This window comes from Lepisosteus platostomus, chromosome 2 (assembly GCF_059453375.1).
Source record: "Lepisosteus platostomus isolate fLepPlt1 chromosome 2, fLepPlt1.hap1, whole genome shotgun sequence".
Lineage (NCBI taxonomy): Eukaryota > Metazoa > Chordata > Actinopteri > Semionotiformes > Lepisosteidae > Lepisosteus > Lepisosteus platostomus.
In genome coordinates this window covers 54734244-54785579 of record NC_142612.1, presented here as the reverse complement: position 1 = coordinate 54785579, position 51336 = coordinate 54734244, and the positions used below count along the sequence as shown (strand labels likewise).

Here is a 51336-nt window from a genome sequence, read left to right as displayed (position 1 = left end):
GATCTGAAAGTGAATGAGATGTGTCAGCTTTTTAATAGAAACCTGTCTGAGATCTTAAGCGCCTCAAACGTATCCATTTTCTAATCTATCCCTGCAAGCAACGGGCACAAGGCAAGATACACCCTGAACAGTACAACAGTCCATCCCAGGGCTGACATACACTCACAGCAGGGCCAATTTTCCCAGAAACCAAATAATCAGTATGTCTTTGGACTTTCGGAAGTCACCACTGAGCCACAGTGCCAACCTGCAAGTCTAAAAATTCATCAATTTCCCTTCTGGATCAATAAAGTCATATCTAGCTTATCTATCAATCTAAAGCCTGAAACTGTGGCCACTGCCAGGTGTTTTACATTACTGACGGCAGTCAAAACTCAGCCATGACTCACAAGTGTTGTCTTCTTGCTTAATATTACTTTGTCTTCAACTTCATCTCCATACGGAAAAGATACAGTGGTGTACCTATTCTGTATGGTGACTCTTCTGTCATCCCTGCCGGTGTCTGGCACTGTTCTGTCCACACAATACATTACTTTTCGCTTTTGTCCCTCTGTGTCCTATGAGTGATGGCCTTTATTTTAATTTCCTGTTTGTAGACCGCTTCAATTTTTTTAAACCAAATAAAAGCCAAGCAGAAATTAATTAGTTATCTGCTGATCCTCATTACTTTATGTTTCATGAATTATGGCTGCATTTTTCCACAATTCTGATATACAGAGAACTGAGCCAGCAATGTCTCCAATTCATTGCTGGCTGTCTATTAATTATGAAGATAGAAGCAGAGGCAGGCTGATAATTGAAGATCTGCTGAGAAGCTCTTCATGTCTGAACTAGTCTTTTATTTTTCAGGAATACAGCAGGACAATGATACTCATATACAGCAGGAGCTGAAAATAAGGATTAAGGCACAGCTGGCAGCAATAAAAAAGCAAAATCATTTAAGGTAAACCGAGGCACATGATTTAGGGTGGCTTTGTTATTATTGCTTTGTTATGCAAGAAATTATTAGAGACAATATTGATGTCAAGTGGTTGTAGAAAATAAATAAATTCCTACAGACTATTAAAAGATATTATGGTTAAATGGACAGATGGACTGAGAGATACAGAGACAGATCTTCATGCAAGCTGATCTTATACAAGTATGTGCAAAAGGACAAAACAAGAAATCAGAAGACACGTCTGTCTCCTATAGTACTATGCTGTGATTGGACAAGATCTAATCAGCCTTCATACCCATAACTGCAACTGTGTGCTCACGCCCTAGAAGTGAAACATGTTAATTCTAATACAGAGATGGACTACTCAAGACAAATAGATTCTCAAAATCTCAAGGGGAATTTTACAAAGGGCAACTTCAGATTTAGTATTTACTTTACAAGTGTAAACCAATGCTTGTTAAAAGGTCTATAAATCCTTTCTCATCCACTGTAAGGGATCCCTAAACCATACTGCTTTTCAGCTAGTGTAACACCAGTTGGGTCAAACTGTAGAGGGAGCAGTCTCTGCTCAGGTGCTCAGGTGCGTGGGGCCTGAGAGAGCCCTTCAGAACACACGTGCAGGAGTTCAATGAGAAGAGGGGGACTTCAGGAGAGCGTTTTATCTGTTTCACCCACTTATCTTATGTAACCAGCCCTGCTCTCCACACACTCTTTGAAATGGGAGGCCATGAATGTTCCCAGTGCTGTAGGCTCTAAAATCCAGTTTTAGAGTACTCTGCTTGGACAATCCCCGCTATTGAAAGAGGGGCTAATTTAAGCACCTGCTTCATTTTATACTGGCTTCTTTATATAATAAGTTATCTTTGAAATTCTTTAATTATGTTCCTTGAAGAGTAAATGACCATGGCCATTTAATGGGCAGATTTAGAACATAATCACTTGTATGCAGAAAAGCTATAAGGATTAACCGAGTATAACAATAATTTGTTGTTAAATCAACTGAAATTTATAAGGCGCTCATCATTCCAAACCCGTCTGATGGAGCCCACTTCATCCTCCAAGCGCAAACCCAACTGATACACTACACGGTAGATCAGGTGAAGAAGTTGCTTTAGTGCAGCCACATTGTACAAACAGCCAGAGAGCCGTTTAACCTAAGCACCAGGTTCAACACCTCTACACTTTCAAAACAGGCATGGGATCTATAATGGTCAGCAGTCAAACGGTCAGAACACCAATGTAATGTCTCGTGTAAAGGACAGCACCTCCTATTGATTTAGAACGTCTGGTCCAGAATGAGGTCGCACGCTGGGTGGCCCTGGGTTCAATTCCTGGGGGTGGGGTGGTCTGCATGATCTTCCTCCCGCAGTCCAAAGACATCCTGGCAGGTTAATTGGTTTCTGGGAGAGTGTGCATGTCTGTTTCTATGTTCTCCCTACAATGGACTGAAGTCCAGGATGTACCCTGCCTTGTGCCTGTTGTTTGGTGGGATAGGCTCCAACTCCCCCATGACCCTGTATTTGATAAAGCAGTTAGAAAATAGATAGATGATCTAAAATGAATAGTGCCACCTACTGAACTACTAATGCTAGCAACATAAAGCTGCTGTCTCAGTACTGACCAGGTCCAGCCTTTCTTAACTTCCAAGATGTGACTATTTCAGGCTACACAGTGACAGTTTGCTTGCAACTTTCAAGTACACTGATTGCAACAAAAAGTATATATATATATTTCATGCAACAACTGTTGAAGCATGGATAAAGTCCCCGGATGCTAACTTTTCCTTTCTATGAGCAAAAGAGTGGAATAAGAAATCGTCAGTGTTGTGGCTGGATGAAAAACAAATGAATCGCCTTAACCATCCTGAGAACAGGGGGTTAACGTAGACTGGCCACTTACCAGATGAGATAAAGGAAAGAGAGGTGGGAAGAGATCTGATCGTTTGACCTCTGAACTGGGTGTCAGCTGATCTGTATCCAGGAATGTTAAACTTGATATTACTATTACAATCACTTCTACTGCAGCTGCTGCCTCTAGTACTAACACTGTTACCATAGGTCTTGCCCAAATTATGGCCACTTCTTCTGCTCCTGACATTACTAGTACAACTGCAGCGGCTGTTAATAGTGCCACAATTTCTCCCAGCATTTCTGAGAGCCAGAAGGGGCCTTGATTCTTAAAAATACAAATTTTTCCACTATATAGAATTTTTTTGACATGCATATTGACAGTTATAGTCCGGTCATAATGAGATTAATTATTTTATTGGAGCCCAGAAGATGTGCACTAAAATAGATCCGAACCTATGGTAACAGCAGGGCTTAGTAATCTTAAAGGAATTTATCTGAGCAGGAGACAAAGCAGCCAGCCTGCCGTTTCATGGTTAAATGTAAAGTGCTCCATAATGAAATGCAAACTAAGGGTTTGCTTAAATTATAAAATGCACAGAAGTATAAAACACTAATATCTTTTCAGCTAACTAGATATTGAACAGAGATTTCAGTGGCTGTTGAAGTACTGCTTAAAAAAGGCATCAAAGGATAATGGGGCGGCAGTTATTGAAATATGTAAACTAAGCAATTGCTAGTTTTCTGTCTCCACAGTGCTGCCATTATCCCAGTGTTACACTTGCTTTCTTACAATTAACCCATGCTTACATAAGGCCATTGCTCAGAATCTAGCACATGAACCTTATCTCAAACACTCAGCCAAACCCACTTAAAAGTGAAGCTTCTGCAAAGACCCTCCAGAAAGAACACACGGTGCTCCTGTGAAGACATTGTGATGGCAATTAAGATGCATGTCCGTGCCGTTTAATTGTCTGCATATGTTCTTTTTTTTAAAAAAAAGGCTTGATTTGTGTTCAACAGAGTGGTAAAATCAGAAAGCTACCCAGAGTCAGTTCTCATACCAACAATCTTCAAGAATGGAGAAAATTAGATGTGTCTAGCTAGTGTGTTCATAGTTTTTAACGTTCTTTTAATTTGATTTTAACAGTAACAATAACAGTACATAGCTGGTTTATGGCATACCCATTATTCAAAGTGAAATGGCATGATACAAAAGGAAATAATAATGTTTATGGCATATAAGGACAGAACTGCACAGCCCTCCAGTACCTAAATAATACTAGAAAGAAGGAAAAAATGAATTTAAGTCCAAAGGGGTGACCATGTATCTTTCGTAAATTCTCAGATTGTGAATGGAGATCATATGTCAGTTTTTCCAGAGGTGGAAATACAGATGCCTGAAAGAGCCACATTTCAGTGGTCAGTACCTTGGAAACAGACCTCAGCAGCAACATACATTTCTTAGCAAAAGGAAAGTCACTGTGCAGAACATACAAGTCAGCAGAAATAGTAAATGTACAACCAAGATTTTTTTGGACGACAGAATGTCCATTATTCCGGAATTGTTTCATTTGATCACATTGCCAGAATAGATGAATAAAGGTATTATCTGAGAGTGGCATTTGAAACACAACCTGGGAATATCTTTTGTAGATGTACTGGGGTTAGATAGAGTTTGTTCAGAAATCAGAAAGTAAGCGAGTGCTCTCATTTCTCGTGATGGAGTGGCGAGGACCATGTGATCTCTACGGAATGTTTCTGCAGTGCACCTTGGCCATGGGATAATGGAAATGTTTTCCTTCCTTATCAGTGGCCATTAACTGTGTTATTCTTATTGCAATTGTACTAAAGCCAATTTTCAAAACTTCAAAGGTAAGTAAACCCAGGAAAAAACAGTCTTGCACTCTGTGCAGAAGTATGGCTAAGGGTAGATCTATAATTTGGTCAAGATGGATGGATGTATTCATCAGAGCTCTTTTTAACATTTGGCAAAAAAACACTGGGTCATTGGAAACAACAGTCAATTGAATATTTTACAAAACTGCAATCTTTCAAAACAAAATAAGATACAAAAAACAACAGAACTACAGTGATGAGTCATTGGAAGAGTATGACATCATCATCCCTCACACCTTTTGTGAACTGAACACTGTGTCCACATGGGTGTCTAGTGGGTGTTCCTGAAATGACCACTCATGTTATTGGAAAAAATGCAGTAGGTCAAAAGCCAAAGACTGGGTCTAGATTCCCACAAGATTACCATAACTGCATAATAGGCTACTGGATAACAGAACCAGAATCCTAGCATCACAAGTGTCCCCTCTTCTTAAGAAAAAATATCCTAGCTGGACAAACTTCTGGAGCCCCTTAAAGAATGACCTTCACATGGAAGAATGGTTTGGAAGCCTGAAGCTTGAAATTTTGCATTTCTGAATACATGGAAGAGGGAAAGCATGGTAGCATTGCTGCCTCACAGTGCTGGATCCCTGGGTTTAATTCCTGACCTGGAGTTCTAGCTTTATGGAGTTTGCATGTTCTCCCCATGTTAGTGTGGGCTTCCTCCAAGTGCTCCAGTTTCCAAAAACATGCTGGTAGGTTCATTGGCGTCTGGAAAGTTGACTCTGGTGTGAGTGTGCATGTGTCTGTGTCTGTATGTACCCTGCGATAGACTGGCGTCCCATCCAGGGTGTACCCTGCCTTGCGGACAAGACTGAGTTACAGCATGAGACAGTGACTTCACACATCCCCTTACCATTCTAACTCCTGATGTTGAGTCCCAGTTCAGTCCAGAGCCTAAATAAACCAGGGAACTAATGCTTCTGGCCAACCTAATTTAAAACTGGTCTTCATCTGAAATGAGTAAACCAGCACACCCAGGAAAAATGCTACGTACTGTAGGTGTTTACTTCTGTGGCGGGATGGTTTGGCTTTGTCTTGCTGACACTAGGTGGCAGCAGAGTGCCTAGAAGTTTCTTTGAGGATTCATGCTATCACCAGCACACCATGTGATGGGCACTTCAGGATAACCAAGGCAGAACATGACACACATTTCACACAGGAGGGAAACAAATCAAAGCTCAATCAACATCCAGCAGAGCTTCATGTGCTACAAACCTATGAAGAGCTTCCTGGTGGAACTGGTCTTTCTGTCATCTGAAGGGTAAGTGCTGACTAACAGCTCTTCTGAATGGACCAAACATCCAAAATCACTTGGATAGGAAGTGAGGTGACGAACTTCACTACACCTGCAACCCCACAAGAGAGGCCTTTGATAAAGCTTCACTTTCACTGTGTTCAGTCAATCGCATCTAGAGCTGAGTAAAAAGAAGGTACAGTACATACCACATCAGAGTTGCACAAAGGCAGCCTACAATATTGGTTTAAGAATGATTAGTCAAACAGAGAGCAACCCACAACACACAACAATGTGGGGGTGAGTTTAATGATGATATTAGGAAAAAGCAATAAGTCTTAAGCAGCCACAAATCATTGGTGATACTTTTATAAAATTAAAGACAAACAAATGTAAAGGAAGTGCTATACATTTCCTTGTGAGTCTATTTTCTTCTTTGGGTGTGGTATTTAAGATACAACTAGTGTATCATCATCATTAACTACACATAATAATAAATATTAACTCTTAAACTGCAAAACGTGACGCACTCAAGGTCAGTAGTAAAATGTAGTTTTTGTGAAAAATGGTTCTTGTCCTCTTTCGAAATCACATGGGATAATACAGTATTTAAGGTTGAGTAGGAAAGAAGCACAAAACGTGTTATCGGGTCGTAAAACTAATATCCTTCTTCTGACACACATATTGTTTTTCATCACAGTCCAATGGCATTTGATCGTGCTGCGTGATGTGTGTTCTCAGAAAAAAAATGATTTTGTCGCATCGTAATGATGAACCCATAGGATGCTATTTGAAATAGGAAAAGCATGACGTGGGGTCGTATTCGCGGGTGATACTGTAGTCCTCGAGATACCTGTCTTATTTGTGATTAGGATTGTGGGATATGGAACCGAGTCTGCAGTTTCCTAAATGCAGCCCTTCGAATGAGTTGTACAATGGGAGTAGGTGGCGCTACAGGTTGCACTACAGTAGCGGATTAAGTGGGTCCCCACCCACCGCAGCGCTCTTCCACTGCAATGAAGAATGCAAGGTCGTTTTCGATTATGTGATCTGACCACTGAGTGGTGACGGGACACTCGTGGCCTTTGAGAACACTTAAGTTATGACTCAACAACAGGAAAGGCTAATGTCCTAGGAGCACAGAGGAGCACTGTCTGATGTCAGAGAGTGTCTTAAGAAGAGAGATGTACAAGTACCAAAGGCATATCCCACACACTGATCCCCTGTATGGGACACCTGCTTTGAAAGCCCTCCGTTACAAGGAAGCCTGACTCACGTATCTGAATGGGCTGAAGGTGATGCGAGACTGGAGATAATTAGTTTGGAGCAGGTGAACAGGCAGAGAGCGAGCTGTGGGCAGAGTGACGGCAGCGAGGGCCTGAAAGACTATTCCCGGGTATAATCTTGCCGCTCAAATGCTCTTTTGCTGCACTCTGACTTTTGGAAGGTTTGAAGTTGCTTTGTCAGAGAGCGAGGTGCGCAGTGCAGAACGCATTTTAGAAATGTTTTTCCTCCTGGGAAAAACTAAGGTTGCTGCTGGAAGAGGTGTTAGTGGGGCCAGCAGGGGGCGCTCACCCTCCGGTCCATGTGGGGTCCTAATGCCCCAGTATAGTGATGGAGACACTATGCTGTAAACAGGCACTGTTCTTCGGATGAGACGTAAAACCGAGGTCCTGGTCATTAAAAATCCCAGGGCGTTTCTCGATAGAGTAGGGGTGAAGCCCTGGCGTCCTGGCCAAATTTCCCATTGGCCCTTACCAATCATGGCCTCCTAATAATCCCATCTATGAATTGGCTACATTACTCTGCTCTCCTCCCCACTGATAGCTGATGTGTGGTGAGCGTTCTGGCGCACTATGGCTGCCGTCACATCATCCAGGTGGATGCTGCACATTGGTGGTGGTGGAGGGGAGTCCCCATTACCTGTAAAGCGCTTTGAGTGGAGTGTCCAGAAAAGCGCTATATAAGTGTAAGCAATTATTATTATTATTATTATTATTATTATTATTATTATTATTATTAAGTGTGCTTTAGCGTTCTCGTCTTTGTGCAAATTGCACAAGTGACAATAAGGCCTTCTTCATGATCTAAATAATTTACAGTATTTTCTCTGTGGGTGCATTTTAGCTGTGGATGAAGCTGGAAATTAGACTTTTTTTTTGCAAAAAGCTTTCCTTACAGATGTACAGTAATAGACATATGGGACAGCAAAGAATACGTCATGCTTACATTAACAAGGGTTGGATCAGTGGCATGATCACATAGTTTACATATACAGTAACAAGTTTGATCTGACTTCTAAAATAAACAACGAACTACTTGGAAAGTCAAAAACAGGATGTGAAAATATTCTAGCTTTTATTTTGGGAAACATTTCTCAGCCTTAAAAAATGCACTATTGGCAAAGGCCGAGAAATTTCGTAAAATATTTTGAAGACGCTGGCATGTAGCTCTCGCCGCTAAATGACGGCAGCCTATAGGAATCACAGTCCCCGTTCTCTGAACCGCCAGCTCCAGCCAAATTCCCCGTCCCAAGCCAAATCATTGCGCTTTACATTAGGAATGCTTAGCATCCGCACACCGGCTCGCGCGGCTCGTCCACCCGGGAACGTGGCTGCTCTCTGTCCAGCCGGATGCTGCGGGGGGATTTTCAGATCACTAAAGGGGCAAAATCGACTTCACGATGCACTCCTGTAGCGCCGTGTTCAGTAGTGGCACAAAATGCTCTTCCAACCCGGCTTCCCCGACTGGTTTCATGACAGGAGCAGGGAGGGCATTTGGACCGCTCAACCGAATTCCTCCAATCGCCGCTTACGCCTGTGGCAAACTTCCCTCCAATCACAAGTCCCCCCCCAAAAAACTTCCCCGAGAGGAGTTCAGAGCACTCGCCCGCGCTCGTTTTCCACTCCTTGATCCTATTAGCGGAGCTGCTGGTAAATAACTTCAATGGGGATCTTTTTGTGTTTATGCAAATAGCGCTCTTTTCACTGCGGGCGAAGCGTCTTTGTCCTGCCGCAGGTTTATATAGAGAGGATGTTGACACAGGGGTTTATCCGAGTCTGAGGAGCGCAGGCTACCGTATTTTATTATTTATTTTTACATCTTCAGCTTATCTGGCCGATCTGCGATGAGTTGTCTGGATGTTATGTATCATCACCAGACGTATGGAGCTCACCAGTATTCATCGACATCAGCGGTAGCGGCGGCTGCGGCGTACAAGGCGGCATATTATCATCATCATCATCACCACCACCATCAGCAGCAGCAGGTGGGTCCCGTTTTATCGCTTGTCCCTTTGCGACTCTTCTCCAAAAACTCTTCTCTAGCGCTAACCTTGTAAACAACTTTATGTTGTATTTTATGACTGTTTTACTATTATTTTTGTTCTATTCTTTTCTCCGGAGCAGGTGCGGAATGAAATATGTGCTCGTTGTTTCATTTTGTAGAGGGGTATGTGGCAGGAGTCTTGTTGCGAGGGGTCTGACGTTCCTCTATGTGGCTAGTGCCCTGCAAACATCTGTGCGCAGAACTGGGCGTCTCAATTAAATAACTTCAAGGCGAGTGTTAATGACATTCCTCAGCGAGCCTGAGCTTGCCGTGGCGTGAATTTCGTGTGGCCGCGGTGCTGACAGATCGCTCCCAGTGCTGACATCGCGAGCTGTTCAAGCAGCCGAAAGTTTCTAAGACATTCCGGCTTATGTGTTCGCCATAAAGTCAATTTCTGGACTTTCTTTAGTTTCTGCCATGTAAGGCTTACAGGGAAACTGAACAAAGTTTGCTACAATTCAGTATGATGAACATTTAAACTAGGGCGTAATATACATATTACATAGCATACAGCATATACAGGATTGAAAAATGGGAGAAAAAGTATTTTCGTTGTTCATTTAGCAAGGTCAGTAGGGGGAATGAAAAAATGTCATTCATAATCCATACGTACTGATTTCCTTTAAATGCATTTTTTTTCTAAAAATAGATAATTATTTGAATATTATTAGTATGTGTTGCATATATTCCAGGGTTAAATTTAGAGGGGAAATCAGTTTTTTGAAAATCAGAAGTCAAGAAAATTACCTAGATTCATGATTGTATCATTCAAGGTTCTTTTGTCTATTAGGCCATAAGATTCCACTGTTACTCAGAATTCTGCTTATTAGTAACTTAATCTTACAGTTGGTATTCAGTATCTACAGGACCATACAGAATTCTGGCATGGTTCTAAAATAGTTCTGGTGCAGAATCATCCTAATAAAAAACCTCACAAGCTTTAATCCTTTCTATACGACAAAGCTCAATATGCAACAAAGAAACCAAATCATTCTAATATAAAAAGTTTCGTTTTTTTATTTTTTCCCCTTCATTTCTCACAGATTACATATCTGAAACCCATTATAGACATACTGTATATTAGACATAAGACTGTCTATATTACCTTATAGGCAGTAGCCAAAATCCATACACAGTACCACAATGACAGGGATATCAAGATCTGGATAGCACTGAAGAATTGGTCATTAAGAATAATTATCCTTCACTTGCATTTTTGAGCACATTTGTGTTCACACACATATACAGTATTCACGTTGCATTGTGCATATTGCTAGTCTGTATGAAGATGCTGAATTCTGGGCAGTACTTCCATTGCCAAAAAGTGAGTGAAAAATACACTGGATATAGACTGGATACATAGGGGCACTGCTCTTAGTCAGTAGTGTGCAAAATAAGAGGCATCTGTTATCCAATGTGTAAAGAGACAGCATAGCTCAAGTAGTGCGCTATTCCGTAATGTGATTGTTAATGATAATAAACGTTATTTTATATAGTGCCTTTAAAGGTGGGTTTTCAAAGCACTTTACAGAATGACAAGAACAAAAAAAATACACAATATATACACAATGAGAATACACAAGGAGAGTACACAGTAGATGGTGATACTGAATACACTAGGAGCAAAGGTTATGACTGGGTAGTTGTAGAGGTCAGCTACAACCCCCCTCAAGCCTGTGGGCTCTCATTAAGGGAACCCTGCCTCGTTAGAGTCGGTGTGGAAGTCTTCGTCAGCAACAGCCCCACTCTCGGTGGCCACGTGTATCACTCTCCTCCGACGCCCCCTCTCTCCCTCTCTCTCCAGAAGAAGCTGGGCGCCTACGGCAAGATGCAGGACTCTCCGGACGTGCGCGTGCCACGGGCCAAGCAGCCGGCGCAGGGGGAGGAAGAGGAGGAGGAGGAAGAGCGGGAGGAGGAGGAGGAGGGGGGGGAAGGGGAGGGGGCGCAGGCGAAGGAGCCACAGCCTGCCGAGACGGAGTACCTCAGCTCCAGATGCGTCCTCCTCACTTACTTCCGGGGGGACATCGGGGACGTGGTGGATCAGCACTTCTCCCGCGCGCTCAGCCAGCCCGGCGGGTTCAGCCCTGACCGGACCCCCGCCTCCAGGGCCGCCCGCACCCCCGCCAGCTCCATCTGGAAAGGTGAGAGGCTCGCGGTTTGAGTCTTCCGAGGGAGTCGGAAAAGCCCACTGCTTTGGAAAACTTTGGAGTGCAAGAGGTTCTGCTCCGTAAACTGGTACCTGACATTTAAGATTAAAATGTATTTTCTCTTTTCGGCACCGACCGCAGAAATGGTGCTTAATGGTCTTTCTCTTACTGAAGACTATGACACTTCTTGTGCAGAACTTGTCTGAATATTAGTCTTTTAAACATATGGAATATCCAGAGGCATCAAATATCCTCTAATCATCCTGTTCTACTTGCTAGCTTTTTCCCAGTCAATCCATAGTCTCTCAAGTTAAATTCTAACACCGTTCATCACTCCAGTCTTCTCTGCTACTAACAGTGAAAAACGAGGCTGAGGTCAAATCGTTGAAAGCAATATTTTACTAGCCTGCTGTCTGAGCAGAGGCTGGGGGTAATAAAAAGATTACCCGGGCAGCTGAAGGAACAGGAGTCACAATGTGCTTAAACCTTTCATAGATCGTCGTATTATACGAGGAAGACTGGGGGTTCCAATGAGCTCTTTGCAGTTCACTGGACATAATTCTGGTGCAAAGCAGTCCAACGTGTCCAGAGTATTTTGAAAGGACTTTCGATTTGACGGCAGTGTTACTCAAGAGAGAAAAGAGATCGTGAGAAACCGACCGTTACTCTCAAGACGTACAGTAGAGTTTGTTTTTTGTGACTCCAGTTTGCGGAATGTCATTTTTGGATCATTGTTTAAATTAGCTTTTTTTTACTTGTAGGTTGATTAAACTTTGAAAGAATGTAGCAAAACAATTTTAGCCATAGTAGTGTTTTAGCTTTTTCTTTGTTGATACTCTTGTAGTAATGACATTGATGCTCAATAAATCATAATACAGTATACCATTATATACTGTATATACAAATTACAAAAATCTAGTTAGCATGATTCCGGATGAATGTTTTGTGAGGTGGATACAAAATGAAATGCCATGAAGCTCCTGTCATTACAACTCAAGATCATTTCCTGGAAAAACTGTATCGAGGCCAGTGAAACAATATTTCCAGTGTGTTTTCTTCTTAGTAAGGATAATAATCAAGTTACATGGAAAAATAATTGTGCTCATTTTGATGTACAATAATCCTGAGCTTTTTTTAAATGATGTTTTTAAAAAAAAAGTCAATTTAAGTTTTCAGTAAAGGAAAGACCATTAAGCACCTTTTCAGTTGGCGATAAGAGAGAAAATACATCTAAGATAGTTGTAGATTGGTCCTGTGCTTAATGGTTTATAGATTTAGTGTCCTGCATTTTCCTTAACCTGAATTTGAATTTGACAATCGTGAACATTGTCACCTGCTGAAATATTTAACTGTCTGATTGACCAACACTTCGTCCCAGAGTGCCAGTGTTCAGTCTTCCTCCTCAGCCCCTTGTGTTAATTCCCTGTGCTCTCTTGTGTTACAGAGGGAGGGTCGCTGTCTGGTGGGCAGTGCATGGGTTTCCCAGCCTCTTTCTGGAACAGCTCCTACCACTCCCAGAGCGCTCCTGGCCTCCCAGGCATCCAGGCCGAGTTTTCCCCGGCCACTGCGTTCCACTCTCCCGAGAGCAGTGCCTGGGGGGGTCACGGACTGCCCCATTCACCTGCCGTGCCCGACTCCTGGCACTACCCGCTGGGGGCCCCCACCAGCCCCGGCTACCCCCACGTCCATGAGGTCTACTCCCACGTGCACCACCGGCGTGCCCACCCGGCCCACCCCCATGCCCATCCCATGCTGCACCCTGCCCACGGCTCCGCCCTGGATCCCCGCTACGGCCCCCTGCTGCTGCCCAACGTGCACCCCGCCTGCAACCCCGCCCCCCACTGTGATGTCACAAAGAGCGAGCCGGACCCCGCCCCCACGCACACCCAGACCTGGCCGGCTGTCTTTCATACGGCGGTGGACGTGGGCTTTGACACAGGTGAGGGCAGCTGCCCAGCACTGACCGAGAATGGCCAGTACGCACAGGCTGAAACCCTACAAATATACAACAATATTCATAAAATGGAAAGATTTCCGATTAATACGTGAACCCTTCATTTGCAATGCAACAGCAAATATACACACATATAACCAATCAGAAAATGTGTTATTTTACTGACCAGCTTCTGAAAGTATGCAACTGTTCTGTAACACATGAATGTAAGCTTGTTCTGTAACTAGTTCTAAGGCTCCCTGATGTCTGGTCTGTTTGAACAAGGCACATTTATAAACCATTTTTTATTCTTTTTGGGGGGGGGGGGGGGGTATATTTGCTCTGTGGGGAAAAAAATAACTTAAAATAAAATAAATACCATTTTTAAAGGTGTTAATTGAAAATATTCCAAATAAAATCTCTATTACTGCTCTTCTGCATAGTAACAAAATGAAGAAATTTTCATTTAAAGTATAGAAAAAAAAACCTTCCAAATACATTTAATGACTGATTTCCCCCCCTCTTTATTTATTTTTTTCATTCATGTCCCCAATTGGACTCTTTAGTTGTTCTTCACTAATTTTACTCCAGCAAAGAGAACTTGCCTCTGACTCTGCTGTGTGTTTAATTCATTCCTGTGTTCTCCCGGCAGCTCCAGACCAGGAGAAAGGGAAAGCGTCAGTCTGGTTCTGAGGAGAGGGCTCGGCCTCACGCAGAAACGCCTTTGGAGCCGTCTCCTGGCCTGGAAGAGGTGTGTAGTCAAGCCGTAGGGAGAATCACATCCTGGAACAGCTTCAGACTTTCTCGAATCTCGTGCAGGAGGGAAGGGAAAGACTTCCCCCTTGAGGCAAGCACAAGAATGTATGGGGGGATGTCTAAAGCAAACCAGAATGTCTGATATTAATTTTGCCATCTGGGTACTTGGGGGCTTGCATTGTTTAAACAATGAAAAATTGGGAGAGATGGAAGAGGCCTTGGGTCTCAGGCTTTGATTCGGAGCTTTGAGCCTGGAGAGGAAAGAGCTTGTTTCACAGGAATGCTGTTTGGAGAGAACCCCACCCTTGCCCAATTTCAAACAGGTATATTTTGCTATTTAATTACACATATATTTTTGTAAAGAATTAGAAAATCCTGTCGAGAGACGAGGTGTTGTTTCTTCTTGGTGGAGGTCATCGTTATTCTGGAGACAGATGAATTTTCGGTCCTAACTCTGTAAAGTTCTGTTTCAAGAGCTTGTGTCTGTTTAGCACTGGGAGGGACGTGGCGCAATTGTATTTTGCAGAAATCCACTTTTTTTTTACTGTGGTTTTTTAAATAAGCGCAGTGCAGTGTTTCCAAGTGTTTAGTGTTAAATATGTTTTCTGTAATTTACAAGGCAGGGTTTACAAGCTGACTTTGACAAACGCTTTCAGATTAATTTCGTGTAACATCAATTTGTTGAATGGTTTGCTACAGTAGGTTGTTTTTTTAAGCAGACTTGTTTTTCAGACCTGTTTTGTGTTTTTTCTTTTTTTTCTCAAGTATTGAATTACAGAGCTGTTAATCGGAACCAAATCTATTTTTCGTGCCTTAGTTATGAGCTGGCTTGAAGTAAGGCTGTTGAAGCCTTACTGTAGTGATTTCCAGTAGGTTGTCTATTGCTTTAAACTGTCCTTACACAGAATCTGTGAAAAAATTGTATGAAAAACAGTAATTATATATTTTTACATTGCTGCACATGACTTGATTTAGCAACCTTTGGTGTCGGTGGGGTGTACAGAATGTGTCTGAATGAAGGTGTACATGCACAGAGATGTGCATTTATAAAGCACAAACCAAAAATACTGCAGTCCATCACAAGTCAAAAAGAAACCAATTAAAGCGTGAGAAAGCTTAGTGTGAGAAACGGAGATGGACAGCCTATGGCTACAATTAAACAAAAGATGGTAAGCAAATGTGGTTTTTAATTTAATTTTTCAGTTTGGTGATGGGTTTTGTCTATCTGAGTCTCATTCTTCAAATGCAACGTTTTTGTGAATGAGTGTTACAGCTCGGTCAAAGGGCACTTTTATCAGGTTAAGTGTTTTAAAATGAAATACATATTGGTTTGCAACAATCGTTTACTGTGCCTTTATAAATCCCATCAATATTGGCTGCACGTGATGGGAAACGATTCATTGTTGCGGCTATAATCTCCGTTTGCAAAATGGTTTTAAATGATTTTACGCAAAACGTCCATACCCAAAAACATTGGCTGTCTAATTTGTGAGCACTTTAATGCACAGCTCCCAGATTGTCAGTGTCACCTCAGCTCAGGGCAGCAAACACGTATCCGCAAGCTAATACCAGATTTAAGACTGGGTCCAAATGCAGGACAAAGATAAACTGCAGGAATTAATGTACAAAAGGTCACAAATAAGAGTGCCACTCGATCCCTCTAAGACATCTGATTATGTCACCTGAGCTTTTCACCCAGCACTTTCTGGGAAGATGCCAGGAAATGTGGCTGGGTAGCTTGTTCCATACTCCCACAACTTTGTGTAAAGTAGTGACTCCTGTCCTGACTGGAGGATCTTATCCAACTGTTTCTTGAAAGAACCCAGGATATCTGCTTCAACAAAATTGCTGGGAAAGTTACTTCTGAGGTGTCCTATCCAAAACCTGTATAAAATTGCTATCCTTGCATATCTACAGTTTGTGTAAAATGTAATAGTACTGTGGAATACTGTGGCTTTTCTCTCATTTTTTACCTGCCTCATGGCAGGACTCAACATTTTTCTGTAAGAGGCAGCCGCACAGAATGAGGTTCTACAGGATATAAGAACCTCTCCAGATTCTGTGACATCGAGCCCCAGCAGAGAGACCAGACAACTCAGGGAGCAGTACAATCTTGTCCCCACATCAGAGATACTTAATTTAACTCTCCACCAGTATTCCAGCAGACTTTTTTCTAAACGTTTGGGTCTCACTTTTCAAAAAGGTGCCAAGTTACCACATTCATTCCCAATGTGTGCTTCTGTTCCTACTAGTTTTTCCAGCAGTATTTTCCTGCCTACAAGTGGGAAAGGTAAAATCTGGAAAATCCCAAAATGTTGTGTCTTATATTAATTTGGGCATTTGGCACAACTTGTGGATTGGCCAGTGTAACATATTAACTCAGCATCTCAACACTTACTGCACGTGATTTTGCAAAGGAAGAGCTCTCTTTTTTTATCTGATTTGCTCTGGCTAAACGGCAAAAGGCATGGTTTTGCTTAGCTGCAACCTGGGTGATTTATTTCCAATGGATTCCTTAAAGAGAATGTCCAACACAGAAAGACCCTGAGGGATTATTTTATTCTATTAAAGTTTGATACTATAAGGTGCTGTTTTCTGTTCAGTTACACTTGAGGCAGACGATAAAGCTCCCATTGTTACAGAACAATGGAGAGTGTGTCAATCTAATTTGATCTGTTTGTGCCTATTGTAATAATACTTTTATTTCTTTTAATGTGTTTGAAGGGAACATAGTCAAATGTTAAGAACTACTGTATCTTAATGTAATTTCTTGCTTCGTACTTTGTGGTTGCACTGGAGGTGTGAGAATAAATAGGAGGACAAGGGTCACTGGTTCACCTGTAATTTGGCTGAATATCCCCCCCCCGATTGGTCAGATTCCTCCTGTCTGTCCTTGGTCTTGCAGCAAACCAAAGTGAAGATACTGGAGCTCAGCAAAAAAAAAAAGGAGACAAATTTTTAAAAACTTTTTACCATCCTCTGTTGTAACACCATGTTGTTCAAGTTGATTTCAGTATTATGTTTACTATTTTGTGTGGTGCGTCATGTTGTAAAGGGTTTATTTGACAGCATTAAGGAAAACACCTTCTCTGTCCAGCCTTGTGTTTAATGTGTCTCATGCTTTATTGTGTGTTCCTTGTTCTGCAAATGTTTACGCAGTTTCTGTAATTATGTTGTCCTTAATGTATTATTGTATGGCCTTGTTCTTTTTGTATAGTGAGATGTAAATGTCTTTTTGTCAATAAAATAATTTAAGATGGAACAACTCATTCTTATTATTCTTCATATCATTTACCTTCAATAATTCATCCATTATCAAAAAGCAACTGATTCCTAGTCAGAAACAGACAAGTGAGCTTCCACTTTCACTGAATGCAGATGACCATGTGTTAAGTCACCCTGTGCAAGTGTTCCTGTTGGTCTTTTGATGATTAATGGAATCTTTGACTCCTGGTTATACTGTACTGACTCTTAATAACCACTTCAATAGCCCAATTACTACAAGTAGTTCAGGTGCTCACACCTGAAGAAGGCTCCATGGCCAAAACGTTGTGTTTTCTTTCTTCTTTTGTTCAGCATGGAACAAACCTATTACTTGTTCCTTTGTAATTACTACAAGTACTAATTAGAACCTCTGTGCTTAGAAACTTTCAACTTACAGTAACAGATTCCTAGTACACCCTAACCTTAATAGACTGTTCTGGCTTGTTCTCACATTTCACAATTAGAACTGATCCAAAACCACCCAGCTGGGGTCCTGTGTTTTAAAACTCTCTTACATTGTTAGTTGACTGTTTATCTTCTGCTCCCCTTTAGGGCTGAGCATTCTAAAACTGGAAGTACATATACATGGGGATGAGGTCAAACTGAGAGAGAACCCACTACATTGCCCAGTGTTCTTCTAAGACTAGGCTGTGCTGTCATCATAATTTTAATTTAATCATTCAGATTCTGTGCAGCTCTCACCTGAGCGACGAGCAGGGCCAACAATAGCTTTTTGGGGGTCCTAGGCAAGACTTTGGAAAGGGGAACCCCTCTAGATACTCTACTATTATCAGCTCCCATCACAGGCTTATTTTACTATTTAGAACTATTAAATAAATTAATTATATAACTAGAAAACATATTAACCAGCTTTGAGGAACACATAAGTTCCAAACAAGAACAAGAAGAACATTTTACAAGACTAACATATTTTAACATTGGAAGTCGTTAATAGCAACATTAACAACAAATAATAATAATAAACAGGATCTCTGCTACTTTCAAACTATAGCAAATCTTAACTTGGAAATTACTGCATTGAAACCTTTGTAGCAAGGAATCGTAGAAATCAATATGTACTTAAGTAAGGATTAAGTGCACTAAATAACAAGGGAGGTGAGCTCAGGAGTCTTAGCAGATGGAAACATTTTATTAAAAAAAACGTTCAAGAAATCAATTCACCCAAACTTCTGGAGGCAAAATCATGAATTACATCTTCATACAATACTAGTCGACCCCACAGCACGATTGATGCTCATGATGACTAGTCCACTAAGACGTACTTGTGCCATAGATGACCTCAGGTACTGTATGTTTCACCTTTCTGCTCCTGCCGCTGTCACTGGGAGAGTGACAGCAATCCGAAGGGCTACAGGCTGGTTTTACAACCCCCAATTTAACGATATACAGGAGAAACCGCAAAGAAACCGATGCGTTTTAATGCCGATGACGTATAATTGCTGAACGTTTGTACTGCACATTTGCTTTCATGCTTTTGTTTGGCCCGGCAGCGCTGATTTTTAGCCAGGTGACACACACGGCATGTGTACAATTGAAAATGTGGCTCATCTACCGTTCGCTGTTTACACGGATCTGACAGACTCGCAAATGCAATGCAATTGTAATGACTCGATTTGGCGTACAGTACCTCCGTTTTGAGATCACTTATCCCGCTCTTCTTTTCTGCGCTTCAGAAACGTACTCGATTATGAGTAGTCAGTTTTTCATCGAGCTTTCATTAGTATAATCCACGGCAGCAACAAAAAGAGACGCTATATCGATATTTTTCGCTCACAATTAAACGTGGCGGTTAAAAAAACTGTTATACACCTTGAGGAGCCTAAGCGGTGGCCTAGCTCACCTAGCAAAGGGGCCGGCTCTGATGATGAGCAATAGTCATTATGCGCCAGCTGCCCTACTATACAGCAGATCAGCTACAGGTGTGAGAGAAGTTTCCTTACCAGCTGAATGAAAGGGGAACTGCAAGGCCATTTTCATATTTCTGGGTTAGAAGGTTAGAAGCATTGACGAGTGCATGTCAAAGCGCAATAAAAGTAATATGTACAGTACAAAGTAACCATGTAAAAATTTACATCACAAAATAGAACAAAAAATTCCAGGTATGCGCCATGTTTTGCGATACAGAGTGAGACAACGAAACTTACGGTGACCTGTTGTGGCCCAATCAGACTGTAAATAAAGAGGTTTGTGAATACATCTCTTTGAATCCAATAGAAATATTGCTTTTGATTTTGAGACAGTTTGGCCCCCTGTTGTGACACGGCCCTTCCTGCTCACGAAGGCTTTAATAAAAAAGATAGAGGCAGCATGGTGGTGCAGGGGTTAGCCCTTTTATTGACTTGCAGTGCTGGAGCCTCTGGGTTTGATCCCCGGGGTGCTGTCTGTGTGGAGTTTATATGTTTTTTTTCCTGGTGCCCCAGTGTCCTCCCACAGTTCATACTGGTGCATTAATTGGCAGAATTGGCCCTGGTGTGACTATCTGTGTCTGTGTCTCTCTGCCCTGTGATGGACTGTTGTCCTGTCTAGGGTGTATCTTGCCTTGTACCCATTGCTTGTTGGGATAGGCTCAGCAATAATGCAGTTAAAAATGGATAGATGGATGTTTGCAGAGCAGAGTGTTAAAAATAAAAAAGGGTTTTAACAAAACACACACAAAAAAAACAGTACAGGTATAGGGACAGACCAGACATACCAAACCACCACGAAACACCTGATAATATTTAGGAGGACAAATGGCCACTGTGATCACCACAAGCAGACAGGAGCGCAGGCTTTGTGGGCTGGCAACTACAGCCATGGAAATACAGTCACATGGGTTTAAAGGAAAATACGGTTTCCTTTTTAGCAGTTTCTGGTTTTAAAAAAAAAAACAAGGGCTCTTTTCCTGAGTGGGTATATTAGCTTTTGAGTTAATTTTAAAAATGTCAATGAAATGCTGTGGTAAGCAATAAGTGAGAACACATTGACCATACTGCGAGGAAAATGGTGCCGGCATCTCATTTTTCCCCCCATTTTAGACTGCTGGAGTCTTTCCAGTCTCATTCCTGATTCTTTCACCTCCTTCCGTCCTTCCTATTCCAGCTCCAGGACTTCAGAAAAGCCAGCGCACTTTCCAGCTACCTTGGGCATTAATCAGGCCCCGTCTTCTCTCATCTGTCTCACTCAAACCCTGTATGAAAATCCCAGACTGCACAGTCAGTGAAAAACAGACATGTTTGGGGTGGGGAAATTAGTAGATTTAAATGACCACAAAAATCAAACCTCCGACAAACTAAACAAAACCATTGTGTCCTGTCCAGCAAATAAGAACCCCAGTGGTTTTTATCTTGGATCCCTTAAGCCTTTTTATTATGATTATGGGTTTTGTTTTGTTTTATTTCTCCTTTTCCAACACTCAGACTCCATATTGAAGCTGGTCTGGGGTTTTTTTATCCACACAATTTGCTCAGTCAGAAATCTGCTGAGGTTTCCCTGCTGTTCCTTTGGACAGTCACTAAGGGGAAGAGTAAAAACAAAATCAAGCTGTATTTAGTTGGTGTCCAACTGTCATTCAGGCGCTTTGTTACTAAAGACAACAGTGACAAAGGAATAAAGTCCATACAGAGCTGAGCTGGCAAATTACAGAATCCTGCAATATGAAATAAATGATAAATATTACTATGTAATTTTAAGTCTATTTTATTAAAATATCTGCTTTGTACAGCTGTTTTTGATAGATCCAGTGTTCCAGAGCAAGTAGAGAAAAAACAGACGGAACACGTTTTCTGACAAAAGTTTTAAAAACGTAATGAAAGCCGCTGTTTGTCCACTTTAAAATTGGGATCAGCCTGAATACAGCTAAACGAAGTTTTGGGGAGTTTGGAACAATCTTATTCTATCTTATTGTATCTAATTTTCTGAGATACTGTACCTTAATAAATCTGGAAAAGATTTTCCCAGCAGTAAAGCTATTCTCATTAGTAACCTATCATACTTTACACCTTACAACCCAAAGAACTGAAGTTGCAATTTCACTATTTTTGAATGCATTACAAAAGCCTATTTAGGTTATGGAACACAGACTGGCTTCAAATGTTTCTATGGACAACTAATAAAATTGAATAGAGCTAAAATATGAGGAAAACATCATTTATATGTTTCAAATATGGAAATTATAGTAAAAAATAAGTATACTTGCAATATACATTACTAAGAGCCATTACTAAGAGATGGGTCATTGGGATAGCCCCATTCCATCCCAGATCTATGGTTTCACTCGAACTGTCTTTCGATTATGCAAGGCACCCTGGGAATGTGCCAATAACGCTCTCTTTGACCACAGTCCTGCGTCACCTGACTTGAATGTGCGGTGTGATGTGAACATGTATCAGCTAGCAATGGAGATTTTTTCCACCGGGATTGCCCCAACAGGCACTGCTGAGAGATGTGAGGTAGCAGAAGGAAGCCTTTCTACCCCCTGCACAGTGCTATTCCTGCCCTCCCCCCCCGACACACACCCCCAACACACACACACTCCCCACTTCCAGGCTCTGTCCCTCCTTCTGGAAACTGGGAAGTGGAGCCCTGCCTGAGGCACAAGAAGCAAAGGACAGTGCTGTACCTTCACAGGGATCAAGAAAAGCACTAATGATCTAATTCCCCAATGCTCGTGCTCGTGCTACTACCACCACAACACGCAGGCATTTGAAAGTCATCTTAAAACACTTGTTTTAACTCAGCTCATCGTTTTTCTTGGGTATTTGTAATGCACCTGACAACTGCAAATAATTTCTTGTAGCCATCTCTCCTGGAATCGTCCTGGAATTCATTTGCATTTATTCTTTTTGCCGATTTTGCTTTCCTTCTTTAACTCTCACTGCTGTCACACTCATGGTCTCCTCATCAGTCTCCCCACTCTCTTGTCTCTTCGAGGTAGATCCCCTCCTTTGAGTTCTCTTGTGGAATATCACTGCACAGTTGACATCAGTCCCAAGTCTTCTCCTTCTCCTGTTTAAGGATTTTCTGCTTTACAGGGGATATCATTCTACAGTCCAGTGCAGAGGCTCTTGGGCATTTTCAAAAATTGCCTCAGTCTTGTCCAATCTTGTTCCTGACTAGGCCTCTTTTGGCTCTTACTGTTGGCAAGGCAGACAAACAGTGTACGACACCTTCAGGCTACTGTTCCCTGCACCTGTGAGAGCATTCCTAATGGTCTGGTCGTCTGGTCTTCGACTTGAACCTCTTTGCTGATAACCTCCCTGATGCAGCCTCAGACCTTAGACTCTGCTGTTTTCTCTTCCTAGCTGTATTCCAGGTGCTTGTGATCCTCTTGTTTGTTCATTGGAGTGATGATATATTCACATCATTGTCTCCAGCTCCATAACTTTAGGGTCTACTGTTGCCTTCTGGACCTTGACAGCAGCTCCAACATGTAGGGGCTTCAGCCACGAAGGAGTCACCTTCTGTCATCATCAGTAGTTTCCTATTCAAACCCCAGAGGCATGATGGGTATTGGCGAGCCATCAGAAACTCACAGGTATGATCCGAACAGCTCTTAAGCCATACACCTTCCTTGCTCTGCTTTCATGTAATTATTTTTGATTTGCCATCCATTCTTCTCTCTTGTCCTTCAGGGTGGCCAGTAACACTCAAAAGCGGGCTGGTACATATAATTGCACTGCCATATTTTTTAATCTACAGCAGCGTAGCTCACTTGAAGCACTACCTGTCCCTCTACCTATCCATCTGGCAATCTAGATTGTAGCTTTTTTTGAATGAAATCTTCCTGATAAAAGCAATGTCACAGAGAAACAGGATCCCAGTTTGGTTAATTTTCAAGCAGTCCAAAGCACTCGTTAAAAATAAGTAGATGGACACTTAAACATCTGTAACCCCATTCAGCCTCTGATTAGATCATTCATCGGTTGAAATAAATACAAAAATAAGCAAAAAATCATTCATTTCTGTATTATCGTGTGGACATAGCCCCTGTTTTGTGTTCTGTGGTAATCATATTTACAATGGATATATAGAGGCAGGCAAATTCAATTTTTTTAAATAAAAGAGAGACTGAATGACTTAGAGGAAAAGCAATTTTATCCTTACCTGGCAGGTAAATGCTTGTTCCCTCGGTGCTCAAATTTTACAGATAATTACAGGCCTGGTTTGGAAAATAAAGTTGAAAAAAATCCATCATTTGCCATACAGAAAATTGGCAATCAGGACAGCTTCCTGTGGTGAGGAGCTGAGACCTTGCAGTGGGAGAAAAAATTGTTTCTGAACTGGCCATTGGCATGAAGTTGAATGTCCAGAACGAACTGCCTTACTGCCTGTCAGCTGGGTTATATTACCTGCACAGTAAACTCAAAAACGCAGCTGATGATATCAGCAAACCCTTCAGGCACATGAATGACAATCCCAGGAATGGCCTTGCCTTTTGTAGGACCTACAGTACATAACTAATGAGCCCTGGCCAGGAGAAAGCCATGTCTCTCCATTTCTCAGAACTACAATAACATTCTGTCTGATATTACTACTAGTTTTTGCTATTGTATATAGGGGAAAACAAACTCAGATTTTTTTTATTTAATTAACCCTTACTTAACTATGTATTTCAGGTCAGACTTCTGTATATATCCTGGAAAGTACTTTGGGATTTTATATAATTCCGTAGAGATCAGAGGAGTGGAGAAAACACACTGGAGCACTGAAGCTCACTGTAGAAACCCAGCACTACACACTGGAATGCTGACTGACTGCTCACTGGGGGAAACCAACACTGAAAACCAGAACCCTAGAGACATACACATAGATTGTGTGCTACCTGAAATAGCCAACATGATATTCTCAAGATAAAAGGTGGTGTTGTACATTGGTGGTGGTGGTGGTAGAAGGAAGTCCCCATTACCTGTAAAGCGCTTTGAGTGAAGTGTATAAGTGTAAGTAATTATTATTATTATTATTATTATTATTATTATTATTATTATTATTATTATTATTATTATTAAAAGTAAAAAAAAAGTTTTAAAGTAGAAAAGAAAACAACATATGGTGGGAAACAAAAAACAGGTAGAGATTAATTCCACGCTGAAAGATAGAAAGAGATAAAAACAGCAAGTTGTGCAATATTATTTGAAAACATTCTTAATTAATACTTTCAAGTATTTTTTAAATCCACGTTTCATAATCCCTTTATGTTCAGCAATATAATATCACTCGGTCCAAGTGTGTGAGTATCTATATCATGATGTCATTCATTATGGAAGTTTAGGTCTTGAACAGCAGTATTTCAAAGAGCTGTCAGCATCACTCCAGTTTGCTTAACTGATTTCTGTTAAATTGGTGAATGAACTTCTGCCCACCTAAGCACTTTCTGCAGCGACCATGTGAGACCTTTACAACACCCCAGTTCTTTTGATAGCTCCACTTTAAGTGCATGAGCTGGAACACTCACCATTGTCGATGAGATTCTCCACTGCTCAGAAAGAAGTGCACCCTATCAGCTATGTCACTGTGTTCCTCAAGGACCTCATCGCTAAGGCTGGCAAAGTAAGGGAGACTTTCCAGGGTCTCCTCTTGATTCACAGACAAGAGCCTGCATTTACAAGCACGGCCACCTTAGGATGGAAAAAGCAATAAGCAGTACTGAATAATCAGGTACAGACCTGCAGCTTCCACTCCAAAACAGGTGAAGAATAAGAATAAGAATAAGAATAAGAATAAGAATAAGAATAAGAATAAGAATAAGAATAAGAATAAGAATAAGAATAAGAATAAGAATAAGAATAAGAATAAATCATCCTTATTTTACAGTGTGTAGGGGCTTTAAAAGTGGGTTCTCAAAGTGCTTTACAGTAAGGAAAAAAGAACACAATGAGAGGAGACAGCAGAATTACACAATTACAAACAGGGTTTGGAATACGGTCAGGAAGCAAATGGGCAGACACTGAACCAGTTAAAGAAATCTTCTTCTAAAGAAGCTTCTGAGTCTTGATTTCAAAGAGCTCAGGGAAGGTGACCCTCTGAAATCCTTACAGATAGAATTCCAGAGCTTAGGGGCATAGCAGGAGTTGACCCTGTCACCCATGGTAAATAAATGAAAAAAACACCTTTAATACGTTGAGAGGCTTCAAAAAATGTTGCTGCTAACTGTGCAAGGCAAAACTGTATGTTTTAGCATTTAGGTAAGAGCTACAGTATGAACATGGATAAAGATATCTGCTAAGTTACTAAGACAAAAAACAATAAATGCCATCACAGTTCAGTTGTATCAGTATATAGTAATATTTACATTAAATTGTGCAGCAGGGATCTTGAGGATTCAATAAGGTTATGTGGTACACAACAGGTGCAGGGATAATGACTGTCCATTGCAACCCCAACTTTGATGTCATTATTGATAGCTAATTGTCAGCCCTCTGTCCAAACATACCAGCTAACTAGGCCCAGCAAATGGTTTTTCTTCTGCTCAGCTGTGGCTCTGGTTACTGGCTGCTCTGTCATTTTAGCAAGATATCTGCCTTCCAGGATTTCAGTTCATCCCCGAGAGAGACCAGAGTGCGGAGCTGTCAAAACAAAACTTTTTTTTTCGTTCTCCGCCACATTCCTACATAATTGGGCGGATGATTAGTCTAACAATCACTAACACAATGCCAGCTGTCTGAATCCTAATACCGCCTAAACACTACCATCCTCCTTCCAGAGCTGGTTTTTCCTTGCTTTTTCTTCGCCGGACTAGAACATGTGGTAATCATAAACCGAGATCCATCCCGGGCTGATCCAGCTCTTCGTACTCCTCTTAAATCTCCAGCAACAATTTCAGCTAATTTGCCGTCCTCATGCAACTCATTTCAGATTAAAAGCTACTTCCTATTGCTGTTTCGACATTAAAAGCAAGGTCAAGTTTGCCCAGACGTTACATGTGAACCCGGCTGTGTGTGTGTCTGTCTTTGCGGTGTTGCACACATTGTGTGTCCAGTGCATGTTTTGGCTTTTGTAGAACCTGACTGTTCTGCAATTACTTCATTAATGAAGAACCTGGAAAAGCCTAGTAAGGCAGCTGTAAAAGAGAAAGAAAATAGAAGGATGTAGCAATATGTTGCCAGATTTACAGTTCATCCTTTTTAGTTTTTTTTAAGTTTTTTGAGTGAATTCTTCTCTCTTGTCTTAGCCAATTTCATGTATCTTTCTTACCAAATACTTTGGAATCAGTAAGTGGGTAATAATTCTGTGATACATGCAAGCACTTTTAAAGATTGAAAAGTGCTTTGATCTCCTTTGTTTGACCACTTTGCTTTCCCATTTAGTACAAACATACTTCAAACTGCAATCTGACATAATTTAGTCAGATGCTAGGAGCCTTATAATTTTCAACATGGACTTGAAAAGCCCAGTTCATGAGAAGATATTTGACATTTGACATAAGGAAGGGCTCTTCCATTGTGTGTAAGAATCAACATAACAGATAGGAAAAACTAATTGCAGGTAAGACAAACTAAACACATGAGACCGAAACAGAGTTTACGTGACTGAAAACAGTTATCTTTTCTTACCATCTCTTTAACTGCATTGCACTTGCTCACACAACTTTACACATTAACAACACATCAAGAGTAATTTTCAGAGCAGATTGCACAATTTATGTTTCCATTGCTTAAGTAGACAATCCTTCCATAGATGTGACTGGAATTAATCCTTCCAGTTTACGTCTAGGTCTGCCTGGAACTCTGAAGCTTAAACAGACGAGTGTAACTTTGCAGTTACACTGTACAACAGCGTGGTTGGTGTTCAAATACTGCCTTCTGCCAGCTGAGTGCTTGCTTATTTACTGTACTTTGTTAAATTGGTTTTGCATGCTTGGAGGTTGATGAAACATTCAACTTAAATTACTGGAACAGAAACAAAAATATACAAGCAAAATAGGTACCATTGAAATCAACACTAATGCCTGTTTATAATCTGGGTAATAAAACCTTGTCTAAACAGTGTTTTGAATTGGCTAGCCATGTTCCTGCCCACCCACAACTTCATGAGCGAGGCACACTTTTCACCCGGTTGGTTTCATTTGAATTTTAAAGATGTAATTGAGCCCTAATGGTGCCATCAAATATTCATTACTGTGTTTAATACTTGATGAGGACTGTGGCAGGGCTCAATCGATAGGCACAATCATTTCTGGATTGAATTCTCAAATATTACAAAAGACCGTGCTATTTAAATGTTGCTCCTGGGATAGGAACCATTATATAATATTCAGTTCAGAGAAAAATTGAGCTTTACATGAAGCAAAGGGGGTGAATGAGACAGCACAGTCTATTATGCATATGTGCCACGACAGAGAAGAATTTAGTTTGGCCTTGTACAGAACTCAAAGCCGGACACGGACACTAAGACTAACACATGAGTGCAGAAGTGTAATGGCAGAGCTGGACAGTTCCACATGGTGTTTGGGGGGGGGGGGGTTATATTAATGTTGCAGGTCTGGGCAGATGCAGGAGGATCACTGCAATCTGATTTGCTGTGACAGAAATGGACAGTTCCACTTGGAGTTTGAGGAGGGGGGTCATTTTAACATGGCAGGGATTAGAAGATTACAGGAGAATTACTGGAAGCTGACTCTCTGCAGCTACAATTGCAATGTCCTAACCAGACTACCAAGTTTAAGATGAGCAGACTGTCTAGTATGCAACAATACAACACTCAAGGCATGTGAAGCCAAGCAGAACCAGGCTTCATTAGTACGTGAATAGATGGTTGACTGGGGAAAAACCATAAAAACACTATTAATTTTCCTCAGAATTTTTATATAGAGGCTACAAATCTCAAACCTTCAAATACATCAGTGGGTTAGTAATGGTTTATGGCCATATTAATCAGCACATTGCAATATAAGGTAAATTATTCTCAAATAAAGCCATGTTATTAAAATCCTAACTTAGTGTTATCAGTTTCTATGTTGAGTGTTATAATATGAAACAACTGGCTGATCTACTGTGATTTAATTTTAGACCTTACTTTGTCTGTTTTTATAGACAAAGTTTCTCTTAGTTACAACACCCCCATTAGTTCAACTAACCGATGCTTTATGTTTGTTAAAAGATGGCTCAAAATGACAGAAATATACTCCAGATTTTGCCTTACATTTCGTGTTTTGTAAGCCCAAAAATTTCTACTATCAATACCCTTACAGTTAGAATTAATAAGAGCTCTTTTAGAAGTTTGCACCTGGTGATGGTCGAGCTAAAGAGACTTGACTAACAAGCACGTCAAAGTGGCATCGCCTGTCAATGGATGTAACTCGCTAATAACCATTGCAAAAGGACTGCTTATGAAATTCTTGGCATTTACCTCACCTGGTTTCTGCTAGACTTGCTGACTGCAGAGTTACTGTGCTCGATCTGTTAGGCAAGGAAAGCAAACCTAGTTCTTAAGTGTCAGGTTCCTGCACGTTTTAGAGACCCTGAAACACAGCCGATTTCACTTCTTATCCAAGTAATTGGTTCAATGAAGTTGCTACAGCCTGACATGGAATGAAAAGCAGTAAGTAAGGAGGAACTTAAAGACCAGGGTGGCCTACTCCTCACATTTTATCCCTGCCATTGGTAATGGACATAAATGGCTTAAGTGAAGAGCATCCAAAGACAGAAGGATGATTATAAAGGAACTAATGTAGTTTATTTTTCCTCCCTTTGCGTTATCTGTTTAATTGGTGCACACTATTTCTGGAGAAAATAGAATTTCAAGCTACAGGTTCTACAGAGTTCTACCGTCCATGGGCATGTTGCTATAGCGAGAAGGGCAGGAAGTGGGCCTTAAGAGAGGAAGACTTTGTGGTACTGACCCCTTTGGACTAGGTGTGCAGCTGTTCCCTTCATTGCTGTTCCACCACCTGGAGTATCAGGATATGGACCAGTTCCAGACACAAATTGCCATTAACTCGTCATGACCTTGCAAATTAGTCTTCAAATTGTGTCCTAAGCTCTGAGCCTACATATCTAGTGTCTATATACATAGTGCAGTCTGGCAATCTCTGTGAGGAGCGAAACCTAAGACAGGCACCTTGACAGTTGTAGTTCAGGTTCACACCTGAAGAAGGCTCCATGGCCGAAACGTTGCATTTTCTTTCTTCTTTTTTTCAGTATGGAATAAACCTATTACTTGTTACCTTGACAGTTGTACACACTAAAGGCCAGAAATGACCCAATACTTGTAAAAAGTAGATTTAATGAGCATGTGTTTCCTTTTTCAAGCTTTGCTACTATTTTCTTGTGAATGTAGTCAGTGAGGGCCAGAGCCTCACTTCTTTGTACAGTCTTTAAAACTCTAGCTAACCTTAACTTTGAAATCTCAGGTCCAGGGCTTCTACATCCAGCACTGCTTTAAGTTCTGTTATCAGCTCCTCGTCCTTATCGCTCTTCCCTGTCTCTCTGTCAAGGAAGGCTGCTGTTGTTAAAGTTGCATGCCTTTTCTCTGCAGCTAGTGAACCGCAAGGATGATGTTAAGACTGCAATGAGGTATAGGCTAGCATGATGCCAAGTGTTAATTAGGTTCAGGGTTCAGCAGGAGTTTAAAAGTGCATGATCTGTCCAAACCAATCAGCACCAGGGTCTCCAGTCTCCCTTTCCAGCTCAGCTCAGCTGTTTCCTGCCACTCAGGAAATAAGCATCATGTTCTTCTGCAGGTTTTAGTTAGTTTGTTTTTCACTTCAGTTTTTGGTTTATCTGGCAGTGAAGATGTTCACTCAATCTGCAACTGACTTCATACCCAGGCTCTTGCCTGAAATATTGCACTGTCTCTCATTGCCACAACGTCCGCCGTGTCTGTTGGTTTGGCTGCTAATTTAAATGTGTTTTTTTTTTGTCATATGACTGATCTGGTCCAGTAAAGCCTTGAAATGATGGAGAAACAGGGCAGGTCCTGCCAGACTGACCACTCGCTGCTCTCTGAATGGATGTAACAGGTCAGTAAAAAGGTTACATGTCTTTGACAGAGGACAGCCAGCAAAAGAACACAAGAACTTAAAGTCAGACAAATGTTCATATTTGTTGTCTTTTTCACCCCTTTTACTCATTACATATCTCGTTTAGCATTATGAAGCGTTTAATTCCCACTCCAGGTTTGTAGGACTTCCTATAATCTTTCTTCCACTTCCCCTGTTTTACTCTCAGTCTTCAGGTCCACACAGTCTTTGAGTGGCAGGAGAATTTGCTGCCACCAGCTCTGACAGTGAGAAGTGCACAGGTGAAACAGGACTCCCAGCTGGAGGTTTATATTGCACACAGGGGGCAACAGCTTAAAAATTCAATTTCCTGCTTAACCGATGTAGCAGAATACAGTCATGAATGAAAATCTCAGCCGGCGATCACCGAGGAGCAGAGCAGCATGTTTTTACTGATATATTACACAGCTTCCGTATTCCTACTCATTTCCTCCAGTTTGATGCAGTTAGAATGAAGTGTTCTCATCCCTGTGTCCATCACTTAACCCCCCCACCACAGCCGCCAAATGCACTGGGACAGCAAAGGCAACACTCATATTTGTTTTATACTGAAAGGAGAACTGCAACACTATTTTTATATTTCGGGGTTAGAAAGAATCAGCATTAATGTGTGCATTTCAAACCACAATTAAAGTAAAATGTACACAGTAACTTGCAAAAGCTCTAATTTATGTCACAAAATTAACAATATTTTTCCAGGTATGTGCAACGCCACAAAGTGTGTTGTGGCCCTAGGACACTGTGAGCAAGCAGGCTTGTGAATACATCTCTTTCAATCCAATAGAAATATTGCTCTTGAATTTGAGATGGTTTTGCCTACAAATACTTCTGTCTTCTTATCTCTGCATGCAGATCACGTTGGAACATTTCTGCAGTGATATGTCTACTGCACAACCTGTACTCATTTGTTCATACATCGCATTACATTAGTCATTAAGGGGACTAGTGAGCAGGAAGGGGTCGCTTCATGATGCAATTCTTGTGACCTCTCTCTTTCGGCAGTGGCGAGACCAGGGGTTTGCGACAACATGGCGACATAAACTACATTCACTAAGCTCAAGGCTGTGTGCTTGATTCGGAATTTGTAAAATTGCCCTATAACATCAGTGAATTTACTTTTTTGTTACCGAGATATAATAACCAGTCTGAGAAACTGGGACTGCAGTTCCCCTTTAAGAAATTTGTATTTGTGAGCATGAGATTAACATGAATAAATAGAAGATTTATTTGGGGGGTCATTTCATGCCTACATTCAAAACCAGCCCAGTGATTTCGCATGCCAGAGGTGGTCATGGATCCCCACGTCAGGACTACCTCCAGTGTGCTTCCGAATCTGCTTGGAAGGACGAAAATGACTCAGGGGAGTTTTGGAACAAAGGTTTTATGGACAGATGGGATGAGGTTGAAGCCTTACCGAAGTGATGGGAAGATTAAAGTGTGAGGAAAGAAAGAACGTCAGCTCATCCATGCTGGCGTTAGTTAGAAACCTTTTTTTCTGCTTGTGCAGAAGACGAAGCTTCCGTTCCTCTTGGGGGGCACTTCACCACAAAGTACTGTAGGAAACCAAAACCATCATCCAGCGCAACCAGGGAGTTCATCAGGGGAAAAAAGTAGCAAAACCTCAGACTGCTCGAGTCCGTCTCCAGATTTAAACGCAAATGAGAATGCATTTTATATACTGAGGGAAAAAAAACTATTCAGAATAGGCACGAACTCAAAGTGGCTGCATTAAAGCATCTCAGACGATTACACAAAGGGTCTGGTGAGGTTACTGGGTCGCAGACCTCAGGCAGTTATTGCTGCAAAGGAAAAATGACTTTGAACTCTGAAATTGGCTGAAAGTGAGCGTGTCCCAAAACTTATGGTCACTGGGTTGAATACCAAGAATGTTTTTGTTTTGATAAGATCAAATAAGAGATAACCCAAAGATAACAATTTTGGCTTTTTTGTCACTTTTTGACGGCACATCATATTGATATTTACATCATTAAATGCAAAATAATAACACAGCTGAAAGATAAATACCCAAAATGCTTTCTCTATTGTTTTTCATTGCAGAATATTACGAAGAGAAAACACATTCAACCAATCTGACTCTTGAAAACTTGTAAACAAATGTTCTGTTGAAATTAGAGGCCAATATGGCAGAACAAAACCAAATCGAAAGTGAAGAATCTTATACGACTCAGGTGTTCACCACCTGTCTTTGGGGGACACATTTGCTTCTAGCAGTATAACAGTTCTAACCTAATTGGGAGTTACCATTCAAATACTGTATATATTACTCACCTTTTGATAAGATTTTGAGGGAAGGCAGCAAATGAAAGCTCAATGCTGTTGAACCTACTGTTGGATTCTGTGAACTTGAAATATTATTATTATATTATTACTTGAAATATATGAATATTATTTTTATATAAGGCAGCACGAAACTGCAGTGATTAGCATTGCTGCCTTGATGCGCTGGGGCCCTGGGTTCAATTACTGACCTGGGCTCCTATCTATGTGAAAGTTTGTATGTTCTCTCCATGTTTGCGTGAGTTTCCTCTGGGTGCTCCAGATTCTTCACACAGTCCAGCGACATGCTAGCAGCTTAATTGTCTGTGCGTGCCCTGAGATGGACAGGTATCCCATGCAAGGTGTACCCTGCCTTGCTTTCATTAATTACCAAGATAGGCTCAGGCTCCCCCACAACCCTGAACTGGATGAAGCAGTTACACGATGGATGAATGTATTATTTTACATCCAGACAGAATCGTTTTGGCTCCGAAACAGCACAGCTGAAATCCTGTCCATTGATATTTCAATGTTTTTTTTTCTTTTTGCTGTACTACATCTCTCACTGTACTGAGGACGCAGCTGTTAATCGAAAGCCTGAGGACAGTAACCCATCTGCAGGGACAAGCTCACTGTACATTGTCCGTTGTGATTTCAGACGCAAGACTCACATTTTAATGTCTGTCTTTGAGGACTATTCAAGGTGGCGAAAGACACCCCAAGTCATTTTTCAAGACCACATGCCAAATCCTAGGAATATTCTGCAGTTAAACGTGTATTTGCAGGTGCATTAAAAGTAATCAGAATTGCTAACATTAATAATAAATAGATTAGAGATTTGAAATGAACATTAAAACATAAAGTCTTCTGCATCATCATAGTATTTATAATTGGGAGCTACTGTACCATTCTTAAGGCACTCTTAACACACTTTCATCATGTACAGTAGGTGACTCTTTTATTTTAAAAAGTCAGAAAATCATCTAATCTGAAGAAACACATCTCTGTTATGTTGATTTATATCTATCGCTATATATCAAATATCTGTGTAATTACTCTATAAGCACCTTGAAGGATTAATAACCAAAACCCTAACATTCCACCTTGTCATATTATAGATTAAGTAAGCAAGAAACATTTGCCCAGTGGCCTCCTTTGGTTTGCAGTCTTAATGTCTTTCTGAGAGAAGTTAGCATACTGTAGTTCCCTGGTTTTGACCACCTGCCTGTGGACTGGTATCAGGCTGGGCAGTGAGGTGTCCTCCTGTCATAGGGAGAGACTTCAAAGTATCGCCAGCATAGTGAGGTCCTCCAAGTCACTGAAAACCCCATTCTCATTCTGTCGCAACACACAGCCAGGGGCCACTTCCTCATTAACTGATTATGTAAATGACGCCATTGTTTTGTGTACCAGAGCCATTGTTGTGGTAAGAAATTTCTCTCTGTAGGCAGACCTACTCAGAGGCTGCAGGCGGAGATGGAGGAAATTACCGAGATGCAGCAAGTGAGCTAATTTCTGGAAAAGAAGAGATCAATTTGTTGTTTTCCTCGAAAGGTTTCTCGCAAATTCTGAAAGGAAGAGCTACAACATCTGTCTCAGTGAAGCCCTGCGCTACAGCTGAAGGGACTGGAGACAGTTTTGGCGGGAGACAGAATCCCTTTTGACATCCTGCGTGCATGTCAGGTGTTGAAAGCAAGACTATTTTCCTTTGTTTTCAAGGACCGGCTAACTACTGCAAAGCAAAAAAAAAAACAATTCTTGGGTAGAAATTGCCTTTCCAATTAGGGTGCAGACAAACAGGAAAGGATCTGAGTTTGGCTGTCTGGACAGAGACTCTCCCTTGTGCCAGAAAACAGGTCTGGATTTGGTCAGACTGAAGGGAGCGGAGAAGAGGCTTTTCAGAAACGTACTGCCCAGCTAAAAGACTGTGTCCCCCCCTTTTCCTAATTTCACACCAGTTATTTAATTAGGTCTCTAATTAATGTGGACGGCTCCACTTTGTTATTTGTGGAAGGGAAGAGGCTAATTTGGGCAGCTACTGCTCCACCCTGGACAGGCGGATGGATGAATAAAACTGGTACGAAGTAGTCGAACACTGTGGTGAGTGCGCACTGCCCAGAGAAAGTGACACCTCCACAGTCATATCCTCACACCTTGAACCTGAGGCACGTGATCCGAGTCAGGCAGACACTGGCACAATGTTGATAATCACAGATGCTCCGAGCTCCACAGGAACACAATTTACACAACATGGCGAAGCCCCTGCTTCAACCCCCAGTCGTCACAAAGCTCTAGATCACAGGACCCCATACCGATCAGCAGATTTTATAAGTATAGCCAGTCCTTCTTATTTCTCAGGGGATACAATCCTGAACTTTCCACAATTAACCCCAAAAAAAACATGCAAACCGATAAAGAGCTCTCCCATTGGGTACACCTAATCCACCCTGTAGATCAACAGTATGCCAAATAACAAAAGACCATGACAGAAAATAAATATGGTGCTAAACAGTTCTGCATGAAGCACATACCTTTCCAGTTTCAGAGGGCAGTGACCTACAGGAAGAGATGATGAACTGCTGAGTAAAGCAAAGAAGAACAATGCCCATGAATTTTGAATTGAGCCTTGGTGATGGTCGAAGCAGCTTCAGGCCTCCAAGAATGTTCTAGAACCTTTGAGGACACAAAACCATGGAAGAAGAAACTGCAGAGGAGGAAGAGTTGTACCTATTGGTTAATCAAGGTCAAAAGATGTGTTAAAGCAATTGAACTATGATCAATCAAGCAGGTAATGTGCCAAATTGCAAATGTCTGAAAATCCCAGAAAACAAATATTAAGACCCTGACAACCCCCCTGACTTCCATTTAGTAACTCATGGGAAGTAAGAAGTAATGGATGTACAGTAGGCTGGCACGATATCTGTAGCAGAGAACTGCACAATTCTAAACCATGCCCAGATTGTATTGTAGACCCATCTTTTATTATCCTACAATTAACAAAAAACCATTTCAGTCCATTAAAATTCTGGAGACCACAGAGCAATACAGGTGAGGTAGGCTTTTTATGATTTTTAACATAGCTGCTAAAGAAAATGACAGAGTGGAAATCAAGAGCAGCTTACAGTACATTAGAGAAGGGCTTTAGCTAAAGATTCTACTCTGAATTTTAACTGAGGGCCCCATGTTGTGTTCTGTTAGTATCATAGGGGAAAGATTTTAGATAAACAACTTTATTGAGTGCTGAAATAAAATATTTAAAAATACAACCCCCCCAAAAAGCAAACACAGATCCATCTTAGCCTCTCGGGTTTGTTGCCAACAGAACAGTTTGTCACATAATCAAGAAAAGTTGCAATTCGCTGCTGAAAACGAGCAAACATGGGTACGACGCTTCTTAATTAAAATTTTCTTTCTAATTAATTCGAAGCATAAATAATTGTAAATGACTTTAATCTGGATATTTACTTTCTCATCAATTTTCACGTTTTCCAACAAAACTCTATATCTATCAGCAGGGGAGATACAGTAGGACAACACAGCTCTCCTCAAGATAAGATCACTTTATTGGCCATATACAATTTTTTGCATTAGGAATTTGTCTTTTCACATACCCCAACTTGCTCTCCATGAGACACACAGACAGGGAGAGAAGCTTGGGGTCAGAGCACAGGGTCAGCCATTTATACAGAGCCCCTGGATCTGCAAGGGCCTTGCTTAGGGGCCCAACAGAGTAGGATTCCTCTGCCGGCCATGGGATATGAACCGGCAACCTTCCAGCCACAGGCGCAGCTCCTTAGCCACAGTGCCCCCACTCCGCCCCCAGAGGACACAGATTGGGGTGACTCCAGAGCTAAATTAATTCTGTCGCCTTTCTTCATCAAAGATTTGGCAGCAATGCAAACTCCTCTCTCTCCTTCATAGTCCTCCCAGGCATGAAAGCACTCGGGGCTCCTCAGGCTGTGATGCTCTGGAGCTGATGCAGGATTACACCCCCTGTGCGCTCTGTTGGGAACAGTATAACAATATCCAGATCTCCTGAAAAGGAACTGAGGAGAGATGGTGATAGCCTTGTCTCCAGAAGCTATACCAAACCTGCCAACACCTGTTGCATTTCTGCATCCTTCCCCACAGTCTACAAATGCATTCAGTAATGAGAACTGCTCTCTCGGGCAAGGGCTAGAATAACAGCACACTGCTAAAATATTTCTCCACTTTAATAAGAAATTAGTGGGCACTCCACACCTGTCTCATAGGTTAAGTACCTGGCAGCAAATGTCCCAGCTCCACTTGAGAACGAGGCTTCTCCATCTGTTTGTCATGTTGTGCTTTTCAATCATGTAACTGTACTGGTGCCACGAGCTTCCCGAATTCACAATGAGATCACTGTCTTCAGGGGTGGCAGACTGTCAAACCGGCTGCGTGTTTTCCACGAGCGAAAGCAAACAAACGAGGAATGTAAATTCACAACACCACCATTTATTTAAAGTCTGCGAGAGAGGTAATTAATCTGACGGCGCAGAAATGTCCCGCTCGGGCCAAATTCCGGGAGTGAAGCTTAGAGAAGAGGAAAGCAGCGTAGAAAGACAGTGATTGAGAGAAAGCAATGCCTGGCCGCAGAAACGGTGCCACATTACCAGGATTGCTCATACATCCGCTTGTCTATTTTTGTGTCTTGGGTCCAAAGAGTCATCGCTTTCATTGGTTAATTCAAATACAATTCATTATTAAAAAGGGTCATGTGAAGAGGAGACACAGAAAATAATGCTAGCAAAGGGATAGTGCACCTGAATTGGACGATTCTCTCTTTTTATCCTAATTTACTTTTTTAACAGGAAATTTCAGGAAATGTCTTAAACGCCCAATGCAGGGCTATTAACTAATGCTGTGTCAGTTTACAAGGATCTATAGTATCACTGCAAATATTTACACACAGACGATAGTGAACAGTGGCCATGACACCAAACATGAGGGAACTGAAATGAGACTCCACAGATTACTGGAAACACAAATGACTTGTGTCTTGTAGAAAACAGCATATAATCCATGGAGAACAGACCTATCAAGATTTTATCGACTGTCAAGTCCAACCAGCCTGGATAGTGAAGTAATAGGTGTAGCACACAGGTTTAACAGTAACATTAACATTATATTGCAGCTGATACAGTAAATGTACAGACAGAGATTATAAGAAGTTCATACAGACCTGTAAAGCTGATTAATTAACATGGTACCTCTCAGGCCTGACAGTAAAATGATGTGTAGAACTGGAATTGAAATAAATGAGGACACAAATATCACACTCCACAGCTTGGTTATCAAGGATTTAAATGCAGAATGACCACTTACTGTAAAATACTTGTAAACAATCTACGAATGAAATGGGGGTGCTTTCTTTAGAGTTTTGAAGGCGACTGAATTCAATTCAAATCCATTCACGACTCAAATGTTTCTAGATCATATGATAAGCCAAGAGGCCAAAACGACTCCCGCTCTTTGTGAAGAGATCCAAATGGTGTACTCAGGGAGGATTAAACCACACATGGAAGACAGTTCAGGGACCTGGATGCAACAGTTCTGTCAAAATCATCTACAAATTCCTCACAGCCAGCAGAACGACACTGGAGCAGAACTGCATCATAGGTTTTATTAATTTAGGAGTGGAATCAAAATATTATTGCATTTTCTAACATTTTTAGCTTGGTCGTGAGTGATCCTGAGCCATCGGAATTCAGAATACAGAGCACATAATTGCAACACCCCTCATCTGCATTTAGTTTTATACTCAATCTTTCCACGTAAAAGGGGAGAGCATTTCCACTGTGATTAATAAATAAAATTCATTTGCCAGAGAGACAATTACAAAAAATCAATGGCATGCGGTGGCATAATTGACTTATTACGAAATAATTTTTGCCAACAAAATAAAGCTGGGGTTGCAGGATGTTTTGAAGCAATGACTGTCTATGTCCTGCAGCGATTTTTAAGTCTCGTTTTTGTGGTGCACCGAAATATTGATCCCTCCATTTATCGTGGCAATAAGAGTAACACAAACGGCGTTTTTTGAGGACAGAACCTACATTCCTTTTTTCGAGCCCCGAATGAGATTGAGATGCTGGTTTGTTTTTCTTCATTCATAAACCAGGCTTCAGGTCTCTCTGGTGTAACAGGTTATCGCTCCATTATCTGTCTGACTCATGGCAGTCTCTGACAATTAGCGCTGGTCTGTGCTGCAGCGTGCAGCTGTTGAGGTTGTTAGACTGACATTTGAGCAAAAACCACCTTGAGCCAAGTCTCATCAGCCCAGCCTCAACTGACAAACTGACATCTGAAAACACTTATGAGCTATGGTTCAGCAATACAGAGGCATGTGCGTGCCTCTGGAATGCTGTGCATGAAGCCTTATGGAGCCTTGCAGAGATCAGGCTCTTCTAATGTTCTCTCCTATGGGACGTACTGAGGTATAAATATGCACATATTTATAAGAAAGGTTACAAACAAAATGAGGGCTTTCAGCCACTTCGAGCTGGTTTGGTTGCTGGTAGCTGAACGATCTGAGGATCTCATCCTGCCCTTTCTTGAAAGCCAGGGGATACATTGCTTGTTCAATACTCCCACAACCCTTTGTGCAAAACAAATGTCTTCTGGTTGGTTTTATTTTCTGTTTCACACCTCCCTGTAGTTAACGGTGGGTGAGCATCCAGAGTGCAAAGAAGCAACTCTTTTTATATAGAGTATAAAATGATTTTTTTAATCATGTACACATGGTATAAAAAGGTTAAAAAAATCACAGGCTGTGTGACTTTCCAGACATGAAAATCGAGGCGAAAGAAAGGTAAATACAATGTGAAAATGTGGATGATGCCATTGTGATGTCAGAATACAACATTTGCTCCAAGAGTTTCTAAAGTTCAGAACTCTTTTATCATAACAAACACAACCCTGTCCCTGTGTTTCCACACATTTTTTCCACTGCCTAATTCCACAGATGCTGCATTGCTTTTTAGCCACATGGTTCTTGCTAATTGTTGAGGAACTCAAAATATCATGATATTAATTTCAGTGTTTTGTAAATGTTCTCTCCAGCAACGGGCTAAGCTCCCTCTTTGGACAGTACATCTGGCTGCATTTTTCACAGATAAGTCAGTAAACTGCTCCTCTAGATGTACTTTAAAAATATATGGACAACATTTGCACTTTAAATAAGGTTGGTGGACGGTGAGGCATGGCTGAGGGCTTCTGATTTCTCTGTTGGAATGAATAGATTTGCAATACATCACCATCTGTCATAATGAAGTAACCTCCTGGAAACTTACACATTTATGGTATGTATACAAGGGTACCTCAATAAGTAAAGGTGTCTCTTGGAGGCTGGAATTTCAGTAATTAAATAAGGCGGTGCAGGAATGGCTTAGCTACTAACTACAGTATATTATTACAATGGCATGCCACACCCTTGTGCTGTAGCAGCAGAAGTACTGTAAGTGTGTCTGGACTCATTCCTGTGGGTTAGCAGTTCAGAATTTCGTACAGTTTTGGGTGAACACATTCTGACTGCAGTGTAGGAGCTGAGTCGGAAAGGGGGAGGCAGTGGGGTGTCAATCCCAGGGTGAAGAGCTCCGAACAGACCCTTCCTGCTCCACTCACAGCTCCAGCAGACTGGGCCCTGACACTGCTAGGTTCGTCCTCACTGAAGGCCATCGAAACAGACCTCAAAGGCCCTTATGCACCGTGTCAACACTGGCCCTTGAAGGTCGTGAACGAACCTTCATGTTCTTTATTCCCACCCCCCGAGCTGGTTTTCACCCGCTCCTCACTGCCCGCTTGTGTTTCCTGGAGGCCTGGAGACGCCGGAGCGACGACCTCAGCTCACTCTGTCACAACCAGCTCGATTGAAAGCGCTGCTGCGAAAAACCGTGAACTTACAGAAGACGGTTAAAAAAAACCCTTACGGACGTTAATGCTTTAACCCGTATCCGTGCAGTGCAATGAATCCTAGCTTTAGAACTATAGCACTTTATCAAATTAATAAACAGAAGCAATTTTTACTAGCAATGCTTGGGCAATTTTCGTCAGCGGCCACCTAATTGAATTACCTCAGTGTAACAGCAAACCCTTGCGCTTTCAGGTCGCGCGAGCGGTTAATAGAAAGTGTAAAGCGAACATGAGAAGAGATCGGGCCGCCGATGCCGAGAGCTGCCTTGCAGTGAATGACATCTAACCCATCCAAAAGGACGTCACCGAGGAACCTCAATTTTCATCTAATGAAGAGAGCAGCAGATGCATCTTACGTAACGTCAGCGGAGCGCTTGCTTCAACGAGAAATCCATTAAGGGCATCGCAATCGAAAACATATTTTAGAGGCTGCTGAGCGAATGCCCTTTTTATACCTTAAGTAAACTGCTCCGAGAATGCAAATGTGTCTACTTAAAGGAAAGACGGAATGCTCATTTGCAGAATGATAGACGTTTAGTAGTGTCCACACTTAACCTTCTCGGTACATCGTGGATTTTGAAACAAAATACTTTGCAGGCTTATGCAAGTCCTAATTCTTACAGCTGGCTCTGCTTGTCTAACCTTTGTCCATCAAACAATTTGTGCATCAAAAAGAACTTCAGTGTTGAAGGAGTAAGTCATCAAAAGAACAAAGAAGATGGCTTTTTATATGTGCAGTTCTTCGTTTGGCTGATGCTTTGATCCAAAATAGACTAGCTGTATAATGGCATCGAGACAGGGTGCTTTAAGCGCTCTGTAGGGAGAAAAAGCATTTCTTCACTTTCCTGAAGATGGAAGTATGCACTGCTGTGCATATGTCCTGAATTTTAATCCAGAGCAATTTGCAATCACACCCAGTCAAAATGCAAAGAGTGCAGATGACAGTAGCATAAAACTGCCATAGACCCACAGAGCACAGTCGGCACAGTATTAATCAAGTGCCAGGATGTTTCAGATCACTGGGATGGTTCAGTGCTGCTTGACAGACAGGAAGTGGTGACATAAGAGCCGAGTCAGTAAGTGATGGTCAGTCACAGGTCTCTGGGGTCAGGTACTGTATATGAAGAGGGCAGATTTCGGTTTCTTTCAGAAGATGGGGAGTGAGCCTGCAGTTCTGATGGTGGCAGGTAGATTGTTTCACCTCTAGGGGGCAGCGCAGAGGACAGCTGGATCTAAGACCCACAACCCATCAGCGATGACATTGTCGGTCAGCCTGATGGAGTAGATCTCAGTGCCCCAGCGGAAAAACACAGGGCCTGACAGCGGTCTGGAGGTATGCTGGTACGGTCCCCTTGGAAACCGTGCAGGCCAGAACCAAGAATCTCTAACAACCAGTTTGGAAAAGAAAGTCATTTTTACACATGATGCTCTGAGCGGTGTTTTGGCAGTGAACTATGGGGAGTTCGATTTCAGGTCCTCGCAAAACGCACAGCGTTGTAGTTCAACAGCCTTTCCTATTCTGGCCCAAAGTGTTTTATTACAAACCCAGCCATAAATCAAAAGGACAAGACTTCCCCTGTGCAAAAGATGCAGATAATGAGCTCAGGCATGTGTGGAAGGACAGAGCAGAACGCTGCCAGGGCTGCTGTACTGTTACCTATTTAAAGAAATGCTGCTGTCTTTGGACAGTTTAATGGTGTACTGTAGTTGTCAATAACTACGCATCCGAGATGTTAAAGCTAATGAGTAAATAAAAATGTAAGAAAGGATCAAATATTGGCAAAGTTTTATAGTCAAAATAAAGCTATGACATTTCGACTAGCAGGGTTACATCAGTATGGCTCTGTTTCAGTGTCCTAATCGAGTTTGTCACATGAGTACTGTTATTGTCAGGAAAGTAAAAAAAAAAGGTAATATAAAAATTGCGCACACCTGTCCTCAAGCCATAGCAGCAAATAATCCCTTATAGACAGATGTCATAATTTTGCAGAAAACTTTTATGGTTCCTCTTATGATTATCTTTATTTCTGTCTCATTTTTTGTTTTTCTAATTGTTCAGATCCAAGGTTTGTAATGCACAATATTTTACTCAGGGTTTTCATGTTCAAATTCTTTTTTTTTGCCTAAAAATGGTGACATTACAGCAGTTGACCAGTGGCCAGTCAGATCCTTCCAGAATGTCACATGGTTTGCACAGGAAGTTAGCTGGACAGGACCATGACTGCACAACAGTGGACAACGTTTGCCAGCTTCCTGCGGCTGGGCACAGCTTGCTCTCTAGAGAACTCAACATGAATTCACTGTTACACTATGAAAAGCAGAGAACAATCACTACTGCAGAATTCCACAGAGCTCATCTTAGTCTGTAAACTTGCTGGGAATGTTTTTTACACAACCGGGAACTTTGGGTCCAGAAGGGAGCATGAGACAATAAAGGTAGTCAAGAAAACAGACAAGTCAATGGTCATCTGCTTTCGTTCTTGCTGTGCCTTCAGTCTCTCACATGAACAAAACACCTTCTAATCTGTAATACATGTAAAGAGCATTCATTCATTTATACTTTATTAATAGCTACATGTCTTTTAATAATATTTTGCAATGCAGTTATACATTAAGAAGGCTTTGCACCCCTTAAAACGAGGTGTTTCGTTTCAAGAGGTCAAAGTGTTTACTTTTCTAACAGCTCACCATTAATAAGCAATTTAATTCTGCACGTTCTCCCAGTTTTCCAATGCATTTGTTATGCTTTATTAATTCATCATTTTGCTGTAAAAGGGGATCTTTTGCAATTACAAGACACGACAGGGGTAAATCACACAACACCACTGTAAACTTGATTTCACTCTGTGAATTTGTGTAATGAACACATCAATGCTTGGTTAATCAGGACAGAAAGCTGTAATTAGCTGCAATTTAACAAACAGCAGAGGCGTAATGGAGATACATAGTCCCCGGAGCCTATTGGCATATTCCCCATGAATACAAAGCAGCAAGTACAATACTGAGCTATAGTTAATAACATAATATTATTCAATTTATTTAGAAACCTTTTCCAAAAATTGGAAGTGTGGTAAAATAGCATGAATAATACAGACACAAGCAAAACTTCATGCAGAAAAAAACACAGTGTGCTGTTTAGTGAAACCAAGAGTAAAACTACATTCCACAATAAAATCTGAAAAGCTAGCTCTTTAAACCAATTAAGTAAAATTTTGACTATTTTGCACAGTCTCTAATTGAAGTGATAAGTTCTTAATGTTATCTGGAGCTCAAACATTCAGCACTTTATGCCTGGGTAGCAGCAGTTAATTGATCCAAAGATCACATTCGGACATTTCTTTCAAAAAGCCAGGGTATCAGCTCCAGCAAGATATCTGAGTAGCTTGTTCCAGTTCCATCAACCCTTTGTGATAATAGTATTATTTTGCACTGAAGATGCAGAATTCTGAACCTCCAAAAGCCTATTAAACAAGTTCTACAACTGGTGCCAAAGCACAGATGAAATCTAACTGGGGAAATGAAAATATACTGTACACGTGTGTATATGCTGTATGCCTTTATGTACATATGGTTACAAATGGGGGTTACGAAAATGGAGAATAAGCAGGAATTCACTGAGCGGATTAGTCAACAATAAAATATTCATAACCCCCAATTTGTAAGTGATTTCTGCCAGATTATACTCAGGTTGTTGGTATAGTTAGAGGCATGTGAATTATTTGTTCTCTGGTACAGCTTTGGTGAAAAGAGTAATAATCCAGGCATACATGGTCAAACAAATATTTATTAACAATGGTAAGACAACCACTATACAACACAACATAAACATACAGCACACAAGTTACTATGTTTATCATATGGACAGACAAAGTGATTCAGATGCATAACATTCTAAACACCTAGAAAACCCAGACTGCTATTAAGCATTAAACTCTTAAATAATGCCTACAGAGGCCACAATTTAGAAGAGATACTGTATGCTGTCTTCTAAATAAAACAGAATGCAGTGCAAGATGCAGTAAAATCTTTCTCTCTGCAAGTTGACTGCACAAAATAAATAGGAGCCTATCTCCCTATCCTAAAAATGCACCCACAAGCAGGAAAGGCCATCTTTAATTGAGGTATTATTCACTTAGGAAACCCAGATTCTCTAAAAAAACAGCCAGCTCGCTCTAGCAAGGTTCAAATACTTAGCTCCAATCGGGTTTTGTTAGGCTTATCATGAAGTAGGGACCCTCACCTGGCACAAGCGTCAAGTTTCATCTCTTATCCTCTCTCTCTTGTGGTCTGACCTTCTTTCTCTTCTTTTTCTCTTCTCTCTTTCTTACCTCCTGATCTGAGCTTACTGTATATGGTGTCTTTCTGGACTGTTGATTGACACTCAGTCATTTACCAAGGACTTAATTAACTAAGGTAAACCAAGATTAACTTTATGATTGCTTTTGATCACAGGATGTGGACTCCCTGCGTCTCAGCAAACATCCCCTCTGCTTTAACGCTTGAAATGTTTACAGTGCCAGGCAATACACACTTTCTCTAAACTCTTAGAAACACTTCCTAGTCACCTGTATAGCTGTAACAATATTGTCTTCCCAACATATTAAAGAACAGGATGTCTCAAAGCTGTGATCCATCCTACCCAAAACAGAATCATCTCATCACGTGTCCCTGATTTCTGAGGACTGCAATATGGTAGCAGGACAGGAACTTGCCCTCAGCGTGCTCTATTGCGAATGCTGATAAATTGAAAAACCTCTCAAGACACCTGATGGTTGGCGCACACGCTTGTGTCAATTCAGACAGCCCCAAAGCTGTACTGACAGTGACTGGCAGACAAAAAGAAAAATACTGACAGGAAGTGCAATTTGGGATGTAATTACTTGCTGGAGCACTGCCCAGGTGTCCCACAGAACTACGCCAACAGGTGTTGGACCAAGAGAGAGCTCTGTGAAGACCTAGTAGATTTTATACAACACTGTCCTGGGAATGTAACCAGAGTTGGACATGGACTGACCTGCTCTCTGCATGTACTCTTCTGTTTTGTGAGGGCAAAAAAAAATTACATTTACACAAATTGAAATACATTAGTCTCCATTATGTAAAAACACTCTGGCCAAACCTTATGAGCAAGTTAACCGTTCACAATGAAATTATTTCACCGAAGAGATATTCAGATCTGAAAGGAGTGGCAGGCTAAAGGCTAGAGAACCCCATACCCCACACAGTCCCACACACCTTGCCTCACAATGCCAGCTCTGTGTCCATCCCAGTCTGACCTCTCTTCTGTGCCGTGGTCCTCCGTCATCCCTGCCCCTCAGCGGCCCTCAGAGAGGGCTGTTAGTTACTGCGGACTGGACTGACGAGGTTAATCAAGTAAGACCAGCAGCCTGATTTGTGGCATGCCTCTCCTCAAGCCTCTGCTCAAGCCGACAGGCACCCAGGAACCTGAAGAAATTTACTTTTATTTCATTACTGTGTGGTGTAGCAGTAAGTGCTGCCATTAGCCGCAAGCTGAAGGACTTGATCCTAATACATCAGTTGAGCAAAGCTCCCTTTGAAAGGCATGTTGCTTGCACGCAAGGAAAGAAAAAAAAGCTTAATGGAAAAGCTGCAGATAATCTTTGGATACTAAAGTTTTGATTTTGCCCAGAAATAGACTGAGGGCCTGAACTGTTTTCTCAGGGTAGTTTAAGATGCTCCCTAATATACTGTATGGGGCTTGGTGTAATCACATGGACTAATCTTGACAAAACTGCACCCTTTTCACATCAGTGCCCAGCGTTGAGGAAAGTTACTTTTAAAATTTGACCCATTCTAGTTAAAAGATACTTGTGTAAGGAATGGCTTTTAAAAACAAGAAATTGGAGCAAGTTGTTTTTAAGAGATAACATGATACTTTGCTTAGCAGCTATGTACACACTACATACAGTAGATCAATATAACATGATTATTTTATTTTAGAATTATTTTAGACCATAAAAATAATTTTTAAAATGTAGTTTATTGCTTTTTAAAAAAAAATACTTTACTCCAATGGGCGACACAGTGGCTCAGTGGTTAGCATTACTGTCTCACAGCACTGGAGCCCTGGGCCCAGTTCTGGGCACGGAGTGCCCTCTGTGTGGAGTTTGTATGTTCTCTCTGCTGTGTTCACATGAGTTTCTTACAGGTGCTCCTGTTTCCTCCCACCACACTCATACTGGTACAGTAGGTTAATTGGCTGTCCAGGGCTTACCATGCTTTGTGCCTGTTGCTGGCCAGGATAGGCCCTGGCTCTCCAAAGACCCTGTATTGGATAAAAATTGATAAAAACTTCCCTGGTTTCAGTCCTCCCAGATGTTGGGGGTTAGAACTCTGACAGCAAACGTCTGAGTGAGTCCACAGCACTAGTGTCACATAACTCACATTTAGACCCACTTTGACTGGCAGAAAATGTAACACAACATCCCCCCAATGGAAAGTGTTTCTGCCTTTCTTGGCCTTTTTCTTCTTTCTGATACAAGGGTTCATAGCTTAAATGACTTTAAAAGTCATTCCCTACAGTCTGGACCTGCATACGCTGTGTCTAAGATCTTTATTCATCATCACCATTTTTAAAATAAGTAAATGAGTATCTCTTTCTTTTTACTCTTTAAAATGCTGGGGTTACTCTTTGGTATTGGCAGTGCATCAGTGGTATAGCCATTAGTGAAACTTCAGCTTGAAGCACAGAGACCCAACACTCCTGTGTCTCACAATAAGGCTTCATATAGGGACTGTCTTACAGGACAATGTCCTCAGCTGCCATTGCTGTCTGACAATTTTTCCATTTGTCTTAGGGAGCTATGAGCGCTGAAATTGTGTGGTACGTTTCCAGCAACCTGGAATGCTAGCAATAGTATGAGTCTAGAGGCTTAACTGTTGCAGCCTAGAAATGCTTATTAACAGCATGCTGTACAGTGAAAGGTATCCCATTAGCATAACTATTACAGTCAGATCCCCTCAGGGACCACATGGACTGTGGGACTGTGTGTGAAAGTTCCTGTGTGTCTCAAAGGCCCAGTCACTATAATAGACTCCCCTGCCCTTACATAGCTTTTCCAAGCTCAATTCCCAGCAGATCAATGCTGTTTGGAGCTTCAGCAGAACAGAGCTTCACGGTTGCACCATATGCACAGAGTCAAACTGGAACAAAATTACAAAGAACCCAACTTTTATTGTTGCTTCATTGTATTGAAACGACTCCAAATAATTCAAACAAGACATACTGTATCAATGTAAAACTCTTACCCACTTCCATTAACCCTTATATTTTACAATTAAAATATTCTAAATAGCTTTTTTACACATGTTCATAAAGAAGGACATTGATAACATGCCACAGGCTAAGGTAACCATACTTATTTTTAAATGATCTCAGCGTACGCAAAATACATGAGGAGATCGTAAAACAAACATGTCACCATACCCAGATGGCACTGTATTTACCTAGTTGAAGTCAATGAAATAAAGGATGTTATTCATAGGACACTCATTTCATGTGATTCTTTCAGGCAGTCTGTGCCTATGAAATGGAAAATTGCAGATGTAATAATCATTCAGACAAAGGAATCAAAACCAAGTATCTCTAGTCTGGAATAGCTGCCTAATTGGCAAAATCAACATATCCTTAATATATTTGTCTTGTATCAATACCACATAGATATGAATGGCAAGATTAGGGCATTTCAAATGAGCGTTCAATATCCCAGAGGCCATCTCTGTCACATTCTGGTGGTACAATGGCTTTGCTACATACTGTTTGACTCTTCTGATGCCAATTCAGAATTGTGGGATCACCTCTGGAGGAAATGATTGAATACATTTTGTTGAATTTACTTACAACTGCAATGGTGACGGCCTTCAGTGGCTAGAATTCTCATAATTCCGAGTGCAGTCACGTCACCTGAACGTGGGGAAAGGGATATCGCTTTGGCAAACAAGCTGTGACTTGCAACTGGCAATGTTTTCAAATTGTGGTGTAAAAGTCTATAAAAAATATCATTTCAGGCAGAGGGATTATGACGTGCCCCGATGTAAAGTTCTGTATGCACAGAACTGCAAATGAATTGAAAAGGTTTGTGTTATTCTTTGCTCAAACTCGCTCCTGCCATTTTTTCATTCTCCGGCATGTTAGAGATAAACAATTTGGACTCCAAAATTCTAGATGCTGCCACTGCAGGCCTGCGGTCCTCTGGGAAGCCACAGGAGGTGCTGTGTCATCAAAAGCTGTGAAAGCCCTGGGCACTCAATCCCAGCACCACCACTTACAAAAATTGTGTGTGTCGTTTGTGTATTGCCAGCTGGAGAAATCTAGTCACAATCATCCAGTGATGGTTCTGAAGACTATATTGTATTTTTTATTAAATGTCAGTTTTGCACGCATTCACAGATGATTAGCTTTTATGAGTCTCTGTGTCTTTAGTGAGACACAGGGGAACACTATGTTTCTACGACTTGTCACAAAACATAAAAACCCTACACCTCGATGCAACCTATTGATTAACTGGAAATGCGTCTTTATGCCAGTGACACAACGCACTGATTTTACGCCTTGAAATGCTTTTGAAAATAGATAATTTTCCAATAATTTTCCAATCATGGCCTCCTAATAATCCCCATCTATGAATTGGCTTCATTACTCTGCTCTCCTCCCCACTGATAGCTGATGTGTGGGGAGCGTTCTGGCGCACTATGGCTGCCGTCGCATCATCCAGGTGGATGCTGCACATTGGTGGTGGTGGAGGGGAGTCCCCATTACCTGTAAAGTGCTTTGAGTGGAGTGTCCAGAAAAGTGCTATATAAGTGTAAGCAATTATTATTATTATTATTATTATTATTATTATTATTATTATTATTATTATTATTATAATGGGGCTAAAACATTCTTTATCTCAATGGAGAAATCAAAGCAAGGGTGTCTCCTTTGGGTGCCTCATGGTGGGTATTCCAACCCGCTGTCTCGTTCTGGCTCCGGAACAGTTTGGTGGTGAGTTTACTTTTTTTTGTTAAAAATGTGTCTGCCTTCACGTCGGCAGTCAGGGCCCTGCCATCGTTATGTGAGGAATGCCACTTCGCCTGCCAATGCATTCCCAGAGCAGTGACCCTAATCCTCCACGTGTTTGGGACCGAGCAGGCTGGGCTCTGTGCCACTGGAGCCTGGGAGCTGCTCTCCACCTGGACCCAGCATCACAATAGATAGTGACGGGAGGAAGATGTGACAGGAAGGCGGGCAACGTACATATGTAAAATGTCTTCCTGTCAGTCTATCCCTAAATAGATGTCAATCAGCCCTGGCGAGGCACCTAGAGAGGGGGGGGGGGCAGTATGTGTTTGTGTTGGGGGGGTAGCAGCAGGACAAGGGGAGGGTGTTGTTGGAGGTTTGAAAGCCTAATTCTCCGCTGGCACCACGGGGGGGGGACTGAGATTCCCAGGATGTGCCCTGGACTGAGATTCCCAGGATGAGCAGTGGCCCTCCTTCAGAGCCAAAACAAACAAGCCTGTGGTGTCTAAGAACCAACCCCAGACTCAAGCTGGACAGCATGACAAAGGTGTATGGGACAATGGAATTAGCTCTCAATTTGTATGACTGCCCTGCGGGCCTAGGATTGAGACATGTTATCCTCTTAGGCCTTTCCGCCCTGTTGGAAAACCAAGTGCTCTGCTGAGGCCGAAAAGGGATAAGCGGGCTAAAGTCCTCGTTATCCCCCTTTCTTCTCCAAGAGATTACACTCTGCGCTTTGGTCCTGCTCAAGGCCAGAGCCTGCGCCGCCTGCTCTTCTTCTCTACTGTACCTTCCAAAAGGCCCTGATTGACAGGGTCCCGGGAGGCGTCCCTTTCCTGGTGTCTCATCACGGCCAGGCAGTGTGAGACTCTCCTCCTCCTCCTCCTCCACGGGAGCCAGGACCTGCGGTCAATGAGTGACGCACAGGAATGAGTGACGGCCTCTCGTCGGGCATCTCGGCATCAGCTGGTCACTGGGTCTGGCGGAAGAAAAAAAGGCCTGGGACAGAGAGCAAGAGGAAAAAAAAAAGAGGAGAATGTAAGAAGGAGCCGGGCTAAATGAAAGGGAAGCAAATGGACGTCCAGTGTGTTAAGCACCAGAGTGCAGCATGTGTGGAATGTCAGAGTAATAAAGGACCTGACAGGGTTGTTCTGTTCCCCCGATGTCACAATGGTGTCTTTGACAGTTGAGAAGAGCATCTTTGTGGGGGCCAGCTAGTGACACTACACATAGTTGTGAATGCTCTACATTGCTGGCATTCTCATTTGCGCCTGGGGCTGTACTGGAGCCTTCCCAAGAATGCCTGGTTTTGTGTACATTGTCCTTTTAGACACAAGGGAGCTGATGGAGTCAAGTCATTCACAGAGAATTTCGGCGGCCTGTTTTGTTGTTGTTTTTAGGGAATGACAATAAAGCCATTCCTGCACCGTGGGGTAAATCGCAGCCCATAGGGATGGCAAAATAGGGACCAAAAACCATGGTAAAGTACCACACACAATAGGTGTGCTAAAATAAGGTGAACTGCACCAAAACACATGGAATTGGAAATACAGGAAATACACTGCTTGCTGGGATAGGCTCAGGCTCCCTTGCCGCCCTGTATGGGATAAAGTGGTTAGAAAACAGATGGATGGACAGAATTATAACGAGTATTTTAAAACTTGGCATGATAACGTCCATTTGCAAGCAGTTTAATCGGAGCAAGAGAGCAAGAGAGCACAGAGAGAACAGCTGTCCGGCATCGAGTCCTTTTCATTT

The 51336-nt window shown here is 41.7% G+C and overlaps 1 protein-coding gene and 1 long non-coding RNA gene across 7 annotated transcripts; one reads left to right on the top strand and one right to left on the bottom strand.

The window, feature by feature from the left end:
- Positions 1-8522: 8522 nt before the first annotated feature.
- vgll3 (vestigial-like family member 3) lies at positions 8523-34837 on the top strand. Of its 6 annotated transcripts, none has more exons than XR_015927550.1 (6): positions 8525-9191; positions 11055-11391; positions 12842-13336; positions 13983-14081; positions 30231-30308; positions 34072-34837. XR_015927550.1 is itself a non-coding variant. In XM_088608649.1 (5 exons), the coding sequence occupies exons 2-5, from the start codon at positions 9051-9053 to the stop codon at positions 14021-14023; spliced, it is 1014 nt and encodes a 337-aa protein (XP_088464775.1). In that variant the 5' UTR covers positions 8525-8856; positions 9032-9050; the 3' UTR covers positions 14024-17351. The 6 variants fall into 6 exon arrangements, 3 of the variants coding, with proteins under 3 accessions (XP_088464783.1, XP_088464775.1, XP_088464754.1); XR_015927549.1 differs by lacking the exon at positions 34072-34837 and adding an exon at positions 31855-32375; XR_015927548.1 differs by lacking the exon at positions 34072-34837 and adding an exon at positions 30517-31821.
- A 9487-nt stretch (positions 34838-44324) lies between these two features.
- Positions 44325-49437, bottom strand: LOC148676554 (uncharacterized). The gene is made up of 2 exons (XR_015927544.1): positions 46923-49437; positions 44325-46868 (listed from the first exon to the last, which is right to left on the bottom strand). It is a non-coding gene; the product is annotated as an uncharacterized LOC148676554 (long non-coding RNA).
- Between the last annotated feature and the right edge of the window lie 1899 nt (positions 49438-51336).

Coding starts and splice junctions, on each gene's coding strand:
- vgll3 (XM_088608649.1), top strand. CDS start 9,051: ATGAGTTGTCTGGATGTTATGTATCATCACCAGACGTATGGAGCTCAC. Junction 9,192..11,054: donor ACCACCATCAGCAGCAGCAG/GTGGGTCCCGTT, acceptor CTCTCTCTCCAG/AAGAAGCTGGGCGCCTACGG. Junction 11,392..12,841: donor CGCCAGCTCCATCTGGAAAG/GTGAGAGGCTCG, acceptor CTTGTGTTACAG/AGGGAGGGTCGCTGTCTGGT.